The sequence below is a fragment of the Notolepis coatsorum genome, assembly GCF_963971535.1.
Source record: "Notolepis coatsorum genome assembly, chromosome: 20".
NCBI lineage: Eukaryota > Metazoa > Chordata > Actinopteri > Aulopiformes > Paralepididae > Notolepis > Notolepis coatsorum.
In genome coordinates, this window is record NC_140184.1 from 12,499,925 (window position 1) to 12,567,235 (window position 67,311).

Here is a 67,311-nt window from a genome sequence, read left to right on the forward strand (position 1 = left end):
AAACTTTATTAACAGATTGCAGAATGGGTACAATACAGTACAGCTCAATACACACAAGTGTTAAGGGGATGCAGACCAGAGAAAGACTTTCGTCTTGTTTACATCAGGGTCCCCCATTTTCAATTCATCAGGACATATATGACATACATGACATACAGATACATCTATACATTTATGACATACCAGATTTGCAAATACAGTACTGTTTGTGATACAGAAGGAGTCAAGAAAAGGGAGTATATACATTTGACGTAGAAACTGTACATTGGAGGAGGTTGGGTGGGGGGGGTTGGGTACATTGGGATATTGACAACCATACTGGGTAATTTACATTGGAGGTGGTTGGGGGGGGGGGGGGGGCACACTGTATAAACAAGCAAAACTGTACATTGAGGGGGGGGGGGGGGAGACACTGTACAAACAAACAAAATTGTACATTGGACTATTGACAAAACCATACTAGGTAAATGACTGTACATTGGAGGGGGTTGGGTTAGGATATTTACAGGGGAATCTGTGGAATGCAATGTATTTCCCCATTGACCATTTCTAAATCGGCTCGTTTTAGATAAATAAAGCATTAACGTTGGCATGGTGTACCTTTCTGTGCGTATTTATCCACAATCTATAGCTCAACATGAAAATATTTGCAATTAATCGTAAAGGTAGCAAAATAACAACCTTTATGTTTTCGTTCGCTGGGAAACTACACTGCTATTTTGGCGCTGCTGACCACCACAGCGTAGCCTGCCTCCTGCCTGTAGTCAGTCACAGACCTAGGATCAGATTTCCCTTACATTCCATAAGCTTAACACATCCTGCGCCATAAACGTCGTACAACGTGTTTCAAGGTCATGCTAATTCTGCCATTCCACGGCGTACAACGTTATTGAGATCATATTTAATTTTTTCGCCATGGTATTCATTATTCCCTCACAGAGCCTGGTCTGATACAGTCAGTGGGAGCCTGCACAACTCTGCAACGCTTCAATACTGCCGCCTGGTGGATGATCGGCGAGTTGCAACCGGAAATGGATCTCTGGAGATCTCCGTGCATCTGGCAAATGCGTCCGCCACTCACATATTGTTGCGGGACTCTAGACACACGTCCGTGTGTAGCGATCGCTGCCATAACGCAATAATCGATATGATTTGGGCGTTTATTATGATTATACAAACCGGAAAAGGATCTAGGAGATCACCGTCAAATAAGTGGGATCTTTTCCTCCAGTCTCATCGGAGAACGGTAAGAGGACGCTGACGTCATTTTCAGCGTGAGTGTTTATTATTATTCATGCAAGCTGCTCTGATCAATATATCACCCATACTACATAAAGCATTTACTGACGATCACGGAATTATAAACGACCCCCCCCCCCCCGTTCATCCGCGCATGATCAGTCATAACGTTTAGGATCATGTACAATTGAAATTTTTAATATAACGTGTATCGGCAACAAACGGCAGTTGATAATCTATATATGCGTTTATGCCTATACCTCACGTTCTAGGAATTACTGCAGAAAACGATAAAAACATATTTATATTCGAGACGATATTTTCGTATGAATCTATGAATGAAAAAGTATAACGTTCGTACATCCTGAACGATAGATAATCGATGTTGAATGGGCCATAGTAATGTCAATTTAGCAATACAATTTAAAAAGTTATAGCCCTGCAAAGAAGGTGAACATCTCCATAGGCTTAGACTGGTGGCAGTGATCATACATTGATGGATAGAAGCGTGGCAGGGAATGTGTTAACAATTCGTACAATGGGAAAATTTCGCTAAATAATAAAAAAAAAAATAATGAAATAGCAGCATGGGGGAGGGGAAGTACAGACATGGGCAGGGTAATAGATGAAAGACATAAATATAGGCAATATAATTAACTCTGAATATAGTAATATAAACTCATTCAAAACTCATCCAAAACCAAAATAATGCGTATCAACAGCAAGAACAACACACCCATAACCATGGAACAAAACCCATTAGAGGATGTAAACAGCTTCACTTACCTTGGAACCATCATTTCTGTGGAAGGGGGTACGGAAGACGATGTCCAAGCCAGGACTGGAAAGGCAAGGACATCATTCAACATGCTAAACATTATCTGGAACTCAAGACCAAGCTACAGATCTTCAACTCAAACGTAAAGACCACTCTACTATATGGCTCAGAATCCTGGAAAACCACCACCACTATACTCAATAAGCTACAGACCTTCACCAAGCGGTGCCTCAGACGCCTCCTGGGAATATACTGGCCCAACACCATCTCTAACGCCAACCTGTGGGAACTCACCAGACAGGACACAATAGAAATTCAAATCCGGAGGAGGAAGTGGAAGTGAATAGGTCACACACTCAGAAGAAAGAAATCAATCACAAAGTGGGCGCTGACATGGAACCCACAGGGCAGGAGGAAGAGAGGCAGACCAAAAACCACCTGAAGAAGAACCACAGAACAGGAGATGAAGAAAGAAGGGCTGTCCTGGCAAGATCTGGAGCGGAGGGCACAAGACCGGAGAGGATGGAGGAGCTTCGTCGATGGCCTATGTTCCTTTGGGAATTTAAAAGCCTAAGTAAGTAAAGTAAGTATACACATGCACTTGTCCTAATAAACTAACCTACACTGTAGCACTCAACACTTTGATGAACATTGTTGCTCAGCTGATAGAGTTGTGCCCTTCCTGATGGCTTGTCGTACAGAACATGTAAGTCGCTTTGGATAAAAGCGTCAGCTAAATGACTAAATGTAAAAATGTAAATGTACTCTGTACCCTAACTAGCATGATATATGTCATAATATAGTCTGTGCAGGTTTTGGTGATTAAAGTTTACTTGTTTATTGTTTATATGTCGCTCTATTGGTTGGACTCTTATTATTATTACTTTATTATTACTTGTATTATGCACATCGTTGCGGGCGAGACCCCCCGCATTTCACTGTATACCTGTATGCCGTGACAAATAAAACTCTTGCATCTTGTATTGTATCTTAAAGAGTCAGACATTCCTAATATTTCTTGAGTTCTGCAGCCATTAGTTCTCCACCTGCTGGCAGCAGTCCATGTCCACGGTTGTGTGGAGCCTGATGGCCGCTGGCACGAAGGACTGGCCGAGACAGTTGGTGGAGTAATGAGTCTGTGGCAGAACGTGCTCCTAATCTTGGCTAGTGGGAGGAGTTCTCCAGAATAGCGGCCAGCTTCCTTCTCATCCTCCTCTCTGCCACAACCTCTAGTTCGACCAGCTCGACTCCTGTACTCGTTCTCACTCATTGTCGTCTGTGACAGGGATGTACACAGGACTTTAGAGGGGCAGGTGCTCAAAGGCTGAAAAGGGCACTATACCTGTGTGTTTTAACCGAGCGTGTGTAGCGCGCAAGCCGGATTTTTGGGGGCCCTTTTTATGCTTTTTGGGGGGTTTTGGTGATCAAATATTGAATATTGAACTATAATAATCAGCGCAGGAGCTCACTTATCCTTGGAAGACACTTTTATCACTGACTTAAAAGGCCCATACATCTCCATAAATGTTATGGGGGGAGGGAATAAGTGCTTACCCTACAGACCCCAAGAAGTGCTGGATATTCTGTATTGTTTAATATAAATGCATTTTTGATTTTTATATGATTTGTATTTGAGATTGTCGTATATTCTATACAATACCTAAGATTATTTGCAGCACAAGGAGGTTGCTAACTGGAAGGAGGAAAAGGAGCGTGATGGTAACTTGGTCTCCTCCTCTGACTTAGTCAGATGAGAAATAACTTGTATAGCCAGACAAAAGAGGAACTTATGGTCCAAACTCATTTATTTGCCGAGCGGCCAACGGTGGATAAGCAATCAGTTACATACAGGAATTATTCATCATAAGCCATGATTTGTACAAAAGGGTTGATGAGGTTTACATAATCTTCTTCACATCAAGACAGTTTTGCACATAAATAGTATTCATGTTATGTATGAAACGAGAATGTACTGAGCAATACACATGGTTGGTTAAACCTGGTCTAAGATTACACTAAACAGCCCCCAAACAGTGGGTTCCATGATTCACTCACATGTATTTTTGCCCGGCACATTCTGGTGGTGGATGGAGGCTCAGCCGGACCCCCCTGGGAACGGGCTGGTGGGCTGGCCTACCAACTAACTGTACTGCTCTAATACTTATAGGTTTAAATTACCGCACTATTTTTAAACTGGTTGAACCAATCACATGTATCTAAAAACAGTTAGTCTTCCGGTTGGGGCTGATCTGCCCCAACATGTCCTTGTCGTGTGGGGGTTGGTGTCGGTGGCCCCCTCCTTAGGGCTGTGGCTTCTCATGTTGGACAGAAGGGGGTTTGCCTGTGGCCCCCTTTGAATTAATCAATCATTTTAACATTCCTTTGTATACCATTTTGATTTTCCAATGTACATGGTTCATGCAATGACCTATAGATCTCTCATATCATCCCAGTACAGTCATTGCTTCTAGGCTGATACCAGACATATAGGAGACCACACCAACCTTTATTTACCAGATAATATAACTGTGATAAATATAACAGGATTTATAACAAGAGTGAAATAACACTATTACTTTCATACTCTGGTGACATTCTAAATGGTATTCTTCTTTGTAAGTTACCCTCTACATTGATATGGTTAATGTAATAAGTTACATATTTTAATACCAGATTTCCTATATAAAGTATACTGACTTAATAGTTCCTTGGATGTGTCTGCTAGTTATCTGCTAGACCAGCTGTCCCTCTGCTAGTTAGAGTGAGCCACCGTTTCCTGTGGGGTGTGACTTATTTACATAGTCTTGGTTGTCCCCTGCAGGCTTTTATGACCTGCAACTGTTGTTCTCTAATCCAGTCTTACCCTGAGCGGGGGTTTGTTTGGAATGTCTATCTAACACCAATAATCACTTTTGGCTAAGCGCTGCTTTTACATTATGAATTCTCTAATTATTCACACATATTAGTTATGAAATTCAATGTCAATATCACCACAAGATTCCCAAATCCCATCGGACTTGACTTTTTAGTGTCCCTCAGTGAGTGTAATACCAGCATTCAACTGTATGCACCACAGCGGTTTCTATCATCATCATCATCATCACCTATGCATAAAATATATAGGTCCACGGAGAGGCACGCTGAGGAGGCCGTGCAAACTGTAATTGAATACGGGGCATCTCTCTCTCTTTACCTAATATTTTTATTCTATCCTGACATTTTTCAGTTGGAAGGGCAGTCTATATGCGCAACGGTACAAAAAAAATTATTATTATTATAATTCTTTTTTTAATGGCACTTTTTATGAGGCTCAAAAGGGTAGGTGCTCGAGCACCACTTGGGCTCTATGTGTGCACATGCTTGGTCTGTGATGTAACTTAGGAGTCATCCAAGAATCTCTGTAGGTGGAACCCACTCGAGTTATGGCAGAAGTCAGAGGTGTAGAGGGTGAACACTTTAAGGCCCGCGACCTGCGTCTCTACATTTCGTAGCCGCATTTCTGCAGACCCCTCTCTGATTGGTTGAACTCCATTTCTGCAGACCCCTCTCTGATTGGTTGAGCGAAGCCCCTCTCTGATTGGTTGAGCGAAGCCCCTCTCTAAGGTACGCGCTTGGTTTGAGCGAAGCCACTCTCTAAGTTACGTAAGGTTATCGCGGTGCTCGCGCCAAGAAAAGAAAAAAGATGCCGCACATTAATATGGCAGCAAATCTTACAAGACGCGTCAGCAATGATGAGCGTTTTCCCTGTACTCCGCCATGTGAATCTAATCTGGATGCGTACCCTGAACTTGTGGTAGGCCTAGACATTTTCAATTCATCGTCTTGTTTACATCAGGGTCCCCCATTTTCAATTCATGATAACATAATGACATACAGGTAGACAGATAGACAGTACTGCTACATCTAGACATTTATGACATACCAGATTTACAAATACAGTACTGTTTGTGATACAAAAAGAGTCCAGAAAAGAGAGGCTATACATTTGACGTAGAAACTGTACATTGGAGACGGTTGGGTGGGTGGGGGGGTACTACATTGCTTCTTCTAAGTGTCTATGCTTTTTTTTGTCAGTATTTACTGGCTTTCAAAAAAATAACATCTTGTTGCTTGTGTGTTGAAGGACTTTTTACCGAAGGGTTACACATATCATGTCTGACTGCACGTACAGACGTGCGGTGAACCCATCCTGCGTTGACCAGACCTCTTTTGAGGCCACTGTGCGAATGACTCACCAGTCTGAGGAGGAGATCCTGGTGTGGGCAAGGTCGATGCAGGTCACCTGGAGAGTGGCCCATACAAGACCCAAGAAGATCATCTTCAGAGTATGTTGTTCTTTTAGAGTTGGTATGGTCAACATTCCCTGAGAAGTGATTTTCCACTTTCAGTACGTTCAGCTGAAAGGTCATTTATGGCTGATACTATAATATTTGTCTCCAAATATATGATGGCTCTGGATCATTTGACTCTTATTTACCATTTCAACCACATTTGCATAACTACAGTGGATGTCATTACTTGGGTTCATGGGTTCATGACAAAGCAACATCTTGGGAGGATCTTTCTGGTAAAATAAATATCTTATAATTTTTATACAGAGAGACTACAGGTGCCAGCACAACACCAGGTGCACACCAACCACACCAACACCTGGCAAGGTGTCTAAAAACACAGGTTGCCCGGCTGGAATGAAGATCACCCTTGTGCGCACTGTGGACTCCAGTGGACGACCAAGCACGTATGTGTAACACACAAACCCATTTACATTCCAAATGGAATTCAAATTTTATATTTTTTGTTTTTTATTTCTCTGTTTAACAATATGTTTTACCACACCAGGAGCACTGATCGCCACATTCCCGCCTATCCCATGAGCGTGTATATCAGCAATATCCACAATCACAACATCCATGTGGCTGATGCTGTGCGTCACAAGGATGTGGGCAGCGAAGCCGTAGAGAAGCTCACCAAGCTGTTCGAGTCTGGACACTCGCCGTCCTCTGCACTGGACGTGTTCAAGTATGATCTGCAGGTCGAACATGGGGATGAGTACATCTACGCCTCAGCAGACCGCTCCATCTGTCCTGACCTGCGGTTCTGCTATGCGTATGTATGATGACTGGATAGTACTGACATTACAAAGTCAGCCCATATATTGTTTGTGGTGATGTATACACTTTCACATGAGACAACATCCTGTACCTGTTTTGTATGTTTCATGCCTTGTATTTTTGACACGGCACATTACAAATAGCTCAAATTGGCACAAATCAACATGAACTGATGTCATATTGTTAGATTTTCATTGTGTGTCATGTTCTATTTTAACAGACTGTAACACCAGATATTCAAGGCAGAGTATGGAAGCTCAGAGGGGAAGGGGATGCGAGAGGCTCTGGAGAGGCAGGTTGAAATGTACAATGCTCAGTGTGGGAGTGACTGTGCCAAAGTGAGCCAGACAGGGGATGGTAGGCAGTTCCTTGCCGTGATCTGCTCTCCTCTGATGAAGAGGGTTCATGCTGGCCTTAAGCAGAGTGGAGAGATGGCCTTTATGGATGCATCCGGTAACATGGACAGACAACACTGCCGTGTCTTCCTGATCCTGACGCACAGCTGTGCAGGCGGTCTACCCCTGGGGATCCTCATCACCCAGTCAGAAGCGAGTGAGGTCATCTACCAGGTAGCCCCCCATTACAATAGCATAATACTATACTATTACTTAGTTGACGGTTATCCTGATATTGAAAAGGTACAGTAAGTGCTAATACTAGTTAACCAAGGTAATCACAGTAACCGGTTATTGCTACATCCCTACTTCCAGGGACTGGAGATGCTGAAGTCCCTCCTCTCTGAGAATGCCTTCTCAGGCAGAGGAATGGCAGGTCCACAGATATTCCTGACAGACGACAGCACAGCAGAGAGAGCAGCCATCCACAGGGCCTTCCCGGAAGCCACGCTCCTCCTGTGTAGTTTCCATGTGCTGCAGGCTGTGTGGAGATGGCTGCTGAACAAAGACCACAACATCCACATGGCTGACAGGCAGGCTCTGTTCACAGTAGTGAAGAACATCATGTATGCCAGGGAGGAGAGTGAGGCAGATGGCTTCTTCCAACAAGCCTTGCAGATTGATCTTGTGAACAGGTACATATCCCAGACAAATGGGAGACTCGGTACACTCGGAGATCACAAGTACATTTCCCTTTATAAACAAGCATTCAAGTGCATAAATCAATGCTTAAGCATCAATGCAGGGAAAAGCAATACAAATGCACTATATTAGCTCAAGGGGAAGGATCTGAGATGTGTAGGTTTACATGACTGTCGTCTGTTGTCCTCCTTGTCCTGTACATTTTGTTTTTTTGTAAAATGCCAGCTGCACTTTTCTGCCAGTTACCCCCAGCATGAAGGCAAAACTGTTGTATATTGCCACAGGAAGTAAGTAAGAGAAGGAATACAATGACTCTAGTCTGTAGAGTGTACCGGTATACTGTGTATGTACGTATACGGATATTAACACATGGGCCGGTTACAGACATGGTCTAAGACATGACAGTACTATCTAGAGTTGGTCCATTCAATTAACTATCTGATCCCGGACTTGGTCTAATCCATGGCTACGAAACAAACCCTAAATATTATCAATTAATTATTACTGTACATGCTGACTTTAGCTGGATATTCTATCCTAGATGACTACATCCATGACAGTTTCCTGGAGCCTCTGAACCCTCATGTGATGGGTGTATCCAGTGGGTCACAGGTCCTGGAGCCTCTGAACCCTCATGTGATGGGTGTATCCGGTGGGTCACAGGTCCTGGAGCCTCTGAACCCTCAGCATGTGATGGGTGTATCCGGTGGGTCACAGGTCCTGGAGCCTCTGAACCCTCAGCATGTGATGGGTGTATCCGGTGGGTCACAGGTCCTGGAGCCTCTGAACCCTCAGCATGTGATGGGTGTATCCAGTGGGTCACAGGTCACTCCAGAGCTGAGCGACCAGACCACATTTATGGGAGCTGACGGCATTGAAGGTGGAGACTTGTTTTTTCAAAATTGTGTTCATTGTCATGGCCAATAGTCAATGTATTTATACATGCATTATAAATACAACAATTAGGTTGCTCAACATGTGGGATGTCCATTGGCAAGGCGTACCTCTAGGTGCTGACACCTCAAAGGCTCGATCTCCTCTGCTGACCATTTTTGAATTTATATAAATGTTTACACTACAGACAGTTCAAATACAATATCATCTATTGCTCCATCTTTTTTCAGCTGTTTTAGCCAGAGAGAGGTATCAGTCCCAATTGGAGGAGTTCAAAGAGAAGTTCCACAAAATGCTGCTGACCAATGAGGAACTTCAAGGGGGAGCGTCAGCCATGATAAAGACCTTCAATCAGCTGAAGGGGAATCCCTCCAAGCTGCCGTCAGCGCTACACACCTTCGGCCGCTCTGGTATCAGCCATGCATCAAAACGTGCACACGCGCTCAGGCGAGTCGCTAACCGTGCTGGGCCAAGCATATACCGATATGCCTACTTTGTTTACTTGTTTTATTGCACAATGTCGTTCTATTTACAGGACCTAAATAACTTATGTACATATACCGATATGCATGCCCTACTTTGTTTACTTGTTTTATTGCACAATGTCGTTCTATTGACAGGACCTAAATAACTTATGTACATATACCGATATGCATGCCCTACTTTGTTTACTTGTTTTATTGCACAATGTCGTTCTATTGACAGGACCTAAATAACTTATGTACATATACCGATATGCCCTACTCTGTTTACTTGTTTTATTGCACAATGTCGTTCTATTGGATTCTATTATATGTTATTACTATTGTATTATGCACATCGTTGCGGGCAAGACCACCCGCATTTCATTGTAAACTTGTATGCAAATAAACAACTTGTGACAAATAAAACTCTTGACTTGACCAGCCTCTCTCTGACCACCCGCATTTCATTGTAAACTTGTATGCAAATAAACAACTTGTGACAAATAAAACTTGACTTGACTTGACCACCAGCCTCTCTCTCTTAAGGCATTAACTGGGTTAATTAATCTAAATGTTATATTGTAACTGTCTAGTTAGGCATTAACTGTGTTAATCTAAATGTTACATTGTAACTGTCTAAAGCATTAACTGGGTTAATCAGAAACTGTACATTGTAACATTATAGGTTTATTCACATAACGTTATTTCACGCGACGCGTTCAACTTGTTTACACTCCCCACTTACACGCTAACTGTACCATGACGCTCAACCAATCAGAGGGGCTTCGCTCAACCAATCAGAGAGGGGTCTGCAGAAATGGAGTTCAACCAATCAGAGAGGGGTCTGCAGAAATGCGGCTACGAAATGTAGAGACGCCACTGGCGTCAACTTTCCTCGTTGGTTTTGGGTTTAGGAAACGGGAAAAATATCACTCCCCCCTCTAAACGTTTAGGATATCTGCTGTCCGATTTGCACAAACCGTAAGCACAACGTTTCACCATTTTCTCAGCGCTGCCTTGGATGTCGGACCTCAGGGAGCGTCGCGGCTGATAGAATACCTGAGGCGTGATTTTCCCCCCCGTAGCCTATGTTTGCGAAGACGCTCTCTGATTGGCTAGCCGCGTACAGCGAAGACCATCTCTGATTGGTTTAGCGCCGAAGGGTCTCTTCCGCCTTGTAAATATTATATTATCTGCTTCAAAGTGGTTATGCTTTGGCCCTCTTTTGGGTTATGCTTAGAGTTAGGGTCAAGGTTAGGGAACAACATATCAATTGTTGTTGAATATGCGGAAGAGACCCTTCGGCGCTAAACCAATCAGAGAGGGTCTTCGCTGCACGCGGCTAGCCAATCAGAGAGTGTCTTCGCAAACATAGGCTACGGGGAAAAATCACGCGCTGTTCCCTAACCCTAACTTTAAGAATAACCCACTTCGAAAGAGGGCCAAAGCATAACCAGTTTGAAGCTAAAGCTGGGAACGAGGTTACTTTGAAGCAGAGAATATATATGTACAAGTACTGTTACATTTGCGACATATACGATATTCAAATATACAGTACTGTTACCCATAGATCCTGACAGATACATATGATGGGGAGGGGATTGTACATTAGGAGGGGGTGAGTGGGTGGGAGAGAAATATACATACGGTGGGGAGGACTGTACATTTGGAGGGGGTGGGAGAATATATACATGCGGTGGGGAGGGACTGTACATTGGATTATCGACGAAACGTTACTTGGTCCAAGAAGAGGGTCTCGTGTATTACTGGGTTAGGACATTTACTGTACATCGGAGCGGGTTGGGTTAGGACATTTACGGTGGCCAGTTTCGAATTGCAGTCTCCCGTAGGTGCTCCTTGAGTGGTTTAAAAAGTGGGTAGTGATTCACATTCCTTTACAGCTGTGGGTAGGGCGTTCGACATTGATGTGGCATAATTGCAAAACGTGTTTAGTCCCTTGTTTGAGCCGAATCTGGGTTTAACATGATTTGTGGAGCTCCCTCTGGTGTTGTGGTCATGGTATTCACTGACCTTTGGGAAGTATTTTGACATGTACATGGGCACCTTGTAAAAAAACTGTTCAAATGGTTTGTGGTCCTGGGGGCCTCCAGGCCTGCCTTGCTGCTTAACCCTGTGATCGTCCCGACACCCGCCCCACCTCCCTGGTATAAAGTAAAACAGATGTGTATTATGATATATGATGGGATAAGAAAGTATGTTTTACCCATCTACAAATCAAGTTTTTCCAAATGTACTCTATACTTGAATATATCCCTAATGATATGGTCAAAACAATCCCAGCAGCTTCAACAAATAAGAGACAAAAGATTTCTTAGTTATCCATTATACGAAGATGCTTTTATGCACATTTTCAAATGAACTTTTATGCATATTTTCAACCAGGGGTGTCGTTGAGGTTTTTTCCTCCCCATAAGTTCTTCTACGTTGCTCAACTTACTGGACACCACTATCATACATTTATCGTAAGTGAAAAAAGAATATGAAAAGAAACAAAAAAAGACCAACACATATCCTTTTTAATGACATTTACTTAAATAGGACATTTCTTGTTTGTAAGAATGGTTATAATACATGAAAGCAACTGCATCTGAACTTCTATTTTCAAGAGGGCATCAGAAACATGATAGAAAATTTATTTTTGTTTTTTTTCTCTCCAGTTCACACTTGTGAGGATTTTTTGTCTTCCTTTAAATCTTTTAAATCGCCAGCAGCATAAACATCCTATATGCCAACAAATACAGAAAAGCACTGGGACTCAAAGAGAAATACATCTCCAGGGTCGTCATGATTTGGACCTTGTCAGCTCAGTTAAAAAAAAATATATAGAAAAAAAATTAGAAAAGAAAAAAAAGGGTTACCAAGGTGATTGGCGTGACACCATTTTTAACAACCCAGTGTAAACACCACTGTCATAATTATTACAGCCTAGAACACCAAAGCAGACATCTCACAACTCAGATATCACATTCCGATTTTTAATTATTTTGAAATGTTCTTTTAAGAGTCTCGTCATACAGCTTAGTGTTTTGTGGTCTTTTAGCAGAAAGGAGATCTGTCACACAGCTTGTTTTCCTGATAAAGACCACGAAGCACGTTTAGAGTTTTGCACGTCTCCACCGAGAGCATCAATAGCCGACTCCTTTTCTCAGTCGAGGAAGGGAAAACTAGGGGCAACATCGACCCACTTCACTCCTTTTCTCAGTCGAGGAAGAGAAAACTAGGGGCAATTAGGGGCAACATCAACCCACTTCAATCCTTTTCTCAGGCGAGGAAGGAAAAACTAGGGGCAACATCGACCCACTTCACTCCTTTTCTCAGTCGAGGAAGAGAAAACTGGGGCAACATCGACCCACTTGTCGCGGCTTCTGCTTCTTAGGCTTAAGAATAATGTAAAGATGAAGTGCTTTCAAGATACCATCATCTCCCCACATTACTGAGGTGCATACAAAAAACCATAGGAGTAAAAGCTCATGTCAGTTAAAGACTTGTGAGTGAATGTCACTCGATTTGGCTCTCATGGAACGGTTGGTAGTGTGTTATCTTGAAAATCAGCGTGTCTCGAGAGGATACTAAACAAAACAAAACAAAACAAAAGGGCGGCGGTTGAGCGGAGGGTTCGCCGCGGAGAGAACATCCTTCAGGTGATGGTTTTCCGATCACTTCAGAGGGCTGGTCGGTTCTGGTCGGTTCTGCCTGATACGGCCTTGTGTACCCAGGGCCGGAGTTAGACGGGAACGGTTTTTAATACTTTGCTTAGCTAGTCTTAGATGCAACGGTTTTTGATAAATGCTTTAAAGCTACTAACAACCTCCACAGAACTCCAGCGATCTTTGAACAGAAACCATTTACAGTACCCTTGGTATGCTAGTTATCTAGCTTTTTGACCCTTGCAAAGAATGGATTATGGGGGGGGTTAAACAATGAGGGGACTTCTCTAAAAACTGCAGGTATGTTGAATAATTCGCAAAAGAATAAATATTTTCTTAACACTTTGAGTGCCAGCCACGCAAAATCTTGTTAGTTCATGCCATGCGTTGAGTGCCAACCGACGAGAAATCTAGTTTTTAATCGTTATTTGGATGGGAAAAAAATAATCCGGATTCCACATTTTACTCGTCAGGCATGTAATCCGAGCCGATCCAATTCATTGCCCACCATCAGAACAGCGTGGAATATGTCTTTCGACCACCCAACATGGATCAATAAACACGATCGATATTTGGAATGGCGATCAGGAATTGGAATAATCTTTTTGGAGAACATCTGCTCTGAGGTAAGGAATCTATTTTACCAGTCTTGGGATAATCAGAGCTATTTTCACCTATATATCAACGTGTCCCATATGTGTGTGTGTAGCTGTGTGTGTGTGTGTGCTGATTAGGAAATAAGATAATCGATTTTCAGCCCGCTTCTATAGCGTGCATAAGTACACATATACTATCGTTAATCTAGCGTTTATTTCAAAACGATTCATAAATAGGCCGAAAAATGATAACTTGTTTTGTGTATTCCAGTAAAGCGCAATTCATGCAGAATCTTTAGTTTTTTCTGAAAGTTTCAAAAAACAAGCATTTTTCAAAATGGTATAAAAACGGAAATGAACCGATTAAAAAACAATCCGTTTCGACAATGTTGACTGCAAACAAGTCATTCATAAGCGATGGGCGTATTAGACACATAGCCATAATTTAAGATATAGTTTATGCGTTCGCAAATATGATCGCCCTCCATTGACTACAGCGTTGGCACTCAAGCGCCTATTTCTGGCACCCCCTGCTGGCACGGAAAGTGTTAACTGTAAAAAATTAAAATAAAAAAAGTTTAATGAAAGAAAACAAAAACGGTGCCACACTTGCTGTTGCATGCATTTGCATTATTTACAAATTGAAAAATATGTCACCTCATCCTCTGTTCCCAAACATTTTAGTTATTATTTCTTTTATACACCCACTGAACTGTTGCAACTCTACAATCTGAAACTCAACATGAAAAAACTAAAAGAAAATATTTCAACACACTCAGCAGATGTGGCTTGAAGATGGAGCACTGTGCTGCAAACTCCTGGCTAACACAGAAACCTGGAACAAAAGAAACAATGAAATTCTCTGGAAAATTTAACATGGGGGGGCAGTAAAGGGGAGATGTTATAAAAGTGACAAACTGAGAGAGGGGAGGAGGAGGATCATATCCTCACACTCAAAAATGATACAGACTATCTTTTTTTCTTCCTTTTTTAAATATTCTATCTTTTCATTTTTATATAATTTATTTTAAATCTCCAGAAAACAAAGAGGGGAAAAAAAACAAAGGAGGGGGGCCAAATCGGGACATTCCATAACTATGGCTGAAACCAGTGCTGCCCCATTTGCATTGCATCAGCGGTAAGAGAGTCATAAAAAGTCTGTCCTTTTAATCTTCGATGTACTCCCAGAGGTCCTTCTCGTAGCCCTCGTGCACGTGTTGCAGTAGCACCCGTCGCCGGCTCTCGCAGTACCTGGAGTGGAGAGAAATAATAAGCCGTAAAAACACAGAGGACAACACGTGTCTTTGTTCCTGGAAACAACGCTAGCCTGCTGCGACTCGCACAGTTTGTGTGACAATCTAATAATAGTTTGAAAAGTCAGTGAGAAGGGCGGTTAGGTGGCCGAGCGGAGATTGCGTTCGTCACCAACCCCGGAGCTGTGAGCTGGATTCGCCTGTTCGAATCCAGCTCACAGCTCCGGGGTTGTCACCAGCTTGGCTGGCCGTCTGCACTAATACAATTGGCTGTATTAGAGGGTGGGAGAAGCTGGCGGGGTGGGTCCGGGTCGTTGTAAACAGCGACTCCTACAGTTCGGTCGGGGCGCCTGCTAAGCGCGGATAGGACTTGAGGGGGATAGTGTGGTCCTCCCACACGCTACGCCCTCTCGATGAGAATCCGCGCTGCCAGGTGAAAAGAAGCGGTGATTGGCTGGACGTGTGTCGGAGGAAGCACGTGGTAGCCTCCACTCTCCCAGATGATCTGACTGTGGGGGGTAAGTGCGCAGCGACCAGGAGGGGACTGGGAATTGGCATATGACTAACATTGGGATGGGAGAAAATCGGAGGAAAATGGAGGGGGAAAAAGATCAAAAAAAAAAAAAAAAAAAAAAAGTCAGTGAGAGTGACACAATGGAGCATTAAAAACATACCTACATCTTACATCATTAAACACAATATTACGAGTACATGGACACAGAACACATCCAGACCACAAAACCCAACGGTGTGCTTATTGTGCATGTAAACCCACGAGATGATAATGCATTGAAGATAAGTAAATACATAGACATCATCAGGAGTATTAAGCCATTTTTCTCAATTCCTGAGAAGATGACTAGGTGCCTACAGGACTCTGAAGACCTCAGAGATGATGACTAGGTGCCTACAGAAGATGACTAGGTGCCTACAGAAGATGACTAGGTGCCTACAGAAGATGACTAGGTGCCTACAGAAGATGACTAGGTGCCTACAGAAGATGACTAGGTGTCTACAGAAGATGACTAGGTGCCTACAGAAGACTAGGTGCCTACAGAAGATGACTAGGTGCCTACAGAAGATGACTAGGTGTCTACAGAAGATGGCTAGGTGCCTACAGAAGATGACTAGGTGTCTACAGAAGATGGCTAGGTGTCTACAGAAGATGACTAGGTGTCTACAGATGGCTAGGTGCCTACATAAGATGGCTAGGTGCCTACATAAGATGGCTAGGTGCCTACATAAGATGGCTAGGTGCCTACAGATGACTAGGTGCCTACATAAGATGGCTAGGTGCCTACAGATGACTAGGTGCCTACAGGACACTGAAGATAACCCCCACGAATTTGTGATGATTTTTTATTTTTTTTTATTGGTCTTTTTCCCCCTCCATTTTTCCTCCGATTTTCTCCCATCCCAATGTTAGTCGTATGCCAATTCCCAGTCCCTTCCTGTTCGCTGCGCTTTACCCCCCACAGTCAGATCATTTGGGAGAGTGGAGGCTACCACGTGCTTCCTCCGACACACGTCCAGCCAATCACCGCTTCTTTTCACCTGGCAGCGCGGATTCTCATTGAGAGGGCGTAGCGTGTGGGAGGACCACACTATCCCCCTCACGTCCAATCCGCGCTTAGCAGGCGCCCCGACCGAACTGTAGGAGTCGCTGTTTACAACGACCCGGACCCACCCCGCCAGCTTCTCCCACCCTCTGATACAGCCAATTGTATCAGTGCAGACGGCCAGCCAAGCTGGTGACAACCCCGGAGCTGTGAGCTGGATTCGAACAGGCGAACCAAGCTCACAGCTCCGGGGCTGGTGACGAACGCAATCTCCGCTCGACCACCTAACCGCCTAATTTGTGATGATTTTAGATTATTGTGAAAAGATATACAAATACATTCTAATCTTTACTATAGATGCTTTTTCTTGAGAAATAAAGAATATTTTATGTGTAAAGCCCTCCTCCAATTAGAATGAAAGTTAATCCCTTAAACCCGACGGGCCCGGTACAGGGCAGATTGACATCACGCCATAAATCCATCTCTACAGAATGTATGAATTAATGTTGCGTTTTTTTCTTCTTCAAATGTAGCCAAGAGTAAAGACCCTAACCCAGTCAAAACAGCAGTCAAAGTGTATATTTTCAGCATTAAGTTTGTTTACCAATGATTTTAAGTGTTAGTGAAATATGAGTTTATAGAAATCTCAGTGCATCGAGTCGGAAAAAGGCGCTTATTGACGTGAGGATTTGGCGCAACCTAACTTGAGTGTAGTCTTTTGAGAGAAGAGACCCAGGGCTTTCACATAAAAGAAAAAAACCTCCCAGCTCACGCCAGACCCTGTCAATCATCTGACTTTTAGCGGTTGTCAATTTTTTTTTCAGGATCATATCTCACGGGTGGAACAAACCTGAACGTTATTGCCATAAAATAGAACGCAGTTATTTTCTCTACCCTTCTGTGAACGTCTAGCAAAAAAATTGCTTGCAATCTGATGAAAAATGGCGGCGAAATTTACATTATAAAAAAGTAACCGTTTCATTCACAGTTTTTGCTGCCCTGTCCAGATTGAACTCTGCCATTGGAAAAGGGGAGATTTGGCCATATCCATAGATGTGTGACTTGGCCATAATAAGGTAAATTAGGCCTGATATTCTATAATCATATTTCAAATTTCATGTGTCCGGAGGGCAGAATTCAGTACTGTATATACAAAACCTCCTGTTAATCATCTGGCTTTTATTAATTTGCTTAGATCCTCAAAAAGGAACTCAGTGGCAATTTTTCATGTCTAGAAAATTTTAGCATGGCGTTATTCAGTCAAAGATGAAAAAAAGAAAATTGATATTCTCCTTTGGTTCATTACAATTTACTCAAGCCTAGTAACACTACAGTCACAACATTTCTTGACACTGAGATCCATAGATGTCCCAAGATACCAAGAACATGCAAATGGACCTTGTTGAAGTGGAGCAAACTTCCATTTACTTAGGTATGTATTTTTAGGCGAATATTCAGAAAATATGGCTAGGGCTTAAGAGGTTAAATAACCTAAAAGGGGGCAATAACAATCATTATCTGGTGTTAAAGGTCACCATCATGTCAATGCTAGACTATGTTGTGGGGTTAAAGGTCACCATCATGTCTATGCTCGACCATGTTGTGGCGTCGCAAATAGGCATTCCTGTTTTTAGGGCCCACAAACTAAGAGGTTTAAGAGCCACTGTTCTGCGTCAGGCTGATATTATTGGAAAAAGCCACAAAGGAGATGCAACAACGATACATTGGCCTAGATAAGACGTCTTTGTGTCCTCTCACCTGTACTTGTCTTGTACTTTCTGCTTGATGTCCTGCAGAGAGTCCTGTGAGATGTCACGCTCCAGATATCCAGACAACACCTCCGTGGCGTTCTCCAAGTCCGCCTGATTGTTCTGAGCAAGTCAAAATTTAAAACGTTACCGAGACGTCTGTACAAAACATTGGCTGATATTTGGCACATTTCCAAATGAACCACAAAGATCTGGCAAATGTGTATAAATTATTTAGGGTCTTCGCCCCGTTTTTAGAATTAAAAGCATTAGAGGAGTGCAGCTGGGTAGCGCAGTGGACTAAGCACTCGCCTACCACTGCAGAGACTCTGGGATCGAATCCAGCCGCCAGCGGTACCTACGGCTTGGTCAGTCGTCCTCACGAACACAATTGGCAGTGTTAGTGGGTCAGTCGGGGCGCCTCTTCAGCAGGGAGGGGATCTGGGGGAAATAGCGTGAACCTCTGCAATACATTACGTTCCCCCTCGTTGTCAGGTGAAAAGAAGCGACCAGCGACTCCACATGTATCGGAGGAGGCAGGTGGTAGTTCTACACCCTCCCCAGGCCGACTGTGGGGCAATGCGCACAACGACCAGGAAGGGAATTGGCATAACGACTAAATTGGGATGGGTGAAAAATACAGAAAGCACAAAAATAAATAGAATAAAATAAATGAATAAAAAAGCGTTGGGAGTAAATTAAGCAGAATAAGAACAGTGTCGATTAATCCTTTTGGTTACCCCAAACAATAGCTTATTTCACACCTAGGTGAGAGGCCAGGGGCTACAGGAGTGGCTGGCTCTGCGCTGACATGGCTGTCATCATACCTCAATGACCGCTCCTACCAAGTGTCATGGAGGGACCCTGTCGGCCACCCGCCCCCTGCGGACAGGGGTCCCCCAGGGCTCGGTTTTAGGACCCCTTCTCTTCTCCCTCTACACTAAATCACTGGGTAACATTATCACGTCTCATGGCTTCTCCTACCATTGTTATGCCGACGATACTCAACTCTTCCTCTCCTTCCCTCCCTCCCTCAGATATCCACGTCTCTGAGCGGATCTCGGCCTGTCTGTCCGACATCTCCGCCTGGATGACGACCAACCACCTCAAACTGAACCTAAGCAAAACAGAATTGCTCCACCTGCCGGCCAAATCCTCCGCCCTGACCGACCTTTCCATCACAGTCGAGAATGCAGCTGTGACCGCGTCCCCGACCGCCAAGAACCTTGGTGTTGTCTTCGACGACCAGTTGAACTTCTCTGCTCACATCGCAGCAGTGTTAATTTTGGCAGCTATTTTCATTTTAGTTTTAGTCTTAGTCATGTGTCAAGTGCTCCTTTTTCGTTTATCATATTTAGTCATCTTCATTTATTTTTCGTTTAGTCAGTTTTAGTCAACTAAATGTCTGAGCATTTTAGTCTTAGTCAGTTTTTGTCTCAATTTTGTCTTTTTTGTTTTAGTCTAGATTTAGTCGACAAAAACGGATGACATTTTTGTCTATTTTTAGTTAACACTTTGATCGCCATGGGTTAAATTCATAATTTACCATCCCTCGCCATCTCTATTTGTCTATGGAGAAGTTCCCCTTCTTTGCAGGGCTATAACTTTTTAAATTCTATTGCTAAATTGCCATTATTATGGCCCATTCAATGTCCTATATGTATTGTTCAGGGTGTAGCAACGTTAAACTTTTTCATTCACATATTCATACTAAAATATGGTCTAAAGTATAAGTATGTTTTTATCGTTTTCTGCAGCTTTCTTCAGAACGTGATTTATAGTCCTAAATGCATTATATTGATGATCAAATACAGTTTGGTAGGAATCTGTGCGAGATAAAAAATGTCAACTGGATGTGCTTCTAGGAGTTACTACATATCATCTGATGATGACCGGATGGGCGGGGGATCGTTTATAATTCCGTGGGCAGCGTTAGATGATTCATCCAGAGTGGGTCATATGTTCATCATAGCAGTTTATATGGAACACGTTAGAATATAACGCTGAATCTTACCGTGGCTTCCTCGCGCCGCTGGCAGATGAGCGTGGAACAGAATTTTTTCTATTATGGGATGGAGAAATGCCCGATCCATTTCCAGGTTGTATAATAGTATATACGTCCAAATCATGTTGTTTTTTTGAGTTATTTGCACCGATCGATGTTCACTGTATCAAGACGGAGTCTCTCTAACGATAGCGAGTGCCCGGACCACATATGGATGAGCACTAGCGGTTCAAAGGCTCATTTCCAGTTGGCGATCTGCCGATCGGCCACCAGATGGCGCTCTTGAACCGCTAGAGAGTTGAGTGGAGCTTTGCAGTGTGTCTCAGGGCTCCGGAGGGGAAATATGATTTCGATTACAGATTTTTGAAATATTGACATCAAAGACGAGTTACGGCGTCTTCGGCAGAATGAGCATGGCTAGGAATGACGTCTTAACTCGTCCCCGGCGATCATAGTGTTAATGGAAAAAAACTTGTCAGAAATAGTCAACATGGAACATTTTCTGATTTAAATTGCGTATTTATTTTCTAACCTAGGGGAATCTGAATCGGCGGCACAAGTGATACACAGGAAGTATATGTTGGTGTAGACATGGTCCAATGTATTGTTGCTCCTACAGTATATGTTGGTGTAGACATGGTCCAATGTATTGTTGCTCCTACAGTATATGTTGGTGTAGACATGGTCCAATGTATGCATCTAAGAGAGCATTACGGATGTGGTGACGTTTCTGACCAGAGAGACGACGCTGAACTCTGTCTGTCTTCTGTTTGCTGTGTCTTTCCTTTCTCTCTGCCATGTCTGTCCTCTCTCTCTCTGCTGTGTCTGGCAGCATTCTATAACAAGATACTGTAAACTAAGTAAACAGAACACAGTAGTACTACACACAGATTGCAATCTGCTTGCATAAAAACATTATATAAAATCACATTCTGAGGTCAGTGTTAAAGTGCCACATGGAAGAGGTCTGGTTAGTGGTTAGAGTTGGTCTAAGTCTGGTTAGGGTAACTTAGGGGTAGTTAAGCATTCATTATAATTTATTATTATTATTTAGATAGATGGATGTAAAGGGCTAGACCAACTCTTAACCCCTATCCGGACCTAGACCACCTCTAAGTCACAACCCTAACTTAGGGGTTAAAGTTAGAGGTGGTCTAGGTCTGGTTAGGGGTTAGAGTTGATCTAGGTCTGGTTATACTGATCCGATACCAGTGCATACATAAAAATAAAAATAAATTATATTATATAAATTATTAAACTTTTTTTCTTTTCTTTTTTACAGCTTTTATATATACTGTTTTTTAGTAATAACATCTTTCGTCATCAATTTAGTCAACAAAATTAACACTGCATCGCAGCGACAACCAGAACCTGCCGATTCCTCCTGAGCAACGTCAGAAGGATCGGCCCCTTCCTTTTTTTTTTTGGAATCTTTTTCCCCCTCCATTTTCCTCCGATTTTCTCCCATCCCAATGTTAGTCGTTATGCCAATTCCCAATCCCCTTCCTGGTCGCTGCGCACTTACCCCCCACAGTCGGTCTGGGAGAGTGGAGGCTATCACGTGCTTCCTCCGACACACGTCCAGCCAATCAACCGCTTCTTTTCACCTGGCAGCGCGGATTCTCACTGAGAGGGCGTAGCGTGTGGAAGGATCACACTATCCCACTCGCGCTTAGCAGGCGCCCCGACCGAACTGTAGGAGTCGCTGTTTACAACGACCCGGACCCACCCCGCCAGCTTCTCCCACCCTCTAATACTGCCAATTGTATTAGTGTGAACGGCCAGCCAAGCTGGTGACAACCCCGGAGCTGTGAGCTGGATTCGAACAGGCGAATCCAGCGTTTCCGGGGTTGGTGACGAACGCAATCTCCGTTACGCCACCTGACCGCCCGGATCCGCCCCTTCCTGACAAAAGAAGCCACCCAACTCCTCGTCCAATCAACAGTCATCTCCCGCCTCGACTACTGCAACGCACTGCTCGCTGGCCTCCCGGCCACTGCCACTAAGCCTCTTCAACTCATTCAGAATGCAGCGGCCCGCCTGATCTCAAACCTACCGAAGTCGGCCCATGTCACCCCACTTCTTAGGGACCTGCACTGGCTCCCCATTGCTGCACGAATCCGCTTCAAGGCCCTCGACCTAGCATACCGTGCGGCAAAGGGAACCGCTCCCGCCTACCTCCGGTCAATGGTCTCTAACTACACACCCTCAAGACCCCTACGCTCTGCATCTTCTGGCCACCTCAGACCTACTCCTATCCAAGCTCCGGGAGGGTCATCAAAGAGAAGTCGCCTATTCTCAGTCCTTGCCCCACAATGGTGGAATGAACTACCCACCCCAGTTAGGACAGCCGAAACACGTCCAATCTTTCGCCGTCGACTAGACGCACTTCTTCAACCATTATCTATTAAAAAATTAAATCGAACCCTAACTAACCGTACTGTCATGCACTTGTCCTAATAAACTAACCTACACTGTAGCACTCAACACTTTGATGAACATTGTTGCTCAGCTGATAAGAGTTGTGCCCTTCCTGATGGCTTGTCGTACAGAACATGTAAGTCGCTTTGGATAAAAGCGTCAGCTAAATGACTAAATGTAAATGTACAGTCCCCACCCCTGCCTCTACTTAAGCTCATTCTCTCCGTCTCTTCTTCAGCGTCTCCTAGCTGGTCAGAGGAGAGCGCTCCTCTCAGCCAAAGCTCATTTAACCCACTTTGTAACACGTTTTTATTTTTTTACTATTAAACCTATTTTGATCAGAAGATCAGTCTACGGCAGCGGTTCCCAAACTTTTTTGGCCGTGCACCCCCTGTCACCTCCCGACCTAGCTGACGCACCCCCCCCCCCCCCCAATGGGTTTCCGTTCGATTTTTTTTTTGCTGGTCTCCGTGCACAGACGAAGCACACCTGTGTCAGACACGCCTTTAGACACGTCAGACATTATTGTTTATTATTATTATTAAAACGTACGTTTTTTTATTAAAGCTTTTCTTGAATTTTCATGATTTACAGTGAAAATCCCCATTTGAAATAATGTATATTAGTTATATTTATTAGTAAAATAACACTATAGCACCGCCATTAGCCTTTTTATGTCACGCACCACCTAGAGGGCGCTCGCGCACCACAAGGGGTGCGTGCACCACAGTTTGGGAACCACTGGTCTACGGTATATTGATGGCCGAAGAACAAAACCCCCTATCTGCATTAAAATAAAAAGTGTGGAAAAACCTCATATCTCCACATTTGCGAGGCACTAATACCTGGTCGGTATTGTTAACACATAATATCGTAAAAAGAAATCCGTGTATTGTATTGGCTATCCTTAAAAAAATAGCATTCTGCAAGAAAACAACACTTTTTCAATTATAATTTTTTTTAAATATTTTTTTAAGAGAGGATCTTTTTGTTCTTCGGCCATCGATAATCGATAAATCATAATCCACCACCACCACGGCACAGACTCCTCCCCCACCTCAAATATAATGGACTGGTTGTTCTTCTTGAGGTAGAAGGCGAAGACGTAGGTGAACATGAGGGTGGAGCGGCACTGGCAGAGCACGTCCACGGCCTTCTTCAGGAACTGCACCTCGATCCACGACATGTTGTGCTGCTGCATCTCCTCCATCTTCTGCTTCACCTGCGCGTACAGCTTGTGCTCGAAGCGCAGGCTCTGCATGTGGTTCATGTAGCGGTTGCAGTAGAACAGGTACCGCTGCAGGGCGGCGCGGGAACGCTGCAGGGAGACAAGGCAGAGGAGAGACACGTACTGACTTACCACGGCTGGGGAGACCAGTTAACAAGGTAGAGGAGAGACACGTACTGACTTTTTTTTTTTTTTTTTATCTAATTTTTCTCCCGTCCTCAATTTCATATTGCCCAATTCTACCCTCCCCTGTCTCGAACGTTGCTAGACCATGCCTTCCTGATTCTACTGCGCAGGCGCACCAACCGACCTGTAGGAGTCGCTGTCCACAAAGTCCGATCCCCACCCATCAGCTTCCCACCCCCTAATACTGCCAATTGTATTAGTATGAACGACCAGCAAAGCTGAATGCAATGCGGAGAGCTGGGCTCGAACCCAGTGTCTCCTGCATTTGTGGTGAGCGCCTTGCCCACTGCACCACCTAGCCGCCCTAGACACGTACTGACTTCAGGGTTCCCACAGACATTGCAAAATGAAATTCAAGCACTGTTTTTTTTAAAGGGCATTTAAAAAGGATACAATTCACTTTTAAATGCCGTTTTTTATAGAAAGAAATATTGGATCAATTTCTTGATTCAGAACAATTCCATTATGGATGAACAAAACTTGTTAAGAAATGGGCCGTTTTCAAGGAATTCCACGGCTGGGGAGACCAGTTAACAAGGTAGAGGAGAGACACGTACTGACTTTCCACGGCTGGGGAGACCAGTTAACAAGGTAGAGGAGCGACACGTACTGACTTTCCACGGCTGGGGAGACCAGTTAACAAGGTAGAGGAGAGACACGTACTGACTTACCACGGCTGGGGAGACCAGTTAACAAGGCTCTACCAGTCTACCAGGCTCTGGTTCTACATAGTCTGTAGGCACCTTCCCTCATGTAGATTGACCCTAACCCTAACACTGGTGGGTCCAGCAAAGAAAATCATCTTGAAAAAGTAGTCATCTTATAATCAGGGTTGCATTATTTTTCTGGCTAATATGGAAATTGTGAAGACTCCAGTGGACCACAAAGGGTCCGTATGGCAGCTTCATGCGCCTCTGTGTAACCATACGGCTGCTCTGTACTGGTCAACATGACAACCTCCCCCCTCCCTCTCGGAGAGGTATGGAGCCTCCACAACCATCACATGTCCCCCTCCACATGGTTCCTGCCAGACTTAGTATAAATAGGACATTCTTGTATCATATCACAGTGGTGAAACATTTCGGTTCAACTTAATAACCACAATAATAAGACTTTTCCACCACCCTATTGTAGAGGGTGTATAATATAATTCTGACCAGAGGTCAGAAATCCTTACCTCTTGGGCGTCTCTGGCAGCCTTGGCATCATCCTCATTGTAACGGTTGCAGTTGTACCTACCGAAGAAAATGCAATCATTAGTAAGAGTGGGAATAAGGAGAAATGAGAAACAAAATACTCTCCACTAAGAAATATCTTCAATCGAATTTACATTTAAATGATTTCTTTTCTAGCAACTTTCTTCCCTTGTATTGAACGCATATTTTATGGCAAGTATGGCCCGCACTAAATGTTTGCCCTGCCTAGCTACCCCATACCCAGGAGTAAACAAACTGGGCAGTGCAAGCTGCGTTCCCAGGTCGAAAAGGCACAGCTAATTGATTAATCAAAGCCATTTCATCCCATTGTGACATCACAGAGGGATAAGCTTGTTAATCTGAAGACTGCAAACCCTGGCCAAACGGCAACGATACGTTTCCCCCAGCGCCTAGATAACATGTCAGACTGACAAATCCATACAAAGACCATGCAAAAACCCATTTTCCACAATATATCCCCTTTAAGTGGGATGTATTAATTTAAGTACCAAATAAGGGAACTAGGTGAAAGTGGACGAGCGAAAACCAGAAGTGATTCAGACTTCAGAACACACAGCGGTGCATGAGGAAATGGATTTTGGAAAGCTTTTAAAAAAAAGGGACAGGCTGAGCTCGCGGCCGACGGGGAGAGTCGGAACCGACGTGGATCGGGGCTTGCCAAACTATGTTGAAAGAAATGGAGTGCCTCTGCTGTACTGAGTGGGACTCATTGCTCTTACAGTCGATGGTAAGGCTGGATATATCTGGCGAAGAGGACGGTGCACAAAGAGACTGCAGTTGTTGTCGAAGCCTTTTTCAATCTACCCAACATTTTTATCAGAATAAACACCTCAGGCCAACTGGTCCATCGAGTAAGTGACTATTATAATCATCATGATGCACAGCTTGCTTGATATTACTAGCTATATACCGGTACTGAGTATGTATAAACAGAATATGTAATATAGGCGAATACTTTCACAATCGTTTGATTATTATGTAGTTGTTGGAAAGTGTATTTCGTTACTTTTGACGGTAGGCTAATGGTCCGTATCCACTTCCATTCATTGTGTTAGCTAGCTAGCAAGCACCAGTCTCTCGCTTTGTACTGCACACAGATGAGAAGGGTACCTATCTTCTTGTCTCTCTCTGTACTGCACACACAGATGAGAACATTTGGGCGGGTTTCGGCAGTCTTACATTATGGTAGGAGGTCCGTTCCATTTCCACTCCACTGCCATTAGCAAATTAATATATATATAATATAATGATGCGTGCAGTGGTGGGAGAAAACTTGTTCAGATTCATAAAATATATATATATATATTTTTTTAAAGGGAAAATCCAACCTTAAATCGATATGTGAATATGAACAAGTCTCTCCGTATGCTGAATACCAGAGAGACAAGACTATGTCATAAAGAAACAAATCCTGGAGCTGCTGAGAGAATAGTGGCTGATCTTTACTGGGATAAATACATTTTCTGATTCAGAACAGTAAGCCCCACATTTAAATAAAACAATTTGGATGTAATAGTTCAATCAACTGCCCGAGATAATAGTAGTAGTAGGTTGTGTTTTAGGGTGGATTTTTTACCACAAAGTGAAGTCTGCAAATGAGTATAAGCAACAGTAAGAATGAACCCACCAGGCAGAGCCATGTGGCTCCCAGGGCCCCAGGCAGACCCAGCAGAACTCAGCTTTGCAGTTCTGGTTCCGACACACCATATGGTTGCAGCCTCCATCCTTCTCGATGGTTACATGGCATTTGGGACACTCCTGATTTAACAAATAAAGAGTTCATTCATTTATTTGTTAATTCATCCGTACTGTTACGTGCAAGAGTGTACTAGTTCAAAGAAGCACATCCTCATCAAAATCCACATCACTGCTGTTCAACTTTATGATAGTGTGGAGTTAAAAAATATATAATTCTTTCTTTTTTTCAGTAAATAAAATGAGAGGTTCCGCTAAGCTAATGCTTGTGTGTAACAAGTTTCAAGTTTCTTTATTAGTTGTCATACAGAAGTACAGAATACTTTTATATAAAATGCTTCTTTCTGTTTTGCTCCAGAGATTGTGCTAGATAAAAATAGATAAGTATAAAAGTATAGTAAGTATAAAAGTATGCAGCCTAACAATGCAGCCTAACAGGTCATATGGTGCTAGATACGGGATAATCACATATCTTTTACATACCCTTGTATTTGCGGCGATCCAGTTGGATGTCTCACTATCATCGTCACATTTCTTGATCCATTTCCTCAGCCACTAAAGAAAATACAAAAATACAACTAGTTCAACAACGAAGAGAGAAAAAAACCTTGAGATCAAAAACATTTACCTTTAGTTTCTGAATCTCTAGTTTCAAGTTTTGTTTTATTTGTCAGATATAAGCTACATGTACATTATAGTGAAATGCTTGGTTCTGTATGACCTTCCTGAGATTGTGCTTCATAAAACAGCAAAAGACCAAAACAATATACAAAACTAAAATGTACAAAATGCAGGTACCCATTTGAATTATAGAATGAAGGATATCAGTGTATTGTGAAGAACCAGGTGTAGCTGGAATCAGGGTTCCCACGCTTGCCTTGACATTTTTTTCCATGCAACCTCCTGATTTTCCAGGTACCATATTAAGTGATGATCTATAGGCCCCTGAAGCTTTCCGCCCCCATCCGCACCCCCCTCCCCTCACACACACACAACCCCCTAGGACACCTGACTACTTACTTGATTTAAAAGATGTGCCAGTCAAGTCTACATTGTAAATGCTTAGAGATTCTGTCTTATTGATAATATCAATGCATGAAATAATGCAACAAGCTGTAGATGAAAAACTATTTATTGAACTGGAACTTTGAAACACATGAGCACTGGGATTGATATAAATTCTCTCTTCCACTCCTCTCCTATCTCATCCTGTCCTCTTCTCTCCACACCTCCCCTCTTGTGTCTGCTCCTGTCTTTTCTTCCTACTCTTCTCAGCTCCTCTCCACTCCCTTTTCCTCTGTCATCCTCTACTCTCTTCTCCTCCTCTTTCATCTTCGCCCCTCTTCTCTTCCTCCTCCCTCTTTCCTTTATTTATTAGTCTTATTAGATTATGAGTCTTACGTAGAAGGGTAGTATGCCTACTCTTCTTTTGTAAATCAAACTAATGAACCTAAAGGGGAAAACATAAGGCTGGTTCCCCTGTGGTTCCTCAGTACAGCAACCCCACTAGTAAGTTTAGCTTAACAGTATAGATGTATAGAATCAGTCTAGGCATGATCAATGATTTTTCAAAAATGTCTCACCCCAAATGTTCCTATTTAGTAGTATAATTTTTTTTAAGAAGAAAAACGAAAAATCACAAAATAGCTAAAAGTAGATATAAGAATGAATGTTACAAAATGTATCAAGACTAGACTATTCATGTCAACTAGTATAGAAGTAATGTCACAGCCTAATGTGAAAATGTATTGGTAGTTAGCTAGCAATGCAAGCTAGCCAACACTAGCTAGTAGCTAGTTAGTTAGCAAACTGAATGTTGGCTAGCAAGATTGCGGTCCATGTCATACCTGTGTAAACCGTTCCGTTTTTCCGGGATTCTCCCATATTTCAACCTTCTCTCCGGCCGTCCTCCCATAAAAATATTTTCCCGTATTTTCCCCCATTTCTTTTTATTTATACAAAATGGCTGCAATTCCCCTCTGTGACGATAGGTGGCAGCAGTGTAGATTAGACCTTTAGCAGAGGATGTCAGACCGGAAGACGGTTGCCGAGAAAATGTCGGGCAAAGTGGGGTTGTTCCCGGAGAGCTCACTCTCGGCCGTGGTTTCTCAGTGTATAATGAATGGTGCTCTTCCTCAACATGCGAGTAGGGTGAGACAACACCATTCTGTAGTCCAAATAATACCCTACTTTATACTATATTATTGTCATTTGTTTAATGTAAAGTCAGTCTTACATTGGCACTGCTTTAACGTTGCATTTACCCATAATCCATTGCTGTATTAGACCCATGTGCCAGTATAACTTTTGTAAAGTAATGAAGCACAAATGTAAAGTTAATCAATACACAATGAAACAATATCTTTATCTATATCACATGTCAAAACTATTTTAATAAAACAAGATTTCCGTTTTTAATTTCTACTCATTCATCCAAAACAAGACAGACTGTAGATGTCAAGGCTCCCGTGTTGGCTGGGAAATGCATGTATTTGAGCCTTCTATTGAGATCGCGAGTAACGTTATTATTCCTGAAGTCCACCAATCCGAAACTATACTTTTAAAGTCAATATCACCAAGTTGCCTGCATCAAATTCCAACATACCATATAGGATGCCAAGAGGGTTTTTATAAACTCATCTTAATTTGGTGCTCAATAGTTTCATTTTATTACTATTTTACACATCATACAATACAATTGTCCAGGACAACTGTTTCTATTTCCATGTAAGTGTTCACTTTTGCTCAGTTTCCATGACTTTTCCATACCTGGAAAATGAACAAATTAATTCCATGTTTTCCATGTTTTCCAGGTACCGTGGGAACCCTGTGGAATGTATGGTTTGGTTCTCCGTTTCATTTACCTTTAGCTGACACTTTTATTCAAAGCGACTTACATTTAGCTGACACTTTTATTCAAAGCGACTTACATTTAGCTGACACTTTTATTCAAAGCGACTTACATTTAGCTGACACTTTTATTCAAAGCGACTTACATTTAGCCGACACTTTTATTCAAAGCGACTTACATTTAGCCGACACTTTTATTCAAAGCAACTTACAAATTGTGTCCACAACAAGTCAGCAGGAGGCGCACAGGTGATATTGTTTGTCTACTGCAGCGGTTCTCAAACTACGGTTGTGACCCAAACTGGGGTCGTGGGTAGGTGACAGTGGGGTCGCGCATTTATTATGTTCTGGCAACATATTTTGGCTAAATATGCCTTGTTTTATAAATGTGTATTGATAACAGTGCTGTATTAAAATGTTCTAATAATTATGCATGATCAAGTTGCTTTTATTTTGATATTCCTTAATTCCATGTTGAAATTACGAGATTACATTAAGTGTGGGGTCGCAAAAGAAAATCCTAAATAAAATGGGGTTGTGGTATAAAAAAGTTTGAGAACCCCTGGTCTACTGTACCAGTGCTGAATTTGTGTGCTTCACTTTGAGTGTATAGTAGTATACTAGGTAGCTAGTAGTATAGATGTAGCATAGCATACAGGCATAGTACATAATAGTAAAGACTAGGGATGCTCGATATTGGCTATTTTACAGATACCGATATTGTCCAACTCTTAATTTCCGATACCGATATCAACAGATACCGATATATGCAGGGTCCCCCCCCCCCCCCAAAAAATGGAATAATTTCAGGTAATTAACATTACATATCTCTTGTTGTGGAATTAACACAACATTATGCATACTTTTGACAATAAATAAAAATCAGAATTTGTTCTTACTTGCTTGCCTGGGTAAATAAAGGTTATAGAAATATAAAAAATAAACGATACCGATAGTTTCCGATATCACATTTTAAAGCCGATATCGGCCGATAATATCGGTAGGCCGATAATATCGGACATCCCTAGTAAAGATAGTAAGTTAGTGTTTTATACCAGGTTTACATTTTAACCAGTAGCATGACATACCTTACACTTGACAGGATCATGCCAGTTCTCTCCACAATTGAAGCTGCAATGAATAAATTAAAGGTAAATTATTTGAGCATTAGGAAAAGGGAAATTTGCACACCAAAAATACAAAAAGGAGACAAAATCCACAATATAACAAACAAAAGCTCCATGCAACACCGCTTTGCAAACACCCTAAATCTATTTGTTGAGCCATCTGTGGATGATCTCAAACTAATTATTTTAGCAGATAACCAATGGGTGGGGTTATACAAAGCAGCAGTTGTTCTCAACGCCACGAAAACCAAATCCATGCTCTTTTCCAGAACTGGCTCCCACATCTCAGAGAATGTTGGCATTCATACCATAGGAGGGGACTCGAATGAACAGAGTATCATTCTATGAGTACTTGGGTATTTGGGTGGATGACTGTTCTTTTAGAGTGTATATTGAGAACCTAGTGAAAAGAACTGAAGGATAGACTGGGTTTTTATTATGGAAATAGGGCCTTAATTTAGCAGTTAGGAAAACAGTTGTACAGGCTACGTTCTTAAGTGTTCTAGAGTAGACTATGAGGACATTATCTATACTATAGTCTACCCATATACTCTGTATGATAGCATGTACAACAGTGCTATACCCATATTTATATTTATATTTAAAGCATATATATATATCCATATCTGTCTGAATATACCTGCACATACTTACTTGTACATCTGCATATAACCCATAGCTATGTGTGATAGCATGTACAAATGCTGTATATACCATATATATACCAATATATATTATCCACACTGTATTTACCTGCACATAGTTTTTACATATCTGTAGATACTATATCTATATCTGTACATATCCTACTCCTTAGGGCTGGGCGATATAACGATAACGATAAATATCGCGATATATTTTAATAATCGATATCGAATATCGAAAAAAAAAAAAAACGAACAATCGTTTTTTTTTTTTTTACCTGCAACAGGGCAGTTTTAAAACCAGAGACAGTGGACAGACTTGTCTTTCTTGCCTGCAACTTAAAGTAATGGCTTTGCTTGTCCAAATGACAATACTGACCAAATTCAGATTTTTTTTTCTCTTGTCCATTTATTTAGTTTGCTTTCTAATTTAAAATACATTTTGAAACCGTCTGTACACAGTAGGCTATGTGTGCTAGCAGAACTAGACTCCAGTCACGAGTCACAGTGCACATGTGCGGTGGTTTGTCCACCAAAAAAGCGCCAAAAGATCGAAAATAAACTAGCAGAGCCAGAACTGTTCAACTCCTCTGGAGCCACAGCCAGCAGAGAAGCCGGTTTACTTTAGCTTTTAAACCAGCTGCAGCCTGAGAACTGGAGTGTGAGGGGATGTAACACTAAAGATGGCGGCAATGACAAAGAATTGCTGCAAAATAAACATACATCTGTTGTAAAAAAAAATAAAAAATGCTGTTATAAGTATAAAAAAAATTAAAAAAAAAATGTTTTTTTTTTAATTTTTTTTATACTTATAACAATTCGATAATTATCGATATCGAGAAATAAAATAAAATTATCATATCGTTATCGCGATATGATTTTTTTCCATATCACCCAGCCCTACTACTCCTGACTAGTTATGCTGCTGGACAGTGTGACTAATACCATACGGAATTTATACCTTCATCACTGTACATATTATACTACAACTCCTACAACTGTACATACATCTGATTAGCACTACACTCAGTAGTACTAATTTGTATATTTTGTACCCAGTTAAAATCACATGTACATTGCTGTTGCACTTTACTGTTACATTTGCACCCTGAATTTCCCCCAAGGCAATCAATAAAGGAATATCTCATCTTATCTGGTAGGATGCCAAACCTCTTTTCGTTGTACTCTACTTTTGCTGTATAATGACAATACATTTGAATATAATCTAATCGAATTATCTATATGCATGCTGCGTCCTTTACACTTCGTTATATAGACACGGTATCACAGTTCTGTACACATCACTGTGTACTTTGTGATTTTGTTTCTTGGTCTCCATTAATAAGCCTAAGGGCATGCGTCCACCTAGCTCACATTTCCAGCTGAAAAACGCTGACAGTGCGCCGGTAGTTTTGGGATGAAGCGCATCTTGTAGCGAGATGACAGAGAGAAAGAAATCTAGCAACAGCCATCTTTTTATCATATTTTACTGCCGCGGTTTTGCACATAGCATATTTTAATACACTTTATTGTATATGAATTATATATATAGTTATTGCCTGACACCACACTTCGCCCTTTGCTTTTTATTAGTGTATTCGTGTAGTTAGTGTATTTGTGCCCTCATACTGCTCCTGTCTCTTGTGGGTACAGGCAGGCAACTCCGGTGTCAGGTTACAAACAGAGTGGTAGATATGATTGGCTGTGATTGGTTGTCTGAAAATGCGCTCAGCGCATCACTCTGAAAAGTTCAGAAAGTTTCAACTTTAAACGCTGGGTGCGGCCGCACAAAAAAACTGAAAGGCGCTGGAAAAAGAAGCCGACTGCAGCGTATTTCCTATAGGCGGCAGCATGCGGCCGCATACGCTCCGTCCTCATTGGGAACAATTGACAAAAGATGCTTGCGCCCAGAAATAAGCCCAAGGAGACGGCAGCGTTGTTATATTTTTATTTACAAAGCCCTGCTGGGTAAACACCCTGTATATCTGTGTACTCTCCCATCACTCACCACCAGCTGTTATAATGTTCTCTCCACTAGAGGGCTGCTCTACCAGGTACCATCACTCACCACCAGCTGTTATAATGTTCTCTCCACTAGAGGGCTGCTCTACCAGGTACCATCACTCACCACCAGCTGTTATAATGTTCTCTCCACTAGAGGGCTGCTCTACCAGGTACCATCACTCACCACCAGCTGTTATAATGTTCTCTCCACTAGAGGGCTGCTCTACCAGGTACCATCACTCACCACCAGCTGTTATAATGTTCTCTCCACTAGAGGGCTGCTCTACTAGGTACCATCACTCACCACCAGCTGTTATAATGTTCTCTCCACTAGAGGGCTGCTCTACCAGGTACCACCACTCACCACCAGCTGTTATAATGTTCTCTCCACTAGAGGGCTGCTCTACCAGGTACCATCACTCACCACCAGCTGTTATAATGTTCTCTCCACTAGAGGGCTGCTCTACCAGGTACCATCACTCACCACCAGCTGTTATAATGTTCTCTCCACTAGAGGGCTGCTCTACCAGGTACCATCACTCACCACCAGCTGTTATAATGTTCTCTCCACTAGAGGGCTGCTCTACCAGGTACCATCACTCACCACCAGCTGTTATAATGTTCTCTCCACTAGAGGGCTGCTCTACCAGGTACCATCACTCACCACCAGCTGTTATAATGTTCTCTCCACTAGAGGGCTGCTCTACTAGGTACCATCACTCACCACCAGCTGTTATAATGTTCTCTCCACTAGAGGGCTGCTCTACCAGGTACCATCACTCACCACCAGCTGTTATAATGTTCTCTCCACTAGAGGGCTGCTCTACCAGGTACCATCACTCACCACCAGCTGTTATAATGTTCTCTCCACTAGAGGGCTGCTCTACCAGGTACCCAGGATCGTCTCAGGACTTGGTAGAGCAGCTGTCTCCTATGGTGCCCTGGTCATGGAATAACCTTCAGAATACACTAGCGATTAATGATGTTGTCTCCCTGGGGGAATTCAAAGCTTGGTTGTCCCCTCATCTGTTTTTAACATGCTTTCATTTTTATTATTATTAAAAAAAAATGTATTGTCCCTCATCTGTTTTTAACATGCTATTTTACAATTGTGTAACTTAATGTAACTTTGTAATGGTGTGCTATCTTGCCCAGGTCTCCCCCGACAAAGAGATTTTTATCTCAAAAGTGACGTCCTGGTCAAATAAAGGCTGAATAAAAAGTAATGCACCCCAACTGCACACACATGACCATACATTTATCTTTTGATAACGAGGATGCTTGCCGTTCCCACCTTCACAGCGTTTCATTCAAATCGCACTAGTAAACAAGGTTTGTTGTGTTGTGATCGTGGGAATAAGTCTACATAGATGAGGCAGTGAGATGAGTCACCATACCAGAACTGCCGTCCACATTTACATCTCACAGGCTTGGCATCGGGATACTGGACTTTGACAACGTGATGGCAGTCAGGTGCGGGACACCATTTCAACAGTCGGTTGCACTAAAGAGGGGAAGAGGAGAGGAGGGGAGGAGATGCAACCAATCAACGCATGACGTCTTGAGCAGAGGAAGCAACTTTGATTAGAATAACATCGCAACTCAATTTCAAGATCTAATCATTTTGGAATAGGTATTTTGTTCATTTTGTTCACTTGCATGGAATGAATGAATGAATGAACAATAATTGCATTTATACAGAGCTTTTCTAGACACTCAAAGTGCTTTACAATGTAGGGTGGAAATTGCCTCCTTTACCACCATTGTAGCACCCAACCTTGGGCTACGCAGGCTCAATGGCTGCCATACACTGGCACCAGGCACACATCACACTACACAATGGCTGAACGGCTCAGGTGACTGACTGATATCAGCCAATTAAGGGGGAGGGATAATTAGGTGGCCTTGATGTCAGAGACCTGATTGGGAATTTGGCCAGGAACGTCGGAGAACCCCCTACTCTTTGCGATAGGCGCCCTGTGTTCTTTAACGACCAAATTCAGTCAGGACGTCGGTTTAACCTTCGGTCTCATCGAAGGACGTTTGTTTGTGTAGTTCTCCTTCTTCCAAGATGGGTGCCTGTAACCATTGGTAACCACTTTCAAAAGAAAATGCCTAGTTGCTGTGTAGTGGTAGAGTAGGTAAAACATTGGTAAAGACTGGCATGATAAGCATCGGTCACAATGTTAACACAGCCTTCCTGGACTATATATTTGCATATACTCAGAAGAACTGTGAACATGACACTGATTTTTGGCACAATTGCACAGCTGTTACATATTGTATTCCATCATGCATTTCTATTCAAATTTTGTGTATATATTCTACTACAATCCTGCACAATTGTACAGCCCTGTCCAATATTCGATTATATTGTTATTGTAATTCAGCGTATATATTCCATTTAATTTGATTCTACTTTAATTGTGTTAATGTTGATGCACCAAATTACCAAGACAAATTTCTTTTATGTGCAAGCGTACTTGGCAATAAAGACCTTTCTGATTCTGATATTACTATTGTACTGTGAATTATTTACAAGATCCAGTAATAGTACACAAGATTTGTGATAGTGATTTAATTTATATATTTCTCCTAAATCAACACATAGCAACTGTTGCTTTGCACATAGAAACAGTTGTCTCTTGCACAAAATAATGGTTGTTGTGTTACAGGCAGCCATCCTGGAGGAGAGAGAACTAAATAAGACATTCCATGCAAGGCCTCTCCTATTGCTTTGATGCCGTTATTTAATATAGCTATGAATTGCAAAATAACACCCATTTCTGGTGTGTTGTATTCCCAAATGATATTTCAAAGTGAAATCTTACCTCTACGAAACTATTTGTAATCAAGTGTTGGTACTTCAACTTCACTTTTGAATCGGTTATCAGCCGCCTGTAAGAAACATTTTATTACAATTATTTTCAGAGCAAATGTAACCGACGCTATATGAGTCAATAAAACTAATTTAACGAAGCAGTGTCCTCCGGCAGTATACTCACATTACTGTGTTGTCATCCACCAATATATCACAGTTGTGGGCGGGACAGGATATTGTCTTAAAAAAAAGAAAATATAGAAATCAGTACTAAGCAGAGCCACAGCTGCCCTGTACAATAGATACACAAGGAGGCCATGGCATTTTATTATTAGACGGGGGGAGGTTTTGCATTGTGTGTGTGTGTCGTCTCGTCCATGTTATTTTAGCAATGCTGCTATTTTTACATATCCCCCTCACCCCCACGTAAATGGTTTCTCCCACTGTGAGCGAAGGCGTTCCCACTGACCCAATGAGACGTCTCGCTTTCTATGTCGTATGTCAACATGGTTTGCTTTAGAATAACAAATTGGAATGGCAGAAATATAAACACAGCCTTCAAACAAACATGTCCGCTAAATAAAAACAGAACTTCAGAGATTATACTACAGCACTATTTATTCAATGCTTGAAGACATCGCAGATTCAGCGAGTGCAGCTCACAGTGACTTGTTGCACTCAATCCAGAGAATGATAAATGGTGCATTTTATAGCACTTTTATCCAAAGCGCTTTACATTTTACCCATTCACTCACACACCGACGGCGGAGGCAACCATGCAAGGTGCCAACCTGCTCATCGAGTGTCTTGCTCAAGGACACTTGGACACGATGCCCGGGAATCGAACCAGTAACCTTCTATTTATTAACATGTCCATTTATCATGTCTATTCTAGTTATCTTATTATTATTACTACTATTACTATTGTTTTATTGCACAATCGTAGCGGGCATGGCCAACCGCATTTCACTGTATGCCCTGGTATGTATGTGATGAATAAACTCTTGAATCTTCCAATTACCAGACGACCAGTCTACGTCCTGAGCCACTGAGCAAATGTCTTGATGTCTGTCGCAATCGTCTATAGAGATAGTACATTTACTAAACGTATGTGTTTCAGCTTGCAAAAACAAGGATTGGACTATAAAGCACACATGCCTCAACATTTGGCACCTCCACACAGTAAGGCCTAACAAAATTAATAGTTGGTTTCAGGTTGCCGACCGACCCTGCCGATTTAGGTGCGACCCAATATATTTTATGAGTTTTTAGAAAAAAAAAAAAAATCATTTTTTTTTCTTTTTAAATAAAGTTTCATAGAAATCTTTGTCAAACATTTAGTATTATGGATATTAAACATGCTGGCAGAGTACATGCATCCATGTTGTTGTGAACATTTTAATTAAATAAAGAAATTCCCTATCCATAGTCGCCGTGGGAACGAATAAAATAAAAAAATAAAATAAAATAAATTCCCTACCTACCCATGGCCAAACTGACAACCAACCTGAAACCAACTATTAATTTTGTTAGGCCTAATGTGTGAAAATTCATTCTCTACTCTAAGAACCATCTTTTCGGACCACAGACACGCAGTCTTCCAGAAAAGCACCTTTCTGAGAAGCAGTGTTGGTTCAGCTGAACAGTTCAGCATTTAGAGGACACTCGGTATCAACACAAGCTTGAGCTCAAGTATTTAATGAGACACTTAACCCATTCAGTGCCAACCACGAGATTAGTCGGGTTAACTCGCCATGCGTTGAGTGCCAAGACCAGAGAAAACTCTGGTTTTAATCATTATTTCTTTTATTAGCAATATCCAAAAAGATTTCATCCATCGCTCTACCCAGGTGCCGGCGGAGGAGGTAGGCTTTCTGCGCCATGCCGTCGCTCTACCCAGGTGCAGGCGGAGGAGGTAGGCTTTCTGCGTCACTCAGTCGCTCTACCCAGGTGCAGGCGGATGAGGTAGGCTTTCTGCGTCTCGCCGTCGCTCTACCCAGGTGCAGGCGGAGGAGGTAGGCTTTCTGCGTCACTCAGTCGCTCTACCCAGGTGCAGGCGGAGGAGGTAGGCTTTCTGCGTGACGCCGTCGCTCTACCCAGGTGCAGGCGGAGGTAGGCTTTCTGCATCACGCCGTCGCTCTACCCAGGTGCAGGCGGAGGAGGTAGGCTTTCTGCATCACGCCGTCGCTCTACCCAGGTGCAGGCGGAGGAGGTAGGCTTTCTGCGTGACGCCGTCGCTCTACCCAGGTGCAGGCGGAGGTAGGCTTTCTGCGTCACTCAGTCGCTCTACCCAGGTGCAGGCGGAGGAGGTAGGCTTTCTGCGTGACGCCGTCGCTCTACCCAGGTGCAGGCGGAGGTAGGCTTTCTGCGTCACTCAGTCGCTCTACCCAGGTGCAGGCGGAGGAGGTAGGCTTTCTGCATCACGCCGTCGCTCTACCCAGGTGCCACGCCTCAGCTGAACCAAGTGCAGTATTTCCATATGTTCGAACACGTCTGCCACGGAGAATTGCACGCCGTGTTCTCAGAATTGCATGGTGCCTTATTCTCAGCGCAGTATCCCGGGTAGGGATGGGTACAGAATTCTGTACTTTTGAGGTACCGAACCGAAACACGTCGGTACTACCGAGTATCGATTCAAGTGAGATACCGTTTTTTTTTTCTTTTTACCTTTTTTTCTTTTCATGTCAACGTTCACACGCACAATATATGCTTACCTAGGATTTGACTTGATTCAACAACAAAGCAGTCGGAGCAATGGCAAGCCGAAAACGGTCGAAATTGTAGTTATTTGAAGTTTGAATTTTTTTTTTTACGACTGAGGTAGGTAAATTAAATTTGTTGAGACTAAAGTACCGAAAAAAGGTACCGTTGGGTACCGGTATCGATTCACAGGTACCGGTACCGTATCGGTTCAAATGTGAAAGGTACCCATCCCTAATCCCGGGTGCATGTCCGAAAAGGGCTTTAGGGTCGTGGCTCTGCATCTTCTCGCTACAGCAGTTATAATCTGCCGTTGCCACCTACATTTATTTTTTCTTGCCACACTCGGCTGCTTGGAAAACTGTGCTAGGTGAGCAATAATCGCCCCAGAGTGTTTACAATGATGGAACACAGGAGCATGTCAACCAAAGTGAAAATTACAAAAGGACAGGAGAACGGAGAACCGATGAAAGCGCGACAAATTAAGACACAGGATAAAAATCAAACATGTTTTTGTAAAATGGAGGGAATTGAGAAGTGCAATATTTTTTTTGTTAGGTTATGCTAAATGATGCTTCAACCACTGGTTGACAACCAGTACATTAAAGTCTTGTATTCCTGTTTGAACAGTTTTCCTTTATTATTATTTACCTGTGCTGTAACTCGTCTCACTCTTGCAAACATACCATGATAGAGGCTACTTTCTGACTATGCAGAGAAAGGCAATGAGTGTTCATTTGGGTTGGGTACCGTTCACATTTGAAACGATAGATAGATACCGGTACCCAACGGTAGCCTTTTTTTTTTATGTTATCTGTACTTATTCTAATAACAAAACATTTATTTCAGTTGTAAAAAGAAAAGTAAAAATTTCTCAATTTCAACATTGTGATTTATTTAGAACATTGTTTTTTACGCGTTATTTACCACACAAAATAAAATCCCTCCCAAACCTGTCCCTATAATATAGATTTATTTTCTACATTGCATGATTATGTATACATTTATTATGTATTATGTTTTTAAATGCTTAAATATCAACATTATCTGGCAATCCTTAGTAAATACTATCAAACTCCTCTGACCTCATCTGGTCTTTCCAAAGAATGGCTTATAGTAGACTTGATGATTCTAGAATACGTTAGCTTGTGAAGTTTTTAGAGTGTAACGTTTGGCTACTTAATCATTGCACATCTACAGAGACATGCACAGAGAGAGAGAGAGAGAGAGAGAGAGAGAGAGAGAGAGAAGAGAGAGAGAGGAGAGAGGGAAAGAGAGAGAGAAAGAGAGAAATGGGCTCAGCCCCTCCCATTCCTCACTTTGAGCTCCGCAAAAACTAAACTTAAACTTTGTCCAGAGGGCTGCCCCACTGTGAGCAGCTCCAGGGTCAGTTTAACTGTTTTAACTGGTCCAGAGGGCTGCTCCACTGTGTTGAGACCAGCTTAGTTCACATTAGCAGCTAACGTTAGTTTAGGTTTTCACTGTGACTTGGGCATACAGGGATGGCGAGATGATGCAAAGCCTTTTAGACGCATTGGACCCGTTGCTCGTGTGGCTGTTGGAGTGGCACCGGTTCACATAGAAACAGCGTAACTCACGAGAGGAGTCGTCACAGGGTTTTTAAGGTTTGTGTTTTAAGGTTTGCAAATTTAAGGTTTGTGTGCATTATGAAATGACAATTGCGCATCATTGGAATTCTTAATCTACCTGCTCTCAAGGTACCGAAATTTGGCACCAATCGATCTAGCGTGAATTGGTACTCTTGTAGTACCAACATAATTCAGTCTGTACCCTTAAAAGTACAGAGTTCGGTACTCAATCCTAGTGTTCATGTTTTCGAGACGCTGCAGCTTAGTGAACAAGTTTAGCTTGTGCAGCTAATAGGCTAAGCTTGTAGTTTACCTAATGTAATTTACTAGTTACCTAGCCGCCAGTGTAAATTAACTAAAAGCTTTGTCTTGATGTGTGATTGTTTTTTCCACTCAAGGTAGTCTAACCAGCTGCAGCACCCAGGTACTGGAGGTTTGGCCACTAAATTCCATGTTATTAAGATGAGAACATTTTGTATCCAAATTCGTTCAATATCACTGCTGCCACTTGCTGGACCTGGGTGCAAAACATCTCAAAGTATAGTTTAGTAACAGTGTGCCTACCTGTCCCATGCCCTCCTCGATGATTTTGGTAGTAAGGTAGTCCCCCCAGCACTGCATGCAGAACTTGTGTCCACACTCCAACCCAGTGAAGTACTGTGGGAAAAGGTGGGCAGTTTAGATACAACAGACTGAATTCCATTCTATGTATCACTGCTAGAAGTGGTCGTTAACTAGATGGCAACATTATGAAAGTATATACTTTTTTTTCCTTTTTTACAAAACACATGAGAATTAAATTAAGGAATTACAAGATAAATCCCTCCACCTCCGGTGTAGAGCTTTGATTGTCTGCCAGAACCCCGATTGGGCCTAGCCTGTAATTTCTCCAAATTCCCCCAGGCTTGAAAAACGGGTTGAGTTGGTATATATGAACCGCTGACTCAGTGGACGTGTGCTTAGCCACTGGGCACCACAACGGCAGCCTCGCTTTAACCTTTTAAAATATATATATACTTTTTATAGCAGAAATTCTGATTTTTATTTGGGCACAGGCCCAAAACCGCTGTTGTGGTTCAGGCGGAACCTACGCAGGTTAATTTAGGGTCGGTGGGATTTTTGCCGGATCAAAGCTCTACTCCAGCCACCCCCCCCCCGCCCCGTGCTACTGACCGAGTTTGGGTAGTTCAGATAGCAGATCTGACAGGGCATGTCCTGAGCTGAAGACCGGGTGTTCACCGGTCGCGTCCTCATTTTCTTGCTCGGATTGACGACGTGGCATTCAGAGAACAATTTATCAAGGTTCCCATCGAAATACCTGGGAGGCAAAAACAATACCATTGTTGAAATAGCTAAATGGGTGTGGAGAAATAATGAGATTGAAATGCATCATGTTCCTCTATTATGTAAAACAGACTGTGACAATTAAAGAGGTGCACTGATAATAAGATAAGCCTAGTGCTGTTGTATTGACCCCCCCCCCCCCCAACAAAGCACTGTCCTTGGTAAGACACAAATACCTGGTAATTAATTTGAAAAGAAAGAATCGACATCCCTATTCAATGCAACATTCTCAAAGACTATTTAACTGATACAGATGGCAGTCAAAGAACTTTCTGGAATTAAAGACTAGGTGGAGTGGAACACATGAGACTCAGGAAGCAGATGTTCTATTGTGGTCCCGACCTTGTTCGGGGGTCAAATCTGTTCCTACCCTTGAAACTAATGTGATAAACTAACTATATACTAAGTTCATATTTGCATTTCAAAATGGTAACCTCAATCTGTCCTTGTATGTACAATCAGTTCATAAATAACAATTTTCAACACATATGGTTTCAGTTTGTCCACTTGATATGACATTAACACTTTGGTTGCCTAAGGTTAAATTAATGATATACCGGCATAGATTGCCAGCGCTATTTGTCTATGGAGAAAGTCCCCTTCTTTGCAGGGCTATAACTTTTTAAATTCTATTGCTACATTGCCATTATTAGGGCCCATTCAAAGTCCTATATGTATTGTTCATTGTGTAGCAACGTTAAACTTTTTCATTCACATATTCATAGTAAAGTATGGTCTAATGTATAAGTATGTTTTCATCTCTTTCTGCAGCTTTCTCCAGAACGTGATATATAGCCCCAAATGCATTATATTGATGATGAAATACAGTTTGATGGCAATCAGCGCGATATAAAAAATTCCAACTAGACGTACTTCTAGAAGTTACTACACGTCATCTGATGTTGGGGGCGTTTATAATTCCGTGGGCAGCGTTATACCAATCATCTAATGTGGGTCAAATGTTGATAATATCAGTTATTATCGAAGAAGGTAACGTTACACGCTGAAACTCACCCCAGTCTCCGCGCGCCGTTGGGCGATCAGCGGCGAGTAGAAATTTTATCATTATGGGATATATTTTTACCCGGTCCATCTCCAGCTTGTATAATGGTATATACGTCCAAATCATGTTGTTTATCGAGTTATTGGCAATCGATCACCGTGTAGCGTGACGAGCCAGAGTCACATGAACCATAGCGAGCGCCCGGAAGTACTACGGTCGTCATGACAACCTCTATTCAACATCCTGTTTTGGCGATTGCGCCGATCGGCCACCAGATGGCGCTCCTGAACCGCCAGAGAGCTCAGTGGGTCCTGCTGGTGGATCTCAGGCCAGCGGAGGGACATTATGAATCCGATCGCAGATTTTTGAAATATTGATATAAGGACGCTGTACAGCGTCCCCCGGCAACTTTAGCATGGCCAGCAAAGACGTGAAAAGACGTGTCCCGGCACTCAAAGTGTTAAGTTTAATTGAGTTTAATTGAACATTGTACATGTCTAGTTAGCCAAGATGGCAGATGCTCACTAGCTAACAGTTAGCAAACGTTAGCTTCTCTATCAAAACAGTCCTGTTTGTATTTATAAATACAGTGGAAACTGATTGTACATATGACGACAGATTGAGGTTACTGTGTTAAAATGAAAATATTAACTTTATATAGTAGTTCTTCCTGTTTGTTGTTCAACCCGGATGGAACAGATTTCCCAACCCGAGTATGACATAATAGCAAAATGGCCACTGTGTGAATATCCTCAATAGAAGCAATAGGGTGAATACTACATTTACGACTACATTTCAGAGTTGCATAAAACACCATCCACATAAACTACTGATTTTTTCCATGGCAACATTATCAACAATCAACATTCTATAACTGTCATCTTAGATAAACTGCACACGATTATGATATTACATCGGTTCAGGGCATTTTCTATAAGTATAATTCTATGCCTTCAATACGATTTTTTTAATCATAATGCTAGTTTTAACAAACAGTTAAAGATCTTTATGAGTGAAAGTGTCTTGAAAATGAGAACACATAATTTAGCTATTGTACCAGGCAGGCAAATAATGTTATCCGTGCACTTCTAGAGGAAACTTCATTCCATAAGAATGATGATCCCTTCAAAAATGTATGGCAAAGGTTAAAGTTCGAGGTTGCAAGAAACTGGACCAATGTCAGAACTAACCTTTCCATCAGTTTCTCTTTGTCCCAGTTGAAGTGACTAAGGAGTATTCTCGTGATAGTAGCAGGGTTCTAAACAGCAGGATGTTAATAAAGTCAGTATGTAAACAAAAACACTTGGATATGTTCCAAGTTGAGAGACTAAAAATGTATCACATTGACAAGTCAGTAGTATTACATTTGTAGTAATGGTATCGGCTTAGACATTTCCCATTTATTTGGCAAAAAAGCTTATTTGTGTGATTGATTGAATGAAAACTGTATTAACAGATTGCAGAATGGGTACAATACAGTACAGCTCAATACACACAATTGTTAAGGGGATGAAGACCAGAGAAAGACTTTCGTCTTGTTTACATCAGGGTCCCCCATTTTCAATTCATCATAACATATGACATACAGCAGATAGACAGTACTGCTACATCTATACATTTATGACATACCAGATTTACAAATACAGTACTGTTTGTGATACAGTGTGTCTGTTCGTTTGAATATTTAAGAGACCACGATTGAATAATCAACCCCCCCCCCCCCCAGGCTAGAAATCGGCCATGTTGTTTCAGGCCTCCTTTCCGATGTAACCTACCTAGAGTTATTAACTAGCTGCTTATAGTGGCTGTGTGTCGGTGACTCAGGCAAAATTGCAAAATTGTGTAACGTTAGTCGCTAGCCAATTTAGCTCGCCTATTCAATCTGAGAAATAAGCAACCAACACCTTGTCAAACGTTAACGTTATTAGCCGACAACATGTACAACAACGTTAGCTCATTAGCAGTGCCGTGTAACGTCCACTGTCTGGCCAAAGGATCATCACATCACCATAAAACAGTTACAGGTGGACAGACTAGTGGTTTTTATGATCCACTAGGTTATTAATACACTCCCCGAACAACAAAGCAAATCTTGCTAATAATGGTCGTGGTTTGTTATTATTCTCTCCCAACAACACACCTGTCCTCCCAGCGAACTTATTAAAACTGAAACTGTTAATAACAAGTTAGCTTGAGCTTATAAAGTCTGGTGGTGACGTTAGCTATAACTACAAATAACAATCAAGCCCTGGCCTTGTTCACACCAAATACAGTATTCCACGCTAACGTTACACTTAAGGGACATTAATGTTGGGAAGCTTGTGTATATAATGTTAGCAAACTATCTGCTAGCTTAGCATTAGCTGTTCTCGTTAACGTTTTAACCAACAGCGCACTACTTGGTCATGTTCTTGATTATTATACATAATAACAATGTCCTCCCCGGTGGTCTGTCTCTGTTACCATCTAACCGGTTAGTTGGCCGTGTTTCCCCCTCACTTCGCCACTTGTTTACATCTCGACCCCCGCCGCTGCGGCCTAAACCCGGCGAGACATCCGCGGTGTTTCCTCGACGTGCCGCCCCGACACACAAACCAACACCATCTCACCTGGATGACCTCGTTGACCTCCCGGATACACTCCACCATATGCTGGAGGATCTGCTCGGCGGTCAGCACCTCGAAGCGGTAGTCCTCCTCCTCCTGCCCCGGGCCGCCGCCGCCGCCTCCTCCGCCTCCGCTCTCCACCTCCACGGCCAGCACCGGGTCGGCCATCTCCACCTCCACGTCGTCGTCGAGATCCTCGTCCGGATCGGCGCTGTCTTCGCTGCATTCCTCCTCCTCGTCGTCGAATTCATAGTTGTAACCCTCGTCCGAGTCCATCGCTTGTTATTGCGATGTATTGTGATCGGTCAAAACGTCAAAGCCACAGGCGACACCCGGTGATGATGACTCGAAGCTCCGCTCGTCGAGATCGAGACGCTGCACTGAAACGAGAGACGAGATGTTTCTCTACACAGTTGTTTCCGTGGCCCCCCAGCACATGCACAACATAACGCAGTGTGGTAGCTGCTGTAGCTGTAGCTATAGCTTGTTGCTAGTTTGGTCATCTAGGTAGGAGAGATCCGTGCTGCTGGCCTGGCTGACACAGAAAGACGCAGAGTCAGAAACACAGAGTTAGAATGGATAGAACGGGTTGAGCAGCCCATTCAAATAGAGCGATCGCCCACACTAGAGGATGGCTGGTAAAGTTGTCATGGAAACGATCATTTGGCACAGTGCATGATGCGACCCCATAAAGTTGATGCTTCACCATGGAAAGGTCGTTAATACATATCTAACCCCGGGGAGAATCGAGTGGTCATTTCTTTACATTCTAATTCTATGGCAATATACGCTACAATTCAGAGTGTGTTCAGGACAAAATGGGAAATGAGAAGTTTCCCCGATTGACCTCCAAGTCAGAAAGATACCACTGCGTCGTCACCCAAAGTGACAGAGTTTTTTTTTTTTTTTAATCTCGGATATGATTGATGTGTTCGGCAAAACATTGTATTTAAGGTGTGTGTTCAGTAACACATGTCTTAGCTAGTACAGCTTGTGCCACTTTGTGTCACTTTCTTAAAGCGACAATGTGCCATTTTGCTATCGATTAAGTTCCTGGAGCATTTGCAGAACAAATTGCAACCACCACCACACCACTCACGTTTGACTCTATAGCCTCAAATTGTCTGGTGCGACCAGCTTGGCCAGCCTTCTCGTGATACAAGAAGTAGGACCCTGATGGAAACAAGACAAACGTCTTTCTCAGGTCTGCATCCCCTTAACAATTGTATGTATTGAGCCGTACTGTATTGTACCCATTCTGCAATCTGTTAAATAAAGTTTTCATTCATTCATTCATCCAGGAGAGAGTGGGGTTAGGTAAAATGAGTTATGTCATAGGCTTCTCTCATCAAGGAAAAATTAGACACAAGTAGAATAAGTGCATCTACTCATATTTCAGGATGTTTACTAGACATTTCAATTATAAGAATGCATTCTGCACAAAGGGGTATGCAAATTGAACTTCTTAAAAAAAGATTAAGTGGTCCACTGGCTCAACTTGCTCCATGTTAGGTTAGGGGTACATTGACTCTACTAGCCAAAGGGTAAGTTGAGCCATGCATGAGTAAAACCCATTTTGTGCTTCTTGTGGTCTGTGCCATCTATGGTCTGTGCGGCCAATATAGGGTGGTGTAGTCTGACGTCACTGGTTGTTCCACCCGTATAGGGATTTATCATTGCGAAAATGGAGTATCGGCTATTGTAACAATTCTGCCGCATGAACATTGGCAAGCTTTCCATTTTTGCACAAAATTAGTTCCCTTCTACCACTAACATTATTGTTTAAGCATTTTTGGTTGAAATAAATGTAGTTATAAGGTTTTTAATTTGTCGTAAAAAAAGAACTACATTTACCAGTAGGCAGCCTGTTGTTAAGTAGGCAGCTGTCGCCTACCTCACGTCAAGGCAGGGGCGGTTCTAGCATCAGCCCTTTAGGGGGGCTCAGCCCCTAGAGCAGTAGCATAATTTCACTAAATGCCATGGTCAGGCAGCCTGTATCAGTTCCGCAACCATTTCCATTTCCGGGGTAGGCCTGATTGGCCGAGACGGCCACGTGACGCGCGTGGCACGCCCCCGCGGCAGCAAGCGCCCTACTGCTGGAGTTCGCCTCGCCTTTCACATCGCTGCCGTTGGCGAAAGCAGGATGAGGCGAGAGCGTAGATTTCGCTGTGTATCATTTAATCATTTATCATTTATCATTTGAAAGGCATACATTGTTGTCATACAGAAGTACAGAATACTTTTATCCAAAATGCTTCTTACTGTTACACTGTTAGAGACTGTGCTAGACAAATGAATGACTAATTCGGTCAGAAATAACATAACTAATAACGTTAGTAAGCACTGCTTATATGCTTATTATGTCTGCGGGGTACAGTAAACGTTTCTCCCGGGACATTCTGAAGAGCACACCGCTGTATGTTGGAGAACCAGCGGTCTTCCGCTCCTCCTCACTCGAGTGAGAGCAAAGCCGTGCACAGCTCAGCCCTGTGTGAGACGCGAGGAGGAGATGGGAGTCCTTCGAATCGGAATATGTTGTTTCTTTACACATATGTTGGATTATGAATATGTCTTTATAGCTATGCTGCCAGGCTGGTCCGCGACCCTCCGTGCTGCGATCACCAGCGGAGAGAATATGCTCACGCGAGCGGCATCGGCTTTGCTCTCACTCGAGTGAGGAGGAGCGGAAGACCGCTGGTTCTCCAACATACAGCGGTGTGCTCTTCAGAATGTACCGGGAGAAACGCTTACTTGCTGCCGCGGGGGCGTGCCACGCGCGTCACGTGGCCGTCTCGGCCAATCAGGCCTACCCCGGAAATGGAAACGGTTGCGGAACTGATACAGGCGGTCAGGCAAGGGAGGGGGCGGGGGGTAAAGGGGGGCCCCCCCCCCCTTGGTGGATTTTTTTTGTCAAATCAGTTGTGCAATAGTCAATTTTGGTGAGTTGTTTCTATATAATTCACTTATGACATTTAGGTAACATTAATGAACAACTACAGTATTAAGGAGACAACTACAGTATGTAAGTAGTAAACCTATTATAATTTTTTATTCCAGTCGATCATAATGATCATGATCATATTACGGAGCGCTCACTGCGTTCGAGAGAGAGAGAGAGGGAGAGAAAGAGAGGGAGAGAGAGAGAGGGAGATGTCACTGAGTCTAATTTTTATTTTTTTTTGTAATTTTTTTTTTGATGGGGGGGTTCGACTGGCCCATTTAGTCCACTCCGATCGGCCCACTTTGGTAGGGCTGAAAAAGTTAGATGTAAAAATGAAAATTGCCACAGAAAGATGCTTAAAAATAGCCTACTAGCTCTTGCAGTGATTTCAGTGATTTCCCAGGCTACATGGTCTGTACGGCGGGCCGGTGTGGGCCAGTGTGAGTCGGTGTGTGGGCCACTAATGTGGGCCGGTGTGTGGGCCAGTGTGTGGGCCAGTGTGTGAGTCGGTGTGTGGGCCACTAATGTGGGCCGGTGTGTGGGCCAGTGTGTGAGTCGGTGTGTGGGCCACTAATGTGGGCCGGTGTGTGGGCCACTAATGTGGGCCGGTGTGTGGGACGGCAGTGGCGCCGGCAGGATTAAATTCCATAGTATACTATGCATGCTTGCTCGCACAGAAACAGTCCGTCGAGATGATGTAGCCTACACAGCGCTCTACTACAGATACACTACCCAGAGTGCAACGACACACATAGGTGACAATAGTGTGTGTGCGCGCAGGCCGGAGTGACTCTGAACGTCTCAGGCTGAATTTGTGTCCCCTAGCCCAGGAGTTCCCAAACTTTTCAGGCCGCGACCCAAAAATAACGGGGTTACACCCCCACAACACAGCGGGACCAGGCAGCGCACCGGGGAGACAACCCCCAAAGAGGTTGATCCCTCAATCCAGGCAACAGGTCAAAAGAACTCGACCTGTGCCTGGAGCACTGCGGACTAGACAGGCGCCTAAGGGGTCTGCTGAAAACAGCACCCCGGCAAAAGGGGCGTTCGGTATGCTGTGCACCATGTCGCAGCCTCCACAAAAAAAAACCGACCCTCTAGAGAGGCCGAGGCAGAGAAGGCTGACACGATTGGCAGACATCATGAAAGGTGCGGGGGCACACTCGCAGGCAGACGGGGTCAAGCCCGGCCTAACCCGAGAGTCGACTCCGCTACCAACACACCTGGAAACCAACCACCACCCTATGTTTAGTTTAACAGGAGGCGGTGTTCCTATAACCCCCCCAAGAAAAAAAACTCAGAAACACAACTGCGGGTATATACCGGCTATACAGCAGTACAAGTGTTTCAGTTCTCAAGAAGGGGTTAACCCAGGCAAACAGGTCGACGAGAACGAGTCCGGACCTGGGCCCGGCGGACCAGGACGTACACAGGGATGCCAGAGGGGTACAATGAACCACCTCGACAGCCCCCTCCCAGCCCCGCCAAGCAGGAGAGAGGGGCGAAAAAAGAATGGAGAAGGACCAGGCTCCTTTAGCACAGCGCAAGGTACAACACAATATGGACCAAGCAACAGTGAAGGATAATACGCAGTGACATAACCACGAACACCTCCATAACATCAACCCCTGCAACGCCCGGGCCAACCCGGCATTTTCCCCCCGAAAAAGTCCTTCAGGGTACCAGAACAGCAGATCTGCGCCCCGGCGGACAACGGGTTAACTGACCTGGTGCGGCGCGACCAGAACCAGTCCCGTGTCCTAATCACGCCACCATCCAGTCCTAAGAGGGGGGTAGGTACGCGTGTTGATCTGAAACATCACAGAGGGTGCACCAAGACGGTCAGAACATAAAAGCGCTGCACCCGGTGGCCCACCCCAAGGGCGTGAGACCCCTCTGCCAATGCTTTGATCTATTCCGTTATCTCCCCCCAGAGATGAACGAGAATTCATCGAGACTAACCTAGTACACTGGCGCTCGGAAGAGACAAACTCCATCCTAGTTGCCCCATAAAAAACGCAGTTTCCATGATGAGCAACCAAGGCGTGCAAGCCCATGCGTGGTTCCACACAGAAGCACCCAGGGCCAGCACTATGTACACGTCGAGACCCAAAACATATCAATGGTAATTCTAACAAGAACCCAGATTTAACGTTCCCTCCAAGCCGCCTGGGAGAGCGGCAGGAAGCTGGCCAAGAGACACAGATATGGGTCCCATAAGACGCGTCCGAGGGAAAACACCCCTGTCAACCCTGCTCTGTCTAAAAGAGAGGAGACAGGGAACCCCCAGAGACTTCTCACGTGAGTAATAATTGAAAAGATTATGTAACATTGAGCTACGTGACCAAAAGCTCAAGACATATGCAACAGAGCGCAGAGCAGAAAGCTTATTTTTAAGTTCTCACGCATAACTCATCTTGACAATAACAGAGGTCCACAACATGGAGCCTGAAAAGAACTCACGGAAGTCTCACAACCAATAGAAACGCGCCCAGTGACGTACTCTATGGCGGGGGGAATTCCGTGACCCACCTGCCCAAATATGGCGTGGGACCAGGGAACTCCCTCCCCCCCCTCTCCCTACCCTGTGACGCGCTGACCCAACAGCGTGACAGGAAGCCCGAAGGACAGGAGGTCCAACCCGCTGACCAATCAGAAAAAAGGGGAAAGAGGGTTTATCACCCCCTCATGACCCCACACCCCGGATACAATGAAAAACAACAAGCAGCGATGATACCGTGTACCTAGCATGCTACATGAAAAGCGTATATCCACTAGGATAAGCTAAACCAAATGCACGCCAGCCAGACGACAACCCGTTTACGAACAGGTTTTATATACAAGGCTTTAGGCTCATGTGCGAAACACGTCACCCGTGTTTATGTCTAAAGAAAAACACAGACGTTTAAAGAGAGGGTCAAAGACCTTGGTACAAGCTACATATATGAGCACTTCTGTAGGCAACATTCTAACCAAGTTGTGGACTCGATGCCATGTTTCCAATGTAACAGAATACACACAACCCCCTCAGATAAAAAACGGTAAAGTTTACCATTGCAAGAACAACACAGTCTTCTTCATGATGAGGGAAGACAAGTCTTTCGACCGAGTGCTAGCCACAGGCCTTGCCAAGCACACATATATATAGCGACCAGAACAATTTACAAGAAACTGTCCTACTCTCCTAAACAAACACACAACCCCACAGCTAGGTGAGGGTTTACACATCGTATCCCCAATATATAACAGTGAATAAACACACAGTTTGTAACAAAAAACAGTTCCCCACCAGGAGGGACCTTTTATTTAGTAACAAAATTATATGTTGAGGAGGGGAAGGGGACAGGGGTAAACGGGGAGTCACTAGCGGCGCCTGCCGCGTGCAGCGCGGTACTTGCCCCCACAGGGAGCCGGCCCGGAGGGACGGTTCTGGGAAACCTGGTCACGTCGATCCCTACCGTCACCTCCGGGCGTGGGGCGGCTGGCTGCGGCGGACAAGGCACTGCCTCCACTCCTGGCCTTCTTTGACGAAGGCCCAGCAGTGGCGGCGGTGGTGGCGGAGGCAACGGTTGCGGTCCTCTACTGGCGTTGTTTTCATCGGCCATCACCGGTGGCATCGGGTCGGGGGAAATGGGGTTGGAGCACAGAGCGCTCCTCCTCCATCTCTCTGCAGGCAGCCGTCATCTGTTGCATGGCCGACCCGAACAGCCCAGCATCGGAAGGGGGCCGTGAGCAGGGGAATCCTCTTCTGTTCCGGCACCCTCGCCAGCTCCAGCCAAAGGTGGCTCTAAGATAGAGTGGCCAGGGCGCGCCCCTTCCTGGCGGCAGCTGGGTAAGGTGCAGGATGGCTCCAGCCGCTTGGGCGTGAAGATATTGATGGTCATCCAATACCGACCCGCCCGCCATCATCCCCGACATGTAGCACGCTAGCTGCGTGATGTTAGACGTCGCAGCTAGGCTCTGGGTCGCGGCGATGTACACCTGGTCACTCCAATTAGCCATCTGCCTAGTCGATTTCCCTTGGGGAATCGGCTTCCGCAACGGCTCCCACACCACTTCGGGACAAAGTATGGATGTCATCGGGCTATCAAGCCGAGGCACCCCGTCCTTTAGTCCCTGGACCAAACCCGCCACCCGCGTGACTGGCACGTAAGCGGGGGTAAGGCTAGTGATGCGGGAGATTACCTGTAGGCCTCCATTGAAGGGAAGAATGGGCAGACAACGCCCGTCTCTCTCACAGGACGACGTTGCCAGAGATGACATATCATGTCATCAGGAACAGGTGCAGGCAGAGGCTGCGGCAATGCCACGCCATTAGCGGCTGCGGCGGCCGCCATGAGCTCGGGGAACAAGGCAGGCAACTCCCCTTGCGTACCTCCCTCCACGTCACTCATGTCCCTCATGTAAGGGAGGCTGCCATGTCGGGCGCCACCATCCGACGCGGCAGATAGCTGGGCATCTTTTCTCAGGGTCGGAGGTTCTAACCCAACACCGGAGAACAAGGGACCCCAAGGAGACGCAACACTCCCTGCCACACCCCGAGGGGGAGAATGACACGACTCATTCTGGGGCATCAAACAAGAGCGATCTCGCCCCCTCCATGTGATCCTCAGTTTCCATCGGAAACGGAGACAGGGCAAGAGCACTCTCGTCCAGCTCCAGCACAACCGCAAAGCCTGACCGTTCGCCCCTGCAGCTCGTCGCCCTACGACGGGAGCCAGCAGAGGCGAAGAGTCTGCGTCGCAAATCCCCAGCCACCAGAGGAGCTGTCGGCCTGTCGGCCGACTGTCCACTAGCAGGGAAACCAGGGCCGGAACTAGGCCATCTCACGGGAGATGGCGGCTCAACGGCCCCTCGGAGAGGCAGACTCACCACGTGAACTTTGGAAATTACTCAATAATCAACTAGGCTGCAGTAAAAAACTTAAAACCAGATTTTCAAACATAAAGACGGACAACACGCTCATCACAGACAAGCTGGATGTAGCCAATTACTTAAACATCTTTTTCACAAACATAGCCACAACACTTGTAAACAAACTACCCTCCCACTCAGGGCATTATGGGATAGAACACATAGTAAAATACTACAAAAACCTAGGGGTCCGACTTCCGGTTTAGCTGCAATATGTAGCGCACGCATTTGGTAATAGCTCCGCTCCCGTTAACGTTAATTTCGTTTAAAAACCTTATTTGGACAATACCAAAAGAGATTAGACCACATCGTATGTATTGATAAGACCTTCTACTAACTATATCAAAAGACAACATGGTTAAGGATAAGGAAAAGACGGGAAAGAAACAAGAAACGGCAACTTCAGCGGCGCAGATTGAAACACGTTCAAAAAGAAACGTTCAAGGCGACGCTGCTACAGATCCGTTGGCGACAAGCCCCGGCGAGGGGAATATAGAGGAGATTACACCGTGACCATCGACTATTGGCCCCGACAGGGAGACAATAGTTGTCAACATAACAGGAGCGACAGGAACAAGCTCCGTGAGAGATAAAGCAGTTGATTTTGAGAAGATAATAGCAGACAAATCCATCGGTACCGTCACTGCACCAATACCACCAACTGACACAAGCAGTACAATTACACCACCCGATTTCAACTCATTGACTACCCTGATGAAAGAACAGATGGTCGCTTTCAAATTACACATCGAGGAACTCAAAGATGAATTCAAAGCACACGTCGATGCTAAACTCGAAGAGGTTATGAGAGCGGTCGCTGTACAGTCCGAGCGAATCACGACAGTGGAGAATACGGTGACAGATATTACACGGGCAGTCAAAGTGAACGAGAACACCATCAGCATTGGCATGACAGAGGTGACAAAAGAGATAGAAAGGGTGGAAGAGGCATGCCGGAGGAAAATACAAGAGATTAAAGATGAAGCGATGGAGAGGCTACTCGAAACCCATCGCTACCACAGGCGAAATAACATCCGCATTGTAGGACTTGATGAAGCAGTCAATTGCGCAGACGACAACTTTCCAACAGTGCTATCAGTGATTTTGGGTAACAACTTTCTAAACACAGTGCCGAAAGTGGACCAAGCTTACAGAATCGGTTCTCGGGAGCAAAGAAGCAACGGGCCAAGAGTCATCATTGTTACTCTGCGGAAGACGGCAATAAGAGATGACATCATCAAAATTGCTCGCATCCAACGGGGGAAGCTGAAACATGGTGAACACTCAATATTTATCTATGAGGATCTAAGCAAAGAGGCCATCGCTCGATGTCTACCCTACAAGGAGGTGATGCAGAAATTGTTCATGTCTGGCCTCAGACCAAGGCTAACATACCCGGCGCTGTTATCGATCGTGGGCAGGGACGGCCGTAGGATTGGATTACACACACCTAAAGAAGCTGAGGAATACTGGAATCGGCATGGAGCAGAACCCCCAAGGCAGAACGAAACACTGTCTGAAAACAGATAAGCCGTTTCATCTCTCTCTTTCTCTGTGTATATCAGTATTAGAATGACTTTATTTGTGTTCATCAAAAGTAGCAGATGATATGCAGGTCGTCTACACCAATGCGTATTGTGTATAATACGATTCGTAATGCATTATAATTTCAGACCTCTGGTGTCCGTGGAGACAAGAACATATCATTGACAATAAGAACAATCTGGAAGATTCTGGGCTTATCGCTCGACTGCTCTGGGTCACTTAGATCATTCTGGAACACAACAACAGTCTATTAGTACTAGTGTATTCTACAACCTTCTAGAATATAATGCACCATGACAACGAAGGCTTGCAACTCTAACATTAACATCCGGTGTGTATAAACATATCATATGATCAATTGACTGAAGTTTAATCAGGCCTTAATAAAACTTTTAAAAAATCAACCACACCTAAACGTATGAGCACAACAAGGTTATTCTAACAATTTAAGTAATCACTCCACTGATGAAGAGATTGGCACATTGTAGCTCTAAAAGGCTCTGTTTTTCTATTTTATCTAATTACTCAATTCTGTTCTAGTGGCTTCTCCACGTTGAGTATTATTCTATCTCTCACTCCTTATTTTTTTTATCTTTTTTTTATTTCTATTTTTTTTCTCTCTCTTTTATCTTACATTGTTCTTTTCCATTGTTCTTCATATTAAGGTGTTAATATTTCTCTACAATATTTTCCTTTTTCCTGATGTTTCCTACATAAGTTAGTAGAGGGTTCAAATGAATATGTTGATGAAAGTTTATTCTCTTTTTTTTCATTTTTCATAATATTTCATTACAGTAAGGGAAGGTGCAAGACCAAAAGCGACATTCTATTGTATTAGAATGAAAATGTTAGATCCTATGGCAATTAGCATAGGAAGATTAGGATTACAATGCTCAGTTTGGGCAATCCGGTGGCCTAAGGGAGAGAGTCATACGCGGAGGATGTGTTTTTGGAACACAGGCCTGTACGACTCTCTGGGTGAGGGGAAAATAGGGGATTTTTATTTGTATATATATATGTTTTTAAGCTCGGCTCTCAACGGGACCTCAATAATTGGATGTACATCTATTGTAGCTTCGCACTCCAGAAGCATTACCAAAAACTACACAAAAACATGCATAGAAGGGGAGCTCCAGTAGCTCACCACGTACCGCGAGTGCTATTTCAGCGCCGTGGACAACCGCGCTCGCGCGGATCTGGGGCTGAGCGCGTTCGAATCCCGGACGGCAGCCGTGCCTTTCCCAGAGTGTCTTTCCCCCCCATCTGAACCCTTTCAGCCTGCATCTGTCGGTCGAACTTGACCATGTATGAATGCGAAGAAAAAGCGATAAACGCTAAAAGAACCAGGTGACTGGTCAAAGTTAAAAAAAAAAAAAAAACATGCATAGATTATGGCTAGTTTGAATATAATGATATGGAACACTGGTGGGATAAACAAACAACACAAACGCAAAAGCGTGCTCACACTGATGAAAAAAGAACATGTGGACGTGGCTCTACTAAGCGAAACGCACATTTTAGAGGAAGACATAGATACGTTAGCGGATAACACATACCATAATATTAGTCACTCTTCTTTTGGTACGAGAACTCAAGGTGTAGCCATAGTCGTCAGACGTAAATTAAATATCGAATTAAAGGGGGTATGGTCAGATGCTGAGGGGCGTATAACTATAGCTAGGATTGTACACAATAACAGGAAAATAGCGTTGGCAGCGGTATATGCCCCAAATTTGTACGAAGAGGGTTTCTTCACTTCACTAACCGATGAAATGTTAAACCATCCCGAGTACTCATTTATAATAGGTGCGGATTTTAATGCCATTTGGAATCCAAGGATGGACAAATCTTACCTCGCCTTTTCCAGCGAACAAAAAAATTCATCTAAAGCATTAAAAGATTGGTCAAAGACTACAGGGGTAAATGATTTATGGCGTTCACTTAATCCCACGACCCGAAAGTACTCCTGTCGATCGGCGAGACATAACACATTATCCAGAATTGATTATGTCTTTGCATCCCCGAGACTATTTGATAAATATGAAGTGGAAATGATACCCAATGCGCTTTCAGATCACTGTTATTTACTCCTAAAAGCAACATTTGGTATACTATCTTCCCGGGCCCCAAGATGGCGTTTTAATACGATGCTGCTTAACAACAAGGAATTCATTACACAACTCAAAGAAGCTCTCACAGTATTCCTACGGGAGAATGCAAACGCGGTGCAAGACCCCAGAATAATATGGATGTCGGTAAAGGGTATGATCAAGGATTTCACGGATAGATTTTCCTCCATATTGCGCAAGAATCAATGCACAAAACTGTCTGAACTGGAAATGCTTTACTCAACGTTATTTAATTCTTTAAAATACAACATCTCAACTAGACTAGAAAATCAAGTTAACGTACTAAAAACAGAGATCAATGCCATATACAGACAAAAATCGGAAATGCAAATACGCAGCACAAGACAACAGCAGTACTCCCAAGGTTCTAAACCTAGTCACCTATTAGCCATGCGATTAAGAATTAATGCAAAATTTGCAGATATAACTGCCATTAGAAAACAACAAGTACTTGTAACAGACCCCAAAATAATAAACGATACATTCAAAGAATTCTACTCCGACTTATATAAATCAGAAACGACCTTTGATCAAAACAAATTGGACACATATCTTAATCAAATTATTCTCCCTAAACTTTCGGAGGACGACGCTAAACAGTTAGAAGCACCGATCACATTAGAGGAACTCAAGAAGGCCATATCCGAAATGAAAAATGGTAAGGCTCCTGGAAGAGACGGTATCCCATCAGAAATGTACCTTTCTTGTTGGGACATATTTGGACCCTTATTACTAAATATGATCTTATACTCAGTCAAGGAGGGGAGCTTCCATAAACACGACAATATTGCACTCATTTCAGTCCTTCTCAAAAAAGACAAAGACCCCACCGAGTGCGGTAGTTACAGACCCTTAAGCCTCCTCGGAACCGATGTCAAACTGTACTCTAAGGTATTAGCCATCAGATTACAAAAGCATATGACGTCTTTAGTTCATCCGGACCAAACTGGCTTCATAAGAGGTCGCCTGATCAATGATAACATAAGACGAATACTGCACGTACTAGATGCAGACAAAGAGGACACCATACCTAAGGCGATGCTGTCCCTGGATGCTATGAAAGCATTTGACAGGCTGGAATGGTCGTTTCTATGGGCAGTATTAGAAAGGATGGGGTTAGGAAAAGGATTCATTGATATGATTAAAGTATTATACAAAGACCCATCGGCCATGATTACAACAGGTACATTCATCTCCAAAATCTTTCCGGTATCACGCTCAGCCAGACAGTGTTGCCCTCTTAGTCCCGGACTATTCGATGTATCATTAGAGCCTTTAGCACAATATATAAGACAATCCCAATACATAGAACCAATCGTAATCAAGGGCACACAACATAAAATTAGTTTATATGCGGACGACGTAATATTGTTCATGCAAAGCCCCAACACCACATTGCCTCATCTACTCAAGTTGATAGAGAACTTTGGTGATTTATCGGGATTTAAAATAAATTGGCCGAAGTCGGCTTTCCTTCCACTTAACACCCATGCAAAAAAAGACACAACCCTCCCAGGTGAGATACCCATGGTAAAACATTTTAGATGCTTGGGTGTGGAAATATTTCCCACCATAAGACAAACGGTGAAGCACAATTACACAAAAATACAGAACAAAATCAAAGACGACCTGGACAGGTGAGCAAAACTTAAAAACTCAGTACAGGCAAGGGTATCAATAGTTAAGATGGATGTACTACCAAGAATCAACTTCATCAGTTCAATGCTACCGTTACCCCCTCCAGAGGGTTACTGGAAAAGATTACACTCCTCCACATACAAATTTATTTGGAATAACAATCCACCTCGCATAAAAAGATCCACCGCACAGAGAAATAAAGCAGACGGTGGCTTGGCAGTTCCAGATTTTTTCCAATATTTTAAGGCATACACATTAAGACCACTGACAATATGGTTTGATCCCCAGGCATTGGCATCCTGGAGAAAATTGGAAGAAAACATAGTAGCCCCACATAGACTGAAGGACATAGCACACACTAAACTACCAATCAAGCACTGTGAGCGGAAATTTGGCCCCATAATTACCCATGCAATCCGGATATGGCGTGAAACAAAAAAAAAATATCCTAACCCTCAAAAATGGCATAATCATACTCCCATATTCAATAACAATGCACTCTTAATGGAAAAACGTCCTATAAGATTCCCTATATGGGAAGAGCAAGGCATACACTCATTAGGGGATATATTTAATAACCAGGGTTTTTGTAGTTATGGAGAAATATGCACAAAGTTTAACCTCACCGAGTCCACATGGCTTTTTTACATACAGTTACGCCTATGTTTGAGGTCTCACGGTGTTCCATTAGACATACCAGTTGAACACCACAGATACCACAAATTCTTCTATGAAAGAGATACATTGAGAGGTTTTGTATCAGGTTTTTATTATCAATTACTAACGTCCTCGTATGAAACCCTCCAACTAGACTCTGTCTGGAGGAGGGATATACCAGACCTGGAAAGTGACTTTGATTGGCAAGAAGCATGGGCAAATGTCCGTCTTACATCAAGGAACCCGGACCATCAACAAATCAATCTTAACTATATTCACAGGACATACTTGACTCCTGTAAGACTGAACAGAATGGGCCTTAAACAAGACTCAAAATGCTCCCAATGTACAAATGGAGACGAAGGGACATTTATGCACATGTATTGGGACTGCCCACCAGTTAAGGCATTCTGGAAAGATGTGACCCTTCAATTATCAAAACTCGTATCTTGGAATATACCAGTACACCCCTCTGTATTACTATTGAATGATGTTTTTGAGTTTGCAGTAAATCCACAGCTAAAGAGATTGGTTTTATCGGGTATCACAGTAGCTAAAAAACTGATCGCATCACGCTGGTTTCAACCGGAAAAAATGTGCAGGAAGGTTTGGTCTCTTACATATCTCGATGTGATTTATCAAGAAATATCTACAGCAAGAATTCTGGGTCTCAACGAATCCAAAATGTCAATGTGGTTAGAAGTGGTGGAGAGAATAAAAGCTAGCTTATAATGGTAGTGTCTGGTTAGAGTGAGGGATAATGGAGGTACTATCCAAGGAGGGGTCCGGGAGGGGGGGGTTCGAGCTGGAGCATATGTGTGTAGGGTTTTAGAAAATAGGTATTAGGGGTATATCCTGTATAAGGCATTTGTATAATTGGTAATTTAGTTGGATATACACTATATACGTTAAAATATTATTATAGACTTTTTTTTGTTTTCTGTTCTGTACTTGCATGTCATTTTAGCCACCTTGTCTGTTAGTTTCATTATGATTATGTGTCGAGTACTGACTTTTAATAATTTTTGTTTTGCAACAATAAAAAAAAAAAAAAAAACCTAGGGGTCCACAAAGACGACTTCAAACTAGAAATGGTAATAACCGATGAGGTACTCAAAAAACTGAGCGCCCTCCAACCTAACAAGGCCACTGGCCATGACAACATCCCCTCCAAATTCCTCAGAAACGCAGCAGCCGCCATCACCCCAGTCATCACACACATAATAAACCTCTCCATAAAACAGGGACACGTCCCCAATAACTTAAAAATTGCAAGAGTGACCCCTCTGCACAAAAAGGGCAGCAAATTAGACCCAGGCAACTACCGCCCTGTTTCTATTCTTACCTCCATCTCGAAAGTCATGGAGAAAATAGTCTACGAACAGGTCGAAAAGTACCTGGCGGAAAAAAATCGAATCTACGAATTCCAATCTGGCTTCAGAACATCCCACTCCACTGACACATGCCTTCTCTATTTGAACGACCACATCAAACAAGAGGTGGACGCGGGCAAATACTGCGGCATGGTCATGCTGGACCTACAAAAGGCCTTCGACACTGTCAATCACTCCATTAAGATTGACAAGCTAAAAGCAATTGGTTTTGATAGTTTATCAGTGAGCTGGATGCAATCCTATCTGGAAGGGAGAGAACAGATGGTGGAGGTAAACGGTACTCTACCCCCCCCCCCCCTCACAGTAAGCTGTGGTGTTCCACAAGGAAGCATACTAGGACCGCTACTGTTCCTAATTTATGCAAATGACATGTCGTCAGCTTGTGACTGCAACTTGTTCCTGTTTGCGGACGACTCAGCCCTGCTGGTCTCTGACAAGAACAAGTTACAGGTTGAAAAAACCCTCAGCTCGGAACTAGGCAAAATCTGCATATGGCTCGCTGATAACAAACTATCATTACACATGGGCAAAACAGAGTCCATTCTCTTCGGTTCAAACAACAAGCTCAGCAAGACCGACGGCTTCTCAGTTACAGTGGGTGACAATATTGTCACAAGGAAAGATGAAATTACCTACCTGGGTTCCATCCTAGAGGCAAATCTTTCCTGTGACAAAATGGCATCCAATGTAATAAAAAAAAGTCAACCAACAAACTAGATTCTTGTACCGGATCTCCTCTCTGGTAAACAAGAATACCCTGAAGACTCTGGCAGGAGCACTGATTCAAGGGTACTACGACTACGACAAGATTACAAACATCACAAAACAAACTAGTCAGACTACTACTTGACCTTACCCCTAGAACCAACCTCACCCCTGCACACTTTGACAACCTAGGATGGCTTAGAGTAGACGACAGAGTACAGCAACTTGCAATGGGCCTGGTCTACAAGATACACTATAAGACTAAGGTACCCATGTACATGTCAAAATACTTCCCAAAGGTCAGTGAATACCATGACCACAACACCAGAGGAAACTCAACAAATCATGTTAAACCCAGATTCGGCTCAAACAAGGGACTAAACACGTTTCGCAATTATGCCACATCAATGTGGAACGCCCTACCCAAAGCTGTAAAGGAATGTGAATCCCTATCCACATTCAAAACCGCTCTTAAAGAGCACCTACGGGAGGCTGCAATTCGAAACTGGCCACCGTAAATGTCCGAACACAACCCCCTCCAATGTACAGTAAATTACCAAGTATGGTCTTGTCAATAATCCAATGTACAGTTTTGTTTGTACAGTTGTACAGTGTCCCCCACCCACCTCTCCTACCCAACCTCCCCCCCACTCCTACCCAACCCCCCCCCCCCCACCCACCCAACCACCTCCAATGTACAGTCCCCCCCCACCCCCACCTACCCAATCCAATGTACAGTTTCTACGTCAAATGTATATACTCTTTTTTCTGGACTCTTTTTGTATCACAAACAGTACTGTAATTGCAAATCTGGTATGTCATAAATGTATAGATGTAGCAGTACTGTCTATCTGTATGTCATGTATGTCATATATGTTACGATGAATTGAAAATGGGGGACCCTGATGTAAACAAGACGAAAGTCTTTCTCTGGTCTGCATCCCCTTAACAATTGTATGTATTGAGCTGTACTGTACTGTACCCATTCTGCAATCTGTTAATAAAGTTTTCAATCAATCAATCAATCACACTGCACTACAACCATAGAGGGGCCGTTACTGCAGATCAATGCTATGTCGACGTCACAGAAACCGTCAAATCAGAACAGTTTAGTTGAGTGAGGGAAGATCTCGTGAACTCGAGACTAGACTGATGAGTCAATATGGTAATTAGAGACACAGACCCATTGATACTAACCTGTATTACTATAAAACCATGCTAAACACAGAACAAAGGCATTTATAATGCATGTCCCCTTTAAATCAACTTTCCAGCCCCCTGTCAACTGTCAAATGATGTCAACTGTCAACCTGAATTAACATTCAGTATTCAATATGGTCTGATATTAACATTCAGTATTCAATATTGTCTGATTGAATATTAACATTCAGTATTCAAGTATAACAGCAGCTAGCCATTGTGGACACTCACCTTTCCACAGCAAAACGGTAGGCACCTTGGTTGAGAAATGCAGGTTTCAGTCTATGTGTTATAGGATAGACAGTCTATCTAGGATAGGATAGACTGGTATGTGCATTACTGCCAAAGATTTGAACGTGTGACCACATGCTCCACAGCCAGCATACTAACCAGTTGAGCTAAACAGGCCGTCATCTTCTGAGAGAATTGTTAAATAGATACACAAATGTTCTAGAATGTTTGATTATGACATCATACTGTGCCATCATTAATGTTCTAGAATGTGCTATTATGACATCATACTGTGACGTCACAACGGAACATGTTTGAGTCCATTTGAATAATATAAATAATATGTATGGTAAGGGCTTGTGTCCATAGCGGACGTTTTATGAGTTGTCAGCTCCTTTCTGTCATTCATTTCTATGCTACAGGCGCGACAGGCGCGCTCCTTTTCCCAGCGCCGCGCCTCGCGTTTTTGGGGGCGGAGCGCTCCCAGCGCATAAAGTTGAAACTAGTTCAACTTTTGGAAAGGAGCGCGCTCATCAAGGTAACTTTTTTAGACCGACCAATCAACATCGAGGAAATGGCGGAGCCGGCAGTCGCGAGACTCAGGAAAACTCTCTGAGCTTTTTTTTTTTGCTTTTCAAAGCGGTCCGCCTTGAAAAAAACGTCCGCTATGGACACAAGCCCTAAGGCTGTCCCCGAAGCCTGTTTTTGGGATTCAAACTTCGTCAGGGTTCTTCGAACAGACGTTCGAACCTTCGTTTAAAAAAAAAGAAAATAATAATAATAATAATAATTTTATAATTTTTTTTTCTTTTTTATATCCTCAAACTAAATCCTCAATTTGAATAAAGTGATTCAAACTTCGTCAGGGTTTTTCGAAGGACGTTCGAACCTTTGTTTTTTATTAAAAAATTAAAATTAAAAAAAGTATTACAAAGTACAAAATAGGCATTACCTCATTAAATATGCACTAATTTGATGACGTTTGGGTATAAATACCAACATTGGATGATGCCAGATTTATAAAAATGGTTTCATTATGTTGACACAGTGAACTTTTTACAGAAGGGATTGTGGATATGTCTTTTTATCATCCCATGAATCAGGAAATGCTGACTACAGTCATAAAAAAATCTATTTTCGCCATGTTTTTTGGTCTAAATGTACTATAAATCAGGCTATGAATGATATATCAACAAACCCCTCTGTAAAAAGATGCAGGGTATATATAGGAAGAAATGTGGAAAGTATGGTGTGTGTAGGTGCTATGGAATGGTACATGTATACCCTTGCATGTAAGAAAAACGCATAAAAACAAATTTTTGGGAAAACGCCTTCAAAGTTCTGTATTGTAAAATGCCATATTTTTTTTTGAAACAGCTATTTACAAACACGATACCTAATCAAACCATTAGTAATTGACAACCTAAACACATGCCTGATAACTGAATGATAATAATAATGATGTTATTGAACTGCACAGAACTACAAACAGTGTAGTCCCTAATAGGCAAACAAATATTTGAATAGATATCACTATGAAACTTTCCCAGTTTGTTATGTACATATAAACTAAGAAAAAATAAATGGCAAGTTTTCTGAATTTTATGTTTATATATGCAAATGAGGCACTTCCCCATTAAATATGTGCACATTTATGGATGCAATAAGGCTAAATGAAGTAAAATAAACAACTAAATGTATGTTATTGACGTTTTATTGTCACTAGTTTCATAGAAGACATGTTTAGGAAGCAAAATATAACAAAATCTCAAAATCAACAAAAAAAAGTATATTTGCCTATTCACACCTGGGGTGTATCGCCTTAAATCAACTTTCCAGCCCCCAGGCACTCAGTTATTGCAGAATATATATATATTTTTTTTTATAATTTTTTTTTTTTATGACGGTATTTATATATTTGTATATTATATACTGTAACTGTATAACTGTAACACTGTAAATTATAAGTTTATCTTGTAAGCGAGTCAAAAATGTGCAGCGCTGAAAAGTAAGCCAATTAATGCACTGCTTTCCGAAACGATTGCAAAAAAACAAATGACAGCGAGGAAAATGCTAGAGCTGCAGTTCAGCTGCATACGATTCCTCTGGCGCCAGGGGCTTCCACTGAGGGGTGATGCAAATAGGGATGGAGTGTTATGGCAGCTGATGATGCAAAGAGTGCGCACCGAGTCTGATCCCAAGTTGAAGAATTGGCTCCAAAAGAGAGACAACTGGATGTCCAACAACATCCAAAACGAAATCTTACAGCTGTTTGCCCATGATATTCAGCGACAAATTAGAGACAAAGCATCCAAAAGCCCATTCTTTGGCTTGAGCGCTGACGGAACCACTGATGTCACTGGAAAAGAACAATTCTTGTGTAATATACAGTTCGCCGATGATGACAACTTGGAAGCTCAGAACTTCTTTTGGGGTTTTTACAATGCCCCAGACACAACAGCCGAGACGCTGTTTTTGTGTATAACAGACATTCTTTTTTACGCCTCGACCTGCCCATGGAGAGGCTGATAGGATACTGTTTTGACAGGGCCAGCAACATGTCTGGGGGGTACAGGCTAGACTAAAGGAAATGTGTCCGAACTGTTTTTCTCCACTGCGCAAAAAAAAAATCTCAAAGGCTGCACCCCCTACCGATTTAAAGTTCCAACGTGCCTGCAGCCCCCTGTCAACTGTCAAATTATGTCAACTGTCAACCTGAATTAACATTCAGTATTCAATATTGTCTGATTCAATATTAACATTCAGTATTCAAGTAGAACAGCTAGCCGTTGTGGACACTCACCTTTCCACAGCAAAACGGTAGGCAAGGCACCTTGGTTGAGAAATGCAGGCTTCAATCTATGTTGTTTAGTCTATCTGTTCAGTACTGTTTCAAGATGCAATGAGATTCTTCTTCTTCTTCTTCTTCTTCTTCTTCTGGTTTTTATTGGCGGTTGGCACAAACGTTTTGGTGCATTACCGCCAAAGATTTGAACCTGTGAACCATATTTGAACCATATGCTCCACAGCCAGCATACTAACCAGTTGAGCTAAACAGGCCGTCATCTTCTGAGAGAATTGTTAAATAGATACACAAATGTTCTAGAATGTTTGATTGACATCATACTGTGACATCACAAATGTTCTAGAATGTGCTATTATGACATCATACTGTGACATCACAACGGAACATGTTTGAGGCCATTTGAATAATATAAATAATATGTATGGTAAGGGCTTGTTTCCATAGCGGACGTTTTATGAGTTGTCAGCTCCTTTCTGTCATTCATTTCTATGCTACAGGCGTGACAGGCGCGCTCCTTTTCCCAGCACCGCGCCTCGCGTTTATGCGCTCTCGGCGGCAGCGTTTTTGGGCGGAGCGCTTAAAATCAACTTTCCAGCCCCCTGTCAACTGTCAAATGATGTCAACTGTCAACCTGAATTAACATTCAGTATTCAATATTGTCTGATTCAATATTAACATTCAGTATTCAAGTAGAACAGCTAGCTAGCCGTTGTGGACACTCACCTTTCCACAGCAAAACGGTAGGCAAGGCACCTTGGTTGAGAAATGCAGGCTTCAATCTATGTTGTTTAGTCTATCTGTTCAGTACTGTTCAGTACTGTTTCAAGATGCAATGAGATTCTTCTTCTTCTGACGACCCCGGAGCAGGAGCAGGAACCCGGACGGGGGACACTCCAGGTGCAGATCTTGCGACCGGGCGCAGGACCCCGGACGGGGGTCCCTCCTGGCATAGACCTTGGTGCAGACCTCGGCATTGACCACGGCGTAGACCACGGCGCAGGGCTGGGCCAGACGACTCTCCAGATGCAGATCTCGGGACCGGGTGCAGGACCCCGGATGGGGGTCCCTCCTGGTGTAGACCTCGGTGCAGACCTCGGCGTTGACCACGGCGTAGACCACGGCGTAGACCACGGCGCAGGGCTGAACCAGACGACTCTCCAGGTGCAGATCTCAGGACCGGGTGCAGGACCCCGGACGGGGGTCCCTCCTGGCGTAGACCACGGCGCAGGGCTGGACCAGACGAGGAGCCGGGACCAGACGAGGAGCCGGGACCAGACGACGAGCCGGAGGCAGGAGACTCCCCGGGGACAGGAGCAGGAGCACGACCCGGACTAGACGTCAGGGTCTCCCTGGGAGCCAGAGGA

At 43.3% G+C, this 67,311-nt stretch overlaps 1 protein-coding gene across 1 annotated transcript; it reads right to left on the reverse strand.

Annotated features, from left to right (window-relative positions):
- Positions 1–11,938: 11,938 nt before the first annotated feature.
- Positions 11,939–46,302, reverse strand: LOC311247379 (E3 ubiquitin-protein ligase arih1-like). Its single transcript, XM_084337756.1, has 14 exons — positions 45,791–46,302; positions 44,372–44,439; positions 42,008–42,152; positions 41,399–41,491; positions 36,730–36,785; positions 36,556–36,622; positions 35,122–35,228; positions 31,038–31,080; positions 27,583–27,654; positions 27,032–27,162; positions 25,365–25,422; positions 23,831–24,091; positions 18,358–18,470; positions 11,939–15,038 (listed from the first exon to the last, which is right to left on the reverse strand). Exons 1-14 carry the CDS (start codon positions 46,061–46,063, stop codon positions 14,954–14,956), a joined length of 1,572 nt encoding a protein of 523 aa, XP_084193882.1. The 5' UTR covers positions 46,064–46,302; the 3' UTR covers positions 11,939–14,953.
- Positions 46,303–67,311: the final 21,009 nt, after the last annotated feature.

Excerpts from the sequence above, each read along its gene's own strand:
- LOC311247379 (XM_084337756.1), bottom strand. The coding sequence starts at position 46,063 with ATGGACTCGGACGAGGGTTACAACTATGAATTCGACGACGAGGAGGAG. Across the intron at positions 36,786-41,398 it reads TCGAGGAGGGCATGGGACAG|ACAATATCCTGTCCCGCCCA; the intron begins GTAGGCACACTG and ends CTTTTTTTTAAG. Across the intron at positions 35,229-36,555 it reads TTACAAATAGTTTCGTAGAG|TGCAACCGACTGTTGAAATG; the intron begins GTAAGATTTCAC and ends TCCCCTCTTTAG.